At 41.9% G+C, this 63,957-nt stretch overlaps 2 protein-coding genes and 1 long non-coding RNA gene across 3 annotated transcripts; 1 reads left to right on the top strand and 2 right to left on the bottom strand.

The window, feature by feature from the left end:
• Positions 1 to 10,337: 10,337 nt before the first annotated feature.
• On the bottom strand, positions 10,338 to 24,305 carry crispld1a (cysteine-rich secretory protein LCCL domain containing 1a). The gene is made up of 14 exons (XM_069667180.1): positions 23,995 to 24,305; positions 18,089 to 18,207; positions 16,895 to 17,027; positions 16,655 to 16,770; positions 16,428 to 16,528; positions 16,147 to 16,338; positions 15,416 to 15,476; positions 15,262 to 15,328; positions 14,648 to 14,778; positions 14,488 to 14,531; positions 14,303 to 14,375; positions 14,118 to 14,193; positions 13,885 to 14,018; positions 10,338 to 11,354 (listed from the first exon to the last, which is right to left on the bottom strand). Exons 1-14 carry the CDS (start codon positions 24,265 to 24,267, stop codon positions 11,303 to 11,305), a joined length of 1,572 nt encoding a protein of 523 aa, XP_069523281.1. The 5' UTR covers positions 24,268 to 24,305; the 3' UTR covers positions 10,338 to 11,302.
• A 6,774-nt stretch (positions 24,306 to 31,079) lies between these two features.
• Positions 31,080 to 33,368, top strand: LOC138595770 (uncharacterized). The gene is made up of 3 exons (XR_011308558.1): positions 31,080 to 31,210; positions 32,844 to 32,999; positions 33,090 to 33,368. It is a non-coding gene; the product is annotated as an uncharacterized lncRNA (long non-coding RNA).
• A 7,125-nt stretch (positions 33,369 to 40,493) lies between these two features.
• pi15a (peptidase inhibitor 15a) lies at positions 40,494 to 44,143 on the bottom strand. Its single transcript, XM_069667641.1, has 5 exons — positions 43,861 to 44,143; positions 42,855 to 42,973; positions 41,673 to 41,805; positions 41,474 to 41,589; positions 40,494 to 41,044 (listed from the first exon to the last, which is right to left on the bottom strand). The coding sequence occupies exons 1-5, from the start codon at positions 44,119 to 44,121 to the stop codon at positions 40,909 to 40,911; spliced, it is 765 nt and encodes a 254-aa protein (XP_069523742.1). The 5' UTR covers positions 44,122 to 44,143; the 3' UTR covers positions 40,494 to 40,908.
• Positions 44,144 to 63,957: the final 19,814 nt, after the last annotated feature.

Here is a 63,957-nt window from a genome sequence, read left to right as displayed (position 1 = left end):
CGCGCAGGTAGAGTGGCTGCATGCTCAGTGAGCAGGCCGCCAAACAAGCCAACATATGGCCCTGACATACATGAACGACTGCCAGCAGGGTCAGATGTGTTGAGAGTCGCTCAAGAGCAGACAGACCTTCATCAAGGTCACGAGAGAAGCAGCCAATATCTGCTGAGCTGTGGGAAACGACTGTTGTCCAATATGACAATTTACTAGGTATTGAGCTCATAATAATCACCTTCCACATCATGGATCCAGGTCCCTTTATGTCTAAAGACACGTTTCCACCAAAAGAACTTGGACTTTAAGTCCCAGGAACTTCTTTACAGGGGACTGATTTTCAGCCAACTGTCATCTGCGTTCAGGCAAATTAGTCAGCTGACCTGTGAAAAGGCTACTTATATTTTGCACAGGTTTTTATAGGATATACCCATGCAATTTATTTTAACTGATAAAAATTGTAACAAAATGTCACCTGAAATTAAGCAGGAAGACCTTTGTTCATTTTCGATACCATATATCCTTTCCTGATAATGATTTCAATACCTAGATTTGAGTGGCCGCTACCAAGTTCCCCTTCGATATTATCCATCCATCCATCCATCCATTATCTACCGCTTATCCTGTTCAGGGTTGCGGGGGTTGGAGCCTATCCCAATTGTCATTGGGCCTTTCACGCTCACACTCACACCTACTGGCAATATAGAGTCACTGATGAACCTAACGAGCATGTCTTTGGACTGTGGGAGGAAGCTGGAGTGCACCGCACTGTTGTTTGTTACACAATAACATACCTGAAACCAGTTGGGGCTAATTGTTTATGGTATTGTATCAGAGGTATTAGGCATCTACTTGCCGATACCACATTTTAGGCAGTATTGGAGGCGACTGGAATAGTTCATTCAATTTCCACTCTGCTCTGTTTTAGCTAGCAAGTGTATAACAATGACATTGAAAGAAAACACTTGTTAAGAGTGCTGTAAATATTTAAGCATGTTGTGTACACATCCAGATGGTCATACCTCTCGCTACTTTGACGGTCTTCTAAATGCTGCAAGCACTTGGCCAATCAGAAATGTTTATCGCCGCTAGGCCCACCCCCAAAGTCCCTGTACTTTCAGAAAGTTCTACCTCTGGAGCAGGGACCAGTTTGGAGTAAAATCAAGTTCTTTGGACTTTATTTAGACCCTGGTCTTTGCAGTGAAAAGGCACCAAAAGTTCCTTGTACCCTGGGGAAAGTTCCTGCAGTGGAAATGTACTTTTTGATGATTAATGCTGGGAGGGTTGAGCTGCTCAAAGAGAACCCATACCATCCATTAAAGCACTTTAGCATCCCTAAAAAAAGCACTTCTAATTTGTTTACTTAGTCACAGCCGGGGCAAAAGCAAATTTGTACGTGGTTTTGATGGTCTGGTGAAATATTAAAACTGCCTTTGCATTAGCTCCTCTCATTGCTATTTGGCGAACATTCACAAGCACAGCTAAATAATTAACACGTTCTAAAAAAGATAAGCAGGGGTGATGAGTGGAGGAGTGGTGGGAGTGAGAGAGAGAAATGCATCTCCACGCTCGGGTGTTTGCCAGGTAAGCATTTTTGCATGTGGGCGGAGGAGAGGAAATAGAGATCACACAGGCAGAATTATGGTAATGTTGTGCTCCAGGTTCCTGTACTCAAGCTTTTTACAGCAACCCGTATCAGCTTGATATGTTAATAGGCACAATGGGATTTGGGTTTGATTAAATGTCAATGCCTGGAGGAAAAAAGGGTTAGCGTGAAAAGAAGGGGGGAGAAAAAAAAGCCAATTTTTCAGAATAAGAGATGCAGGCTGCTCTGGACTCAGTGGGTCCTTGGCTATCGAAGGAGGACATTGGTTCGTCGTACAGTATAGGACAGCTAAGGTTGTGTGCAGTCCCAGAGGATCCGGCCATGACATGTTTGTGATTTACTCCATAACAGTTAGAAGTAGAAGTGGTTGGAGGGCCTCTCTGTCCTTCTCCAGAAGGTGAGTCGGGAGAGTGGGCGATTCGAGGGGGTCTTTTCCTTCAATCACAGATGAGTGTACAAGTAGAAACCTATTACGAGGGTTTTTTCGCATTACGGAATTGGCCAAAAACGTTATCAGAAGAGCGGAGGATAAGATTTAATTTGCAGGATATGTGATGGTCCATTTTAAATTTGGGCCTTCTATAATGAGATACATTTGCAGGCAGAGAAGATTTATTATTGTACTTATAAATGAGCGTATGAGTCAGTTAAAGGCTTAAGATGTTAACTATAGGTGCACTAATGATCATTATGTTAATCGGGGAGGATGAATGGCGAGGAAAGTGAGTAAGGAAGGGAGAAGGGAGAAGAGGGTGAACTAGAGGGGAAATTCAAGAGCATGCTGAATAAAAAAGGAAGGGATCATTCTTGGGGACAGGCTACACCTCCTGCTGGTTTGACCCCCTCTTTGTGTCCTAAATTGGGGTCCGTCTTGTGTCAGGGGGAGGCTGAACCCTGGGCTGGATCTCCGGAGACTTTAGCTGTTCTGCCACTGTAGCATTTCTCATACAAAACGACCAGGGGAGGCTAAATCCACAGTTCATCACATTCAGCTCCTCGTGGGAGAAAGAGGAGTAAAATAGGTGCCTCGATCCACTCCTACCAGAGTGATGAGACACCTGTTTTTCTTCTTCTCCCTTTTTCTTAAGATAATTTGGAGACATGAGAGGCTGAATTCATCTGGAGTGGCTGGTCTTGGATCACTGACCAGGTCCATGTGACCATCTCATTCATTTTAATCATCTTTCATATAAGAGACCTGATTAAACAGATCCTGGAATTTATTCAAATCAGGTCTTTTGGACTGATTATTATATTATAATCATTCTAAATTCAATTCCACACGATTAAAGAGTAATATTTTCGGTGTAAACACGCATGTTTTTGATGTCCTTCATCTTCCCCTCCATCTTTTTTAAAGCTTGTGTAAGCTAGTAGGGATTCATGCTAAATGACAGCACAGCAAAACAGATGATAAAGTTCAAGAGGGACTAATCTATCGACTTAGGAGCCACGGCCTCACTGTGCCTGCCCTGATCCTCAAGCCCTTTAAGCACGGTGTAATTATACTTTCATCAACATATGTGGTGCTGTGTCACTTTAACTCATCAGAGCCCAAAAAAAGGGGGGAAAAGAGTGGAGACGGACAAGCGTGACTAATATGTCTGCCCTGTAGAGGGCAATATTGTCTGCTGTGTTAGAAGGAGGACTTTAAAGGGGCTGTTAATATGTCCTCATGTTTCTACTGTATGATAATGAGGTATATGTGCATGTCAGAGGTGATGAATGAGTAACATGTAAGGTTTATCTCGCTGCACGAGAGTAATGAAAGTGATTTGTTGTATTTATCTTAGGTTGCAAAACCAAGATGCATTCTTGCTCAGATGCAGATTCATGAATTTCCTTTCACAAGGTCATTGCTCTGTCCCTCAGCTCAGTTTCAAAACAGTTTAACCAGCATGATCAGATTTGCAGAGAGTCATATTTGGCTCAAGCTGCACCTCCAGACCTGCTGGTTATTGGCTTTCCTTATTTAATCTGACAGATCTCATATAAAACAGGTTATCCTTGTGCTTTTATTTCAGTGGCCGTGGCTTCTTTTCGAGGATTGGCAGGGAGCACACGACTCCAGTGCTCACCGTCCAGGTCGGGACAAAGCTACTCTTTTACCTCCCGGGCCCTGCTTCACAACGGCTCATGTGTGAGCATGGAAAAAAAGAGTGGAAATCAAACCTCCTCTGTAAATACACGAAAGGTCAGAGATGACGTCAGAGCGCGGGGACAGCCTCCTCCGTGATTTTGCGGCCCCGTCGTCGGCGCCTGATTCGTCGCAGCTCTTAATATTTTGCACTCTGTGCTCCCGGACCGTGATCCCAATATAAATACACAAGCACACTTCTGTCATAGAATTGTGTTTGGTGTTTCACCTACTGCTCATGAGTCGGTCTGCTGTAGCAAGTGCAGGCAGCTACAAAAGGAATCATTCTGCTGAGTCGTAGTAAAAGTTGAAAACAAACTTATTCTGGGATTCCTTTTGATGTAGTTTACTATGAACTGTGCTCTTCTTCCATTACCCCGGGCCCTCTAAGCCTTGGCCCAAAACTCTCCCACTTCCTTTTGATTGTATTATGACTGTCTGCAAAGAAGTGTGTGTGCCCGTCTGCCCTGCATGGCCTTATTGTTAGGCCGTGACCCTCAACTGTACCGTGGTTAGCTCCTCAGACATTTCCAGGCGTCTCAACATTTATTTTCCTTTGCAAACAAGTGTTTGTTTTACACGCAGGCTCGCAGATATCAGGTTCTTTGAAACCCAATCCATTTCCTCTGTAATAGTTTTGTGGTTATTGTTGTTATTAATGCAATCTCATCTGACCCACATCTGGAAGCCTATGCTGCGATACCTTGCAGGCTTTAAATTTGCACCAGGCCATAAGACTCACAGATATGACTTGCTAGCTTTAAGTATCCAGATGATGTGGACTTGTCATTATTCATCCTGAGGGTGCAGATCTAACAGCAGCACAGTCTGGGAGGCAGCCAGCCCCTCCTGGAGCGGTACACATCTTTCCTTCTTCCACAGTGCTTGTTTTAGGAAAAGCTTTTACATGTGGCCCACGTCTGCCTCCAGAGCATTAAACTGCCTCACTGACACCCATTTAAACAAGAGCAAATGCCAGTGTTAGTGTCTTATGTGGGCAAATTGTTGACAATAAATCATCTGATTTGCAGTTCTCTAGCAATAAAGCATGTAGAAATATGGCTGTCGTGCTGCCTGCCGTGACAGGAGTAAGATGAATGCCTGTTCATCACTGGGTGCATACAAAGATGTGTACAAGGGGGAGGAAGACAGGGAGAGACAGCTGAACAGCTAACATGAACATATATTCTGTTTAGCATAATCTATTCGCTTTGCCATATGTTCTTAATTTGGTTTTCTGGAATATGATCTTACAGTGGAGCCTCTTCTCTTTGAAAGCCTCATTTATTAATTTCAGACTGACAGTATTGGATCTGTGAAAGCCTCCTGCATTTACCCTGTGAAACACATAGGCAACTTCAAAGTTGCTGAAATTGTGTAGCTGCAAAGACACTATTTTTTCTCTGGGAATCCATGTGAACCACTAAGGTTCACATTACAGATTATACCACCTTACAACAACCATTCACGTAAGGGATAATGTATAGTGAGCAGGTTGTTATCACGGAGGAACCCCTTCAGGGTGAGACAAGACCCATTGCGTTGGGGCATGATCCCGCTTATTACACGGCTACCTACTTACGAAATCAATAATTTGACACAAAATATGAATTTAAATATGAATAAGCTGTTTATACTCACATTAAAATGAGCTAACCAGTTGTGATTACTCACATTAAATGAGCTAAGCTAGCTGTTTTTGCGCACATTAGAATGAGCTAAGCTAGCTGTTATTACTCATATTAGAATGAGCTAAGCTAGCTGTTATTACTCATATTAAAATGAGCTAAGCTAGCTGTTTTTCCTCACATTAAAATCAGCAAAGCTAGCTAGTTTTACTCACATAAAATTCGGCTAAGCTAGCTGTTTTTACTCACATTAAAATGAGCTAACCTAACTGTTTTTACTCACATTAAATGAGCTAAGCTAGCTGTTATTACTCACATTAGAGTGAGCTAAGCTAGCTGTTTTTACTCACATTAAAATGAGCTAACCTAGCTGTTTTTACTCACATTAAATGAGCTAAGCTAGCTCTTATTACTCACATTAGAATGAGCTAAGCTAGCTGTTATTACTCACATTAGAGTGAGCTAAGCTAGCTGTTTTTACTCACATTAAAATGAGCTAACCTAGCTGTTTTTACTCACATTAAAATGAGCTAACCTAGCTGTTCTTACTCACATTAAAATGAGCTAAGATAGCTGTTTTTACTCACATTAAATGAGCTAAGCTAGCTGTTTTTGCTCACATTAGAATGAGCTCAGCTAGCTGTTATTACTCATATTAGAATGAGCTAAGCTAACTGTTATTACTCACATTAAAATGAGCTAACCTAGCTGGTTTTACTCACATTAGAATGAGCTAAGCTAGCTGTTTTTACTCACATTAAAATGAGCTAAGCTAGCTGTTTTCACTCACATTAAATGAGCTAAGCTAGCTCTTATTACTCACATTAGAATGAGCTAAGCTAGCTGTTTTTACTCACGTTACAATGAGCTAACCTAGCTGTTTTTACTCACACACCGTAGGCTACTGTGTTCCATTTAATGTTTACTTGATGTGCCGTCTTCAGTTTTGTAGATCTTTCTGTTGTAGCCTTCAGTTTTTGCATCGTTTAACCTCTGTTGCTTTCTCTCCGCTGTTTAGTCTCTTTTCTTTTTTTCCCCTCTGTAAACAGACCGACGTCAGATTTACCGGACTTCTTTCAGCGGGTTGATATGATTACAGTTAGGCCTCCGGATTGTGTGATTGTGTGAGCCGCATCCCTAGCAACGGTCTGTTCTTCATCAAGTATTTTTAAAACAAAACTTAATACTTGGCTTAAGGCAAACCAGTCATGTGATCACTGATTTTAACCGTTGTATGGAACTGTCCTACAGGGAGAGAAGGAAAGGTAGCTTTGCAATGTATGTTTTTATGTCATTTACTGTTTGTTTGTTTTTAATTGTTTGTATTGTAACGTGTGTTATCTAGAGCTTCCTGACCAGGGACCACATATGCAAATTAGCTATATTAGTGCACTGCCCCTATCAAATAAACTAAAACTAAACACAACACAGACTGTTATCGAAAAATAGCAGACCTCGGAATGGTGTAATTTACCAATCAGAGTCAAGTATTTAACACAGCCGTGTAATATAGGGTAACGCTGACGGTATATGGCCACACTGCTCACACCTTAGCAAAACAGTTCATAAAAGAATCATGTCACATATTCCTTTGTATTTTGATAGGTTGGAATATTTAGCCTGTCAAGGAAAAACTAGCTTCCCGTAATAGGGCAGATAATTCATGCACAAAAACATTTAACAATTTATCACTCGTCCTTTTTTTGGCCCCCAATTTGCAGATGTAAAGTGTCGACTTTAATATCTGTTGATCCATTCAAATTCAACAACTGAATGGCCCTGAGCATCACTTTGAATGCCTGCATTAAGATTTTCAATTTTCAGTCAAGTATTCGGGTGAATTGGTCGCACGAGAGCGAGTTGGTAATGAATGGTTATTATAAATCAAATGTCTCAGATTGGTCAGAGGCTTGTTTTAAAAGCACCGAGACCTAAAATAACTCAATAATTATATGAGTCATGTTGCCACTCAGGAAAAAGCTTATTTTTTCTCCACCAAAGTGCCCACTCCATCTTTTTTGCAAAAACACATTCACAGTGCGGCTATGTACGTGTAATATTTTTGGATCACGAGGGGAAAAAAAAAAAACCCACTCCCTGTCAAATTTTATGTTTTGTTCACCTGCCAAAGTAAAGGTCTGACAAGAAGGAACACAGTCATTACCAGTGGCAGCCATTACTTTTCACCTGGGTGCTGACGGGTTCCCTGAATGCATCACTGCTATCTGATTCCCATCCAACTGTAGTGGAAAAAGCAAACAGGTGAGTAAGTGAAAAATACAATTAAATTCAAATATACAGCACAAACAAATGCAGTAGCACATACAAACAGTGTCTTTCTCTCCCCTCAGGTGTGTATGCTCTCTTTGACACGGCCTGCCAGTCTGCTGCCATGCAGCGCCACATTTAGCTCTGCAAGAAGCGCCAGACTGCAGCCGAGCAGAGCACAGTGAGGAGGTTATTAATGGCCTTCCTTATTTTAAACGACAGTCTGAAAACACTGGTGGCACCATGCAGACCCCTGCTAGCTGCAAGCTTGTCTTTCATCCCATCTGTCTTCACGCCGCTCGCTCTCCTTGGTTCTAATGGGCCGGTGGCTGTCGCTCTGTCAGCTTGCTCCTAATGCAGCCTCGTCTGTCTTATGGGGCGAATATGAAGGCAAACAACCATCTATCAAAATCAACTCATGTCTTGCACCTCTTCTTTAATTATTCCAAGGCATTTTTTTGCGACAACACTGTTTCAAAGTGCTCCTGCAAAACTTTATTTCATGACACTTCAAATTTGTTCTGCTTTCTATGAACTCAGGAGGACGGGATCAGACATTCTGCAGACAGTATCCCTCAGTCAAGAGCATGAAGGTGATGCAGAAATCAAAACTTCACGCTGTTTTCTCTCACCTTCAGGTTATCGCTCTGCCCTTTTCTCCTGTCCCCTCCACTTTCTCGCTCCTCTTGCCTTTCATTCTTCAGAGCCCTTGAACGCAACCTATCACCACACCCCGCTGTGAGTTTTGACACCTGTCTGATGTATGCCTCTCTTTTCCTCTCACAGAACCCGGGCGCACATGGACGGCCTATCAATCAATCTGCAGCCCCTTTCGCCTGCAGAAAACAGCCAATCATGAGTGTTTGGGTGTAATCTAACATGATGTGGTTGAGCATGCATTAATATATGAGCATGCACATGCACTGGAACATGATGATGAGTGTGTTTCAGAAGATTACAGACATGTAGAGCTTTAAAATCCATGGAAAATTCATTAATAACATTGCATTTATGTTGTATCACATTGTGTCACACGGCCAGTAGCTGCATATTCAACCCATCATGTAAGATTTAGCGCTTGTCCGGGGAATAACGCAGACTGGCAGCTCGAGTCACAACCGATTGCAGCCCTCGAGACATCATAACACTGCCGGACATGGATATGGTGGAAGCCATTAGGGATCGGTCATTTCGCTCTACTGCTGCTCGGAAGCAAATGAGGAGTGACGACCCCGCTCCCTGGTGACGGACCCGAAGAGGAAGCCTGAGACGTTTAAATCAAACGCTTCCGCTCTCAACGGTATGAATGAATAACCAGTATTGATATTGGGAGTGGGGTGGGGGGGGGGGGGGGGGCACATCCTGAGAGACGTAGATGTCAGTGTTGCAGGTTTCTCCCTCATGTGGAGCAATAGATGTCTAAAGGATTGGGTTCAGTCTTCATCCAAACCCACAGAACCCACCACTTCAGCGACTCCCTGAGGTGCTTTGATGTTTGGTGTTTCGGCTCTGCATGCTTATCCGACGGGTTGGAGCAAATGCGAAATGCGTCATTGCTAGTGAGGTTTTAGAGCAGATTGTCAGTGTTAATATGAAGGTATTATGACTCATATCAGATGGACTGCTCAGGGGCCACTGAGTGTCAATATTTGATCATTTTTAAGCTACTTTCATTTTGTGGCGACCTCGGCGACCCCTGTGGACAGAGTGGTACCTCTTGTCTCTCTGTTAATGCGGTTTGTAGTGCTAACAAAATATCTTATCCTGCTTTCTTTAAACAGTCTAATCTAACATTCAGTATGCATCTGTGGAAAATGTAACCAAAGGCTGTTTCTGCAGCATGCACTTAATCCCTTGTCTGACACCAACCCGGGGTCAAGCATCGGAAATAACTAAATAGAAATAATCAATCTAGTCACTGATGGTTTGCTTTTGTAGTTCATTAGGAGACATCAGTTTTCATTTCAGTCTTTTTTATTAGCAGCTAAAACGTCCTAACAGGGGGCGCTGGTTTAACTCCGTGGGTAGAGCAGGCGCCCTGTATACAGAGGCTACAGTCCCCGACAACTCCCAACCTTGGCCTTTTGCTGCATGTCATTCCCTACTCTCTTATCTCCATATTTCCTGTCTCTCTTCAGCTGTCATATCTCATAAAAGGGCAAAATGGCCAAAAAAATTATAATATTAAAAAACAAAAGTCCTTACATGAGCTTTAAGATATGCTACGTATAGCGTTATTCACTGTAGAGTATTCAGAGAATAAGTAAGGTGGTGTTTGAGGCACATGTTAATTAGAACTATATACTACCACATGTTTAAAGTACAAATTTGTTAACTTCAAATGTTCCTTTTCATGGAATGCAATTTTTAGGAATGTGGCTTAAAAGCAAATACTTTGAAGTTGGATCAAATATTTGTAGTGTTGTAGCACCATTGTTTTATTTTCCCAGCCTAACTGCAAAACATAAGATATTGATTATGATTAACATGAAAGCCCATTTACCAGTCCCTCCCAGAAGTTGCAATGTTGTGTTCGAATTCACCCAAATTCAACCAATTGCCGCATCTTTTTCTTGCATTTTTCCACAAATTTGACCTATTTCCCTTTGCGTTATTTATGACACCAAACTTTTACATTCAAAAATGGTGAGCAAATGCATCAGTCAAATAGCACATGGAATAAAAGTGAGAAATAACTGTGGTGGTTGTAATGTTTTATTGCAAAATTGACTTTTCCTAACAACCTGAGGTAGGAAAATATGTAAAATGCACAGAGTAACAGTGACAAATATATCATTAATTGCCCATTATATTGACTGTAGCTTGAAACAAAGCTGAGAGCAGGTAAAATGAACAAATCTATCTCTTGATTTAAATCCCCATCCGCCTTCAGACTGTGTGAAATAAAAATGTTGCGTAGAATTACTTGTGTTTGTCAATGTCAAAGGAAGATGAATCACCTGAAAACATCTTTGGGGTAGCAACAGTAATATGTGATGCATGATGAAGTCGGGCACGTAGGGTTTGTTTGAGCGATGAGGGTACTTCCCGACCTGCAGGGAGTTTTAACTAAACCACATTATGTGGAAAAATGACCAAACAAAACCCATCACACAATAACAATACAAAACATAGCAGCATCCTTTATAAATCATAATGATATAAAGCATAATCATATAAAAATAAATGCATAACAATTTGTTCCCCAATTATTAAAAAAAAGTACAAAATATGTCAAGAGTCCTCTCAAGAGCACCAGTAAAAATGTGCCAGACTTAATGCAATAAAATAGATCCTTAAGTGCCTTTATAATGTTATATTGAGGACTTCTATAATCAGTATTCATACAGATATCTGCTAAAAAGGCAAGGCAATGGCACCAACACAAAACATGTGTAATAATATTAATAAATATGTACAACATATTTACATTTCATTAATTTCCCGCAGCAAAATGAACCTCCATGCGTGTAAGTACTGACATATTCTCCTTGTGTGTGTGTCAAGTTTTTGTTGCTGGGTTTACGTTGTCATGGAGACGACCTCTAACCCCCGGAGTGTTAGCAAAGCCAGAAACATTTCAGTCATTGAGTTTGACAACAGGGCTTGATTACCGCCTATTCAACAGCCCAAGTGCGCTTTCTGTTTGGCGAAGCCGCCCCCGGGGGGCACTCAAATCACAGCGAACACCCGGAACGCCTTCCCTCCAGGAGGGTTCTGAAGGCTGCGGGGAAGGAGACAAACAAGAGGGAGAGTCAGTCTGGGTGCGGCATGTGTCACTTACAGAGCACGTCTCAGCCTTTTGCAGAGAGACGTGGATGACATACACACACAAACAGATAGACTTCACTTTACGGAGAAACGTCCACGTCAGAGTGTTGTCTGACGCGCTGATGACAGATAAGACACAAACACATAGAGGCTGAAGATCCCTGAGAAAACAGATAAAGCAGCCGTTTTTACACAAACACAAGGGACTTCATGTGTTAATCCAGCGAAGACGGACATGTTGTGAAGTTAAAGGAGGCAGATAAATGATTGGTAGATAGTAACAGACGTCAGGCATCTCAGCAGAGTGACAAAGATAAATGTGGTGGAGAGAGACAAGGAGAGGGAGAGAGAGGGAAAAGAGACTGTGTGTGTGTTTGTCCTCTGCGCAGGTCAAGTTAACAATAGCCGCTCTACAGACAGAACAATACAAACTTGGTACAGTTTAATATCTCTAAAAACTAGAACAGATCATACAGTGTGTGGGAAGCTTTAAACAGAGGCTGGTACGGACCTGTGACCTTAATGCTGTCGTGAAGTGGTACAGCATGGATTCAACACATGCTTTCTCTTCATTAGCATCAGCAAAGTCTGTTCATAAGCTAGCACAAGCTGCCTTTTTGTTAGCAGTTAAAAGGATTGCCCCTTTCAGTCACTGAGGACTGATTATGATGAAAGGAAGACAGTAATGATTCACACAGCCAAAATAATTAATTCAGTCTTCTGAAATCCTGGGGAGGTACTTTAAAACTGAGTAACAGTTCTGAATCTGGTAGGTGTTTTATTGCCTGAGTTAAGCTTCTTAACATTCCAGCTGCGACCGTACAAACCACTGATGTCTCTTCCTTCCTCCTCTGTGTTAGCGGGTGTCGCCAAACAGAGTTGTGTACTTTCACCCCTCCTCTTTGGAGCAGAAATGGAAAAATGGTGGGGAAATGTGAGCAGAAGTGCTCCTCTATGCTGATGATGCAGTGCTATACTTGTTGGTACTGTTTCACACTTAATACTCTGTACTTTCAAACAATTTAGAGGTAATTTGAGGTTACGAGTGATGCCCACATAACTTCTGTTAAAGTCTAAACCTATAAGTTGTTCGATATAAGGTTAAGGTAACAAGCTCCTTGGATATAATAACCAAAGAGGAGCTTGCAAGATGGCGATGGGCTGTGCAAAGGCACTCCTTTCACATATCAACTGTTACGTCCTATGATAAGTCTTAAAAGACATTTCAGATTTTGATGGGACTAACATAAACTAAATGTTTTTTTTTTTAATGTACTAAACATCCACCTAAACCTAACAAGACAATGCTCGAACAATAAATGTTTAATTTAGCAAAGATTTAAAATGCATGTTTTCACATAAAAAAAAAGTTAAAGGAATCCATTACGCATTTCAACACCATTAGGGCCTGTGTCCACTAACAGCTTTTTTTTGCACTGGCAGCGCTTAGCGTCCAAAGCATGAAAACAGCTGTCAGCTGTTTTTTGTCGCTGCACTCTCAGTTGAAAAATAGTTCAACTTTTGGAACACCACCGCGCTCGTCAATGTCACCTCTCCCTCACCAGACAATTAAAATTAAGAAGGGGTGGGACTTCCAATATCAACTCTGTCAACAACAATGGCGGAGGAGAAACTAATCTTTATGTTTTAAGGTTAAAATTTCCAGGTCTAGAGCTGCTGCTAATGCCAGGACATGATTCCTTTCAATTGTTTTCTTTGTAAAAACATTTTTAATTAAAATGATAGCCTACTGAACCATTTAAAACAGACTTAACACTAACTACGGAGGGAAGCAGAAGTGCCGCCAGACAACTTTCGTAACCTAGCAACAGTATGCTGTTAGTGGGCACAGGCCCTGATCAATCCCAAATCTATCCACCCTGATGGTTGGAGCAACCCCATAGACGTCTAAAATGTACACTTATTGATCCACTTGTTGATAGATGCTTACAGGATCCCTCCTCAATGCAAAGGCTTCACTTTTCACTGCTTTTAGTTCTCGTTTGCATGTTTTTTCTTTATCTAGGCCACTATACTGTCCACTGATTGCACTCTTTGACTTATTTTTAAAAAACACCCCCCCCCCCCCGCCAGAACAACATTAAGATTCAGTCATCTTCATAGAAGCACTCTAATCACCCTCCCAGAGATGTAAGTTTCTAAGGGCAGAGTGGATATATATCTACATGCCTCTCTACCTGACTGCCATTGATTTCTCATTCCTCCTGTGAGCCAAAGAAAATTAACCCCTACGCATTCCAACCAACTTTTAAGACAGATTGCTGACAGGGGACCAGTAACCTCCCAAAACAATGGATTCCAGCATAGTATGCTACACACCACTTTTGTTTCGTTTCCCACACTTTGTTTTTCTATTTATTCTTATATCCAAGGGTGTGTTTTCCCTTAAAGATAACCATCAAACTTTTCACATAGCAGACACTTATGTCAGTCTTGCTGCTTGTAGATTCAGCTTAACGTACCTCTCTGAGAAAATGCCATTTTGGTACGAGGCGATGTAGTGTTTCCGCTTGTCCACAGGCATCACATCGATGTAGCCACCCACACCGTTTCTGATTACTCCGGCGTGGACAGCTGCTCGGCATATACTGGACTTCTACAGAGGCAAAGGGAAATGTCATAAGAAATGTTGAGGTATTTCAGTATAAAGGTGTTTAATCCATGTTTAGCATGTTCTTAAAAAAGAGGGGCTTACATCAGAGTATATTCTGGTACCAATCACTCTGGATATGTGAGGATTCTCTTCTAAACAGTTTCTCGGGCAGTAAAGCCTAAAAAGAGAACAGTTGTACAAATATAGTGATTTGAACTGAAGCTGGAGAGCTTAACTTGAACTTAAAGCAGGCTGACATGCAAGGAATCAAGGAGTCAGATTCATACCTTGGACAGTGGTTTGCAGGCTTTTGGAACGGACACAGCTGTGCAACTGTGCTTTCACATGTGATGGCTTTGACTGCAAGAATTAATCACAGTGAGTGTCAACAGACACAGTCAGAGCTTATAATGAACCATTCAATATGACATGACATATCTATAATTATAATGTCACATGAATGCGGACCAACCTGCTACTCTGGAAACTGTGAAGGAGTTAGCACTTTGGTATTTTCTGTTAAGAGGAAAAACAGATCATTGATATTAGACACAACATTATTTTCACTATAATTGACTTCCTGTGATTAAAAATCATCAGTTAAGGTTATAGTGATGTAGATGTTGTCTCACCCAAGAGACTGGACTCCATTCTTGTTGGACTTGATGAAGAAGTCCTTCCTGCCTTCTCTTGTTACATCCATCCATCCTCCATCATTGTCTATGACACCTGCATGTAGACCAGCTCGGCACACACTTGATTGCTGCAAATAAAACACTTTTATTAAAGAGTGGGTATTATGCTGTTTATATACATATGTATACTTTTACAATGTTGGATGTTCAGACTAAACGTGGGTGAAGTTTCAAATCTGTAGGTAAAAGTATGTTGGAGTAATCCCCAGGCTTCTCAGCTCAGTCTACAGGCTGCTGTGTATGCCAGGTTTCACACCATTTTTTCTAAGCTCTGCACTTTGTGATGTCACAAAGTCAGCCAGCCAATCAGAAGAAAGTGGGCTTGGAGGGGCGGGGTTTCTTAAAGGCACAGAGCTGGCTGAGTTGTTTCAGGCAGAGGCTGTATGAGGGCCTGCACAGCACCAGTGTAACTGTAAATTATGCTAAGCTACTCCACAGGTATCACAGGGAGAAATATGAAGCTTGAAATTAGCATAATACAGAGTAAACAGCCTTTAACATTAAAGGCTGTTTGCTGGCAGACGACATAATATATGTCGTTGTATACTCACCATTTCATAGTACACTGTCCCAACTACTTTTCCTGTAGCATCCAGGCACCCGGCTGGACACTCATATCTGTAGAATAATAAGAAAAGTTAGGTGTAATTTACTGTATACCCTAATCTGTGTGGTTGCTTTTATTGTATTTGCTCTTAGCCGTACCTGTTACATGGAGTTCCTTTACACTGATCTCGAAGCTTGGTGTCACAGGTCACAAGCTGAGCTGAAAAACACAAACATAACCGCCTTTCAGTCCTCGCACAGGAACCAACCTGCACGAATCGGCCGCTTCGATGCAGACGACTTGTTTCTAAAAGCCCGAGTTGAGTGAAAACCCAGCAGACTTTTTGTTGTCATGCTGCTCAGAGAACCAAAGAGGAGAAATTCCTGCTTCAAGGTTCAGGGTGGTCAGCAATACTAGAGGAAGCGTCTCAGCTTACAAGCAAAAGGCCTCTTGCGCTGCGGAGAGGAAGCCATTTAAAAACCACAGCGAGCCCCCTCTCAACCCCGCTCAGCCGGCCAAAAGCACACACACACTCAGGGGATGGTGCTAAAATAGACCCCCACCACCTCCCTCCAAAGAGTGACTTGCAATATTAAGTCCACTTGAGGAACTGTCAGGGTGAATCAGGGGGATGACAGATAAAGGGCGCAGAACATCAAGGTAATTTAAGATAAATATTTCCGGTAGAGGCCTATTTTTTTGTGCTTGTATGCGTTACTGCCGGCTAAACACTGAGCAGGCAGCGCTTCACAAATCATCTGGTTTTGACCCAAATTTCTTTTTCATACTTTATGCCACTTTGCGCAGCTCCCAACCCTAATGCAGATCCTACACCCCCCCATTCTGGGATGAAACTAGACCCAGAATAAACAGCTAAATGGCAGCTTACACATCTGCTGTGTGTTGACCACTTCATTCTTCTGCAGGTCCTCCGTGGGGGGCTTGGTTGGGGCAGGAGCGGGGAGACTGGGGGGCTCGGGCTTGGAGGGCCTCAACCGGGGCTTCTGTGGAGTACGGGGGGCCTCCGGCTCGATGAAGTTGTTTTCTTCCGTTTCCTCTTGGGGAGGGTAGGAGCTGTCGTCTTCAGGTAAGATCACAAAAACAGTAGGGTTAGTATGTTTTTTCTTCAGGCTTTCTTGCTCTGGTTTTCTCTATTTTCCACACATATACCTTTGTAGCAGAGGTTGTCCTTGCAGCCTCCTCCATAGCTCGGAGGACAGGCAGAGCAGGGGGTCCCGTGTTTGTAAGGCGAATGGCCCCACCAATTTCCCCTGTTCAGTTCATAATACAAAGGCAGAATTGATAACCAGCAAATCATTCTGTTATACCAACAGATACGTGTTCCTGCAAGCTAGTATATCAGCAGGTGTTGAAGACTTCAAAACAAATGTGCTTACTTTGGTGAATAGTTGCAGACAAGATAGACGGCTTTGGCCCAAATCTGCCCCCACACGTTCATGTTGTAACACATGTTGATGGCACAGCCAATCCGACTGCTGGTGGCCCAAACCAGCTGCAAAAGAATAACAATGCAGACCATGAAAAACAGGTCTTGAAAGTCTTAAAACTTGAGGATAACACCTCCAGAATTATCTCCAAAATCTGCTTATACAATCATGTGATTCAGACCGAGCTACCTGTGTATAATGAGTGCACACTGGACCGGAGCATCTGAAGGGGCAGTAGGGGTCACACTCCTGCGGGTAAGGGAAGGAGTAGTCTTTCACTTCATCGTACCAGGCCTGCACATGGAACGTAGGCGGGCGATACCTGGAGAGATGAGTAAAGCATACCTGCGATGAACAACATTTCTACTGTTTTGTGTTGGTGTAGGAGTTGGTTTTATGCAAAGCTCTCTGCCTACTTCTTTCAGGAACCTATCTGCATACACAGGATGCACAATACAATGGGTGACCTTTAAGTGTTTGAATGTATTTAAATAATGATTTTTATTTGAGCATAACAAAGCAGTTCTTGCCCCCTGACATCACCCACTGGTATGTGAAGTCCCCTTTAAGCCTCAGGGTTTTTTTTAGCCTTAATTGACCATATTTGGATGTCAGATTGTTTACGTCTCTATTCTGATTGACAGGCGACTGTGGTCGTGACTTGTCAATCACAGGCCTGACAGCTTAATGGGACCATAGTTGACTAAATAAACATCATACTGTATTGAGGTAGACTTGAATTAGTGATTGCAAACATAAAATGAATAAGAAATTGCTAATTGACTTATAAATCAAATGAGAATTCGGCTTATTATCTCATCTGGTTTTATACAATCGGACTTCCTTTTGCAACCAGTGGAGTCTCCCCCTGCTGGCCATTAGAAAGAATGCAGTAATGCAATTAAGGCACTGCATTCTGCAAAACCAGAGGCTACATCCAATTCTTACAGTCTATGCCCAAAAAAGGAGCTCAACCAAGAAATAGAACAAATATCAAGTAATTTACACTAAATTTAGCTGTATGACAAACATCTGTTGTAGTTACACTCTGTCGTTAGCATCCAATGCTAACCATTGAATGTAAATACATCTGTCAAGACTGCAATTAAGCTTCTAACTGGCAGCCAAACATTAGCGCTCTCTGGATAAATTGCAGTAACAAGGACTGACACTGATTTGGTACCAGGTGTTGCTCGTTAATCTGATTAGCATCAAGCAGACATCTTGACTGTGGAGTGATATGATTAGATGTGGAACAAGAGCCTCTCACGTGAAGCGGTGCGCTTTTCAGACAATGAATGAGGGACTTCAAGAAAATATTTTTACCCTCATTTTAATAATTATATTTGTAGATATATGTTTGTAATGTTTTTTTTTACATACCTTCCCCAGTGTGCTCCCAGGTTCTGTCCGATCTGTGGCAGGAGAGCAGCTGGGCCGTGCTCCCACAGGCAAGTCTCTGCCCACTCCTCTGCCGTACGCTCCAACTCTGTGTCCCAAACCTGCACAGCACACAAGATGGAAAACATTATTAAGTTGTTTTTTAGATTTTATATTGTAAAAAGTGGAAATCAAGGGATTCAGTTTAACACAAAGCTGCTCATATTGGTTCTAATGGGCCTTTAGATAGAGCAATGTCAGGTCATGGAACGTCTAAGGTTTGTGCAGCTGTCACTGATTCAAACTCATACTGAACATGGATTACTTATCATATGTTATGATCGCTCATATGGGCTCGGGATGTTATAAGCACACAAATCTCTAAACTAAACGCAGAACTATGTTGAAGTGCTACTGCTGCTTTATAAGGAGTTTTTTTGCCTCTCTTCTCGCTGCTCAGCTGACTTTCCCCAGATGGGTTTTCCCGTGGGATTGGGTGTTATTCAAAAAATGCAAAACCTTTTTTTTTTCCCCCTTTAAGTAATACCTTCCATATGTCTTTGGTGGGATGTCTGGGTGCAAGCTTTTCTTTCACTTTACCTCTCTTCGAGTTGCCCTCACAGTTAAGTTTGGCTCTGGTTGGATACTAAGGGATCATATTCCCATTCTGGGGTTTTCTGGGAATGCAAAGAGTGTCCTTCCTCTCTGCTGACCTACATTCTGCCATAAAAAAAGTTAGAATAACACCAGCTGTAAGTCCTCTGAAGGACACTATATGTTCCTTTAATTGCACACCTTCCCTTTCACCTTCAGTGTAAAGTAACAGGTTCGAGCGAGGAAGTCAATTAGTTTGTGTGTGTGTGTGCATGAATGTGTGTTTGTGTGTGAGCATGTGCTTTAGTATACCAGCGGAGGTGTCAGAAGTTTGCAAATTTCACACATTGGGTCCTGGAAGTCGTAGCTTACCCTTTACTGAAATCTCATCTAATAACAGACACTGAAATAACTACCCCACTTCTTCCACCAACACCTCCTCCTCCTCCATCGTCCGTCACCCACTTTCAGTCGCACCAGAAACAACTGCTGTTCCCTGCATTACTCCCGAAACACACACACACACACACACACACCTACCTACCTAACAACAGGATGTCTGGCAAATTAACTCGGAGCAGTTTCTTACGCTCTTTCTTGGAATCCTGTTGGCTGTTGAAAAGTGGTATTTGTTTAAAGCACCTGAGTAATATTGGCTGATTCTATTATGATTTTCCCAGTTGTTATGTCAGATTTCGAAACAAATCCCTGTAAAAAATCTTACACAACTTGTGTATAGAACAAATAAACCGTATGAGCGGCTGAGTTTATTTTTCATTCATCCCTACACCTGCAAAGAGGGACCAGATCAGTGTTACAGCAACCTCATCTGTAGTCGCCTGTGGTCTGTCTTGCACAATGAGGCTAAATGATGACTGACAGAGCCAGGGCTGAAACAGGAAGTAGTGAATTTGTTTACCTGGAACTCAATCCCTGCACTGAATCTACCTCAGTTAGCCTCAGTATCTGTTTTGTAATCCCTGGTTATCCCCCTTTTTTCCCAGCATATAACGCTGAAACAGAAACATGGAGGAAATTTCAGCCTCAGCGGCGGAAGAATGCAGAAGCAAGCAGTTCAGTTATAACCTTGACTCCCATCCAAGTCATTTTCCCCTTCGATTTTCTTGACAAGTGACCTCCTTGCACGAATCAATGTGTGCACTGATAAGCAGACTAAAACTCATCGCATTGAGCTGTGGTAACTGCCAAACGATCTGCAAACCACAGCACGTAAGACGTTCCGCACTTAAACGAGGTCAACACAATGTTTTTGAGCGTTAATGAATGGTTATGGGTCGGAAAACATTTAGCTGAGGCCACAGCTACTGAAGGTTTCCTAAGGTAGGTGATCAAAAACTCCAGCTAAAATATCTTGGAGGGGAATTGAGCTTATTATGGTTTCTATTATCAAGACATGATTTGTGATGCTCTTGAAACAAGTCTTGAGTATTAATAAATACAAGCAGCGTCCATCCAAGGGCAAGCTAACGGAAAAAGCAGGCTCAGGAAGTGTCGACCCAAGCACATATTTCTCAGATGTTGAATCTGTTACACAGAGCAGCCGCCTTGTCAAACCTGCTGTTGTTTACACAGTTATCCCAGCAGGGGAGGCCTTGTAACCAAGGATCCCCCCACCCACCATCCACCACCCACCCTGGCCGCACTTCTGCTGGGGCCCGTAAAGAAAAACACCTTGCCTGCTAATGTCTTTCAGCGCTGTGCACACGGCATTGTGTATTTCGCTTAACACTTCATTTGCACCAAGGTTTTTTTTCTCTTACTTTCTCTTCCTTGGTCATCTGGTTGCATTCCAAAAGGTACTTCCTCTGCAAGTTTGGGTTTCCTGCTCATAATCAATGGTGCTTGTAGAGAAATACTGAAGAAGCAGGGGGAATGTTATGGGAATTGGAGAAAGGGGAGTTGAAAAAATATCTCCCTTTATCATGTTACAACAGGGACCATAGTTTGACCACAACAACATGGCCAATTACTGTAGGCTTGACTTGAACGGGATTGATGGGCAGTATAAGGTGCCAGGTGCCACAAAAGATATCATGAACAGATTTATTGGCCTTGCATTTAAACTATCAGATGACGTCCCAGCTATCCATTAGCTACCCTCCAAGGAATATGTGTCGATTTGGGGGCAACTGCTAGGTAAGCTAGCATGATGGAAACCCTTTGTGGTGAAAAAGAGAATAACTTCTGCTATTCTTTTATCAGGTGAGACAACTACCTACAAATGTTGGTACTGTTGAAACCATGCAAAACAACAGATCAACATAGGGACTGTAAGTAGTAGCTAATATGTATGCTTCAACAGTTATACTGAACGTCAAACCATCAATGCAATAATGGCCTATTATCCCAATTTGCAGATTGTCCTTATATCCAGCAGGCCTAAAGTCCGAAAAAGGGTCTTCTCCAAACCTTGCTGGAACAGGTGACTCAAGAATTGGCAGAGAATTACCAACGGACCAAAGGGGCTTCAACTGCAATGAAAACCCAGGTATGACTTTTGATTATCCCCACGGAAAGTTGTAGAACCACAAATGGAAGGCAAGACTTTGAAGAACTCCAACACCCTAGAGATGGTCCCATCTGGACAGGATGCAGAACTCGTAAATCAGATTTGATTCGTTGCAAACAAGGGTATGTCCTTGGCACACCTTCACTCCTTGAACCAAATGGTATATGTTTAGTGCCTAGGACAAATAATGAAGACAGTCGGCAAAGTGTCAAGCCTGAGTTCAAGGGGATTGTCCTCTTATGCAGAGAGTTACATAGATAGTGGGGTCATGGGAATTGGATCATTTGATCTTGCAAATCTTGTTCCTGACCATGTTCCCTGTTTCTGTGGAAAGAGCGATTGCAAGCCATCACTGTAAGAGCATTTAGAGCAAGAGCTGTTTACATTCTTGGCATTGCATCAAGCAGTTTGCGTGTGGGCACTGGACTCCCACAAGGGTAGGCCTTTTTTGCCTCTCCTGTTAGCGATATTCATGGCAGGGATACAGCCAGTGCAGGTGAAGCCTGGAGAGAGTCCAGCTTTGTGACATTTGGGTGGCATCTTTGTTATTTTTGGATAATGTCCTCCTCTGGGCTTTACTGGAGCGTGGCTTTGGATGTAGAACACTTACAGAAGCTACAATAAGTGATTTTGGACGACCAACATTTTTCATACTTCGGTATTAAGCTTTTATTCTTCATATCTAGCCAGTGGACTTCCCTTCCTTTTGGAGGTTATCTGGAAGTATCCAGCTGGCCAGAACATGGGGAATTGACATGCTTGTCAATTGGACAGCCGCATTATCCCTGAACAAATTAAAAATGATGTTCAACACTTGCAGCACAACTCCGACCGTTTACCCCAAACAGAAAAATGTAAATACAGCCTTATCTTAGACCTGAGTGCAGCCCGCCAAAGCCAAGTTCAACATCAAGGCAAGTGGGGCCCTTTTTCTCCCATGATGCCATCTGTTTGTCTTGCAGCGCTTCAAACACTGACACTTCTCTGTTTATACCTGTGGGTCAACATTTGAGTGAGAGGCAGAAGCGCTGTCCCCCCCCCTACTGAAGGTGCATTGAAGCTTTGTGGATCGCTACAGAGTGTGAATGCTTATCCAGGGAATTTTTTGGGGCCTCTGTGTTGGATAATGACAGAATGGGAACGGTGCCACAGGGATAAGGGAGCGAGAGAGAGAGAGGAGGGAGCAAGGAGAGGAAACAGATGAAGAGTGAGGGAGGGCGGAGTTGGCTTTGAATTGATGTTATCGCTGAGTCTCTGTGATGATTGCCACAGAGGGTCAGCCGGGTTTTGGTTTAATACAATGGCGCACAATAACAGAGCTGATGGGCAAATAGCTATGTATGTGGGCAAGGGTATTTGTGTGTGCGTCTGTGTGTGAGTGTGTGTGCATGTGAATGCACTGGTGTGTGTAGGAAAGCAGGGAAGCATGTCTATGAAGTCTTCCAGTACAGTGAAGCTGTGAGGGTTTTGAAAGGTGACAGCAGTTCAATGCAGGCAGGAGGAAAATATCAGAGAAATATGGAGCCCCTTTCAAAATAAAGCGCAGAAAATCAGTCAAAAACTGCTTTAAATTTTATTTGAACATTTTTTAAAGAGCTGCAAATAAGATTTAAGTTTATATACGAACAAGTCACCATCTCTCTTTACTTCCAGATCTTTCTTTTCTAATTCCCTCTTGCCTCACTTTTCTGCAACCTCTTTCTCCCATCTTCTTTTCAATTATTTTGACACCTCTTCCCCCATATGTCTCTCATTGCCTCTCCTTTCTATGCACAAATCTCCTCTAACCTCTAATTTTATTCTCCTTCTGTTTTCATTACTAGCTTTCACTCTCTTTCCCCTCACCTCACGTCCTCTTGTTGCATGCCTCTCCATATTTCACCCCTGGGTGCCCCTGGAGCTAAAAAAAAAAAAAAACCCACTGTAACAGGAGACAGTAGAAGGGGAGCAGTGCACTGCTGCTGGCTCAGCATTTCTCCACTAGAGTGTGCCTCCGCCAGAAGCCTGCCAGGCAGAGTGGAGCTCTCACACACATATGAACACACACACACATACACACAACTTGAACCTCTCAATTATACAATTACATAGTCAAGCAATTGCCCCCAGCAGGAACTGTTTATTTGCCTCTAACATCGAATAATACAGCCTTTTGTTCTGTGGCTCTTTAAGCGGAGATGAAAGACGATAAAACCTCATTACCTTCTGCACACTGTATTGATTTTTAACCTCCTAAGTGCTGTTGGTGGCAATGCACTGAGGCGGTCAAGCAGTAACTAAAACATGTTGTGTATTCGGATAAGTTCCAGATCTGAAGGTGTGGTGTGCGTGTGCGTGTGTGTGTGTGTGTGTGTTTAGTGGGGGGTAGGCAGCTGGTAAAACAAGCCCTGGTGCCGTGCTCTGGTTCTAATTGCACAGTGAAAAGTGATCTGGCGTTGTACACACACGTGATGGCCGAAGGATAAAGTCAAACAAATCTCTTAGCATGAGTAAAAAAAAGCGCAGTAGTAATGTGATCATTGGCAAGGTGGTGGAATTCTTCTCTCCTGGCAAAACAATCAAAGTCACATGGGTAGAAACTTGTGTGTGTGTTAGCGGGGAAGGGCGCTTACATGCATGCATGCTGCGTTTGTATTGAGCCAAGTGGGACAAGTGCCAGCCGGTCTGGTGACTGGGTCAGTTCACTAAGCTACACGGTCGACAAGTGTAAAAGACTCTTAGTGGGGTCAAAGTGGGGTCAAAGCGTTTTAACACATAGAAACTTGGGACTCCTCCATGCACTTACCATGTACTCCATGTTGGAAGCAGGCGGGTACACTTGGCCGCGGAGCTTGTTGTGGAGGTCCAGAATGAGCTGAGCGTCACTGTCCGTAATGGCCCTCTTCCCCCTCTGCTTGGCCCCCCACCAGTCGCCCTTCTCGTCGTGATACTTTTCCAGAATCTGCTCCCAGCTTGTTGAGTTTGGAAGCATCACCATGGAGTTGGCTGTGTGCAGGAGCAGGAGCAGGAGCAGGAGCAGGGACACGCCCCTCAGCGGGGTTGAAGGTACACGCATCATCCTGGGGAAGTGCTGCACGCAGAGATGAAGGTGATCCTCTTTAGGGGTCAAAACTGGGAGCAGGACCAGCACAAACAGACACTCTTCTTCTTCTACACAGCGAGCTGGCAAGGGAGGCGGGAGGAGAGAGCAAAACAGGATTAGTGGAGAGTTGGAATTCTGTATCAAATTTGCTGAATGACTTGAATCAATATTGAACTTGGGGAGGACAGTGCACTGGCTCGCAGACACTTGGCCACAAGTAACCTCACGGGGTTCAGTGAGGTTAAGATACAACTTCTGACTAGTCAAAGTGTTGATATAAGAAATCACTACAAGTGTTTAACTTCCTTTAACTTTTTTCCTCCTCTAGAAGTAAAAGCAGAATGTGAGCTGTTAGAAATAAACATGCACTTCCAAGTTAATTTAGCAGTAGGGCCTACAGCTGTAATAAATGTAGCTAAGTGCACAATATACTGCGGCTAATGCATTCAAAATACTGTGTGTAAGTTACATATAAGAGCTTTTTGATGAGCATGCTTAATTGCTGACGCAGGCCGATTAAACGTGCCAATACTTAATGGAAAATGTGAAGAGTAGTGCATATTGCAATGGAAAAGGAGTGCTTTGATTTAATGTAGACTTTAGACATAATTTACCTTTAATGAATTGGAATGCAGCCCGCTTCTTGAGATCCTGACAGGAGATCTGTCTGTGAGAAAACTTCCGCAGCAAGAGGAGAGGGGGAAAAAGTCCGCCTTCAAAGTAAGTTGCAGAGCTCTCAGGTGGAGCGGTGATGACTGTCGCTGGCTGCCATGTGACAGAAAACAAAGGTATAATGTGGTGCCTTAACTCCGTTTTCAGCTGAGAGAGAGTCGGTCTTTTCGTCTGTCGGGATTCTAGCACTAAAGCCGCTAAAGCATCACTTATCCACATTTTATCCTCTACTTTGCAGCGCTTGGAGAGAGCCGCCCCTGACCACGCCTCTGCAAAAAGCTTGGCCCCCTTGTGCATGCCAAGACCTCTGTGCGAGTGCGGGCTCGTGGTTAAATACAATCAAATGTACGCCGATTTTTTTCCCCTTCCAATGTTGTGCTGAGCGAGTAAAAAAAAGTCACTGAAATTCTGTATTCATCAGCAAAAAGAGAAAACTGTTTAATTTTGGCAATTTTGGGTAATGTTTGGTTATGACACTGAATCTTCAAAATACCTGTTATCTTCCTAAAAGACACTAGATTTGTGGAGATTATAATACTTAACTTTTTGTTATTATATTTGTATACATATAAAGGATATCTGTTCCTCCTCTGCGTTCTTTTTGTACCTGTCGACTGACTTGCAATGCATTAACCCAAGTGATGTTCCCATCTGCATTAATTTAAACCAGACTGGCTCCTGCATGGGGCCAAGCAAACAAAGTGGCCCCATCCTCCTGAGTCTAACTGTTCACAGGTGACTCCTTTTGGGGATTAAAACACAAACCAACTCTCTGTTAATTCCAAACCCTGAACTGGTCGTCACTGTTTCCCCCCTCTGCCCGCTGCAACACAGAGCACATTTCATAATGGAAACAGGCAGGTTTTGTCTTTGTCATCTGGTCATTTTCACTGCAACATGTGGAAACAGTAGCTAATCACCAGGCCTCTGTGTGTGTTTTTGCCCCCCTGTGCTGACTTACTTTCCACAAGGGGAGACACAATCTTCTTTTATTCTACCTGACAAACATAATAAACCAAATGCTGGCCAAACCGCCCATGTGCCGGCAGTGAATTTACTCTGTTTCAGTAAATTCCCCTTGTTTCCATGACTCCCTGATGTTTTCATGTTGTTGTGTTTTTTGGCCCTAAGCCCTGACTCATCAGGTGAGTCGAGGACTGAATGGACCGGTCAGTCACTTGGTTATGGATTTAGGCTATACCTGATCTTTCTGTGATACATGTGCTGTGACATATTTCACAATTAACATGGTTTACAAGCAAAGGAAGACATGAAAAGGACATTTTAATGTGGAGCTTCCTGTTGGAAGTCTCATCATTTAAGAATAAGTAGTAATACCACAATATAAAATACAACACTAGAAGTAGAAGTTTGCTGATTGAGCTGGATCTAGATTTGTATATTTCATGTACAGTTTGATTAATCCACTGGTTCCAAATCTAGGGCTCGGGCCCCTTTCACTGGGTCACAAGATAAAAATGAACATAATTTGAAGATGGAACTTAAAATTTTGGGCCCAAAACAGTTATTTAAGGTGACTATCGTAGGCGTGCCGGGGGGGATGTCTCTTTTTTGGAATTGGTATCAAATCAAAGACCTCTAGTCACAATTCCCGAGCCAAATAGGTTGGGACCTGCTAGTTAAACCTCAAGTTTATCATGTGTCTATTTTAAAAGGAGGGTATTGTGTTAAATTCAAGCTTCATATTTCACTCTGTGATACCTGTGGAGTAGCTTAGCATAATTTACAGTTAAAAAACTCCTTATTTTTCTCACACTGGTGATCTTTGCGGGCCCTCATGCAGCCTTAACCTGAAACGACTCAGTCAGCTCTGTCCCTTTAAGAAACCCTGTGATGTCACAAAGTGCAGCTTGTAGAAAAAACTGTGTGAAACCTGTCATTCATAGCAGCCTGGGGATTACTCCCACATACTTTTACCTGCAGATTTGAAACTTCATCCATGTTTAGTTTGGACATCCAACATTGTATCATTATATATATGTCTTAAAATGTGAAACGGCATAATACCCCCTCTTTAAGTCTTAAATGTATCCTGCAAGTGTAGTCGGGTAAAAACTAGAATATCGTCCTCTGAAATGTAACTGCACTTAGCAACCTTCTGTCACTGCTCTTGGTTAATATTCACCACATCAGCGTGTGCTGAACTCATATAGACGCCTATAAACCACTCTCTTCCAGTGCCCCTCTCATGTCTAACCTACTTCTGCACAGAATCTGACACAAGAGCTCTTGCATTGGGGACCCACCGCATTCTGAACTTCCATAAACCCTGGCTTTTACTGTCTGCTCCGGGGTCAGTCGCAGGGGGCCTCGGCCTCGGACCCCAGCAGCCTCTCTCTCTCTCTGCGGTCAGACACAGCAGCCCCCCGCTGCCCCCTCCTCTCTCTCTCTCTCTTTTCTCTCTCTGACATCGCAGCTGAAATAGCAGCGCTCCCTTTGCCCACAACTCCCAGGTGGGAAAAACTCATTCATCTGCTGTAGAATTAATGTTGCTCTACATTTAGATGTGTGTGTGACAGGGAGGAAGAGTGTGTGTCTGTTTGACAGCGAGAGGTGAGGCAGCAGAGGAGTGACAGGCTGCATGTGTGTTGGTGCCTTCAAAGCATAAATAAATGAGTCAATACATAAAACATGCAATTATTTTAAACACTCAGAGTAAGTTTTATGGGCTGACTTATATAACACACAAAGGCGGACTGTAAGAGCGCGTCTGTATGAGTGCGGATAAAGGAAAATATTTACCAACTGCTGCTGGATTTCTATGATTTACAATGTGGTAATTTAGGTCAAGCCATCTGTAACAGAAGCAACATTCTCTGATTAATGTTTATTACAATGCTCGCCAGTAAATATACAGTATTTGTGCCTGCGGTGGAGCAATATAAATGATTTCATGCTTGGGCTTCTTTTGTTTGCAGCTTTATCCCTTCCTTTTTATTGCATCTTTTGTTTCCTGCTGCCTAATTTTTCTTACAAACTTTACCTCCTCTCTACCTGTCATGTGCACACACACATCTTCCCTCTCTCCCTTTTTTGTGTCTCTCGTCTTCCCTTTCATCCCCCCCTTGTTCTCTCTATCTCCCCCACACACTCATTGTTAAGCCACAGGTCCGCCTGCTCCCCTCGGTACCACCTCCATTCAGCATGCGGTCTTGCGAGAAATCCTGTGAAACCCAGCAGAATGCGTCAGCCGTGCCAGAAACCCTCCACGTCCGCACACAACAGTAGCCTCTAGGACACAACAGTAAAAACCACACACACACACACTCATGCACACACACAGAGTCCTTCTGTTGGCCCACATTATCTGGCACATTGCTCACTAATGGTTCTGGTTGGGCTGAGTTGAGGTCAGAGCGTTGGAAGGGAGTCGGGGTGAGAATGGGAGTAAAGAGCATCAAGGTCATTTGGCAGACGCTCTACAGTGTTGCTGTAGTGACATTATCAGCAGTGTTCAGCAGAAGGCGGCCTCTGATATCCACTGCAGGTCAGTTTGGGTTAGTTTGTCTGCCTCCACCCCCTAGTGGGGAAGAGATGCCATTGCAGCTGTGTGCACTGAATACAGTGGTTGCACTATTGCGTATTAGGAAACAGGTGTAACTGCAGAGTTGTCGTGTTCAAATGAGAGATAGGACTGACAGCACTTAATACACCTGTGTCCTTCTTGCCTTTACCCTCTCACATTCACACAGAGCAGCATTTTGTTTGTTAGAGTTGAACCAGGTAGCTGTAAGATGAATTCAAATACCACAATGTAAAAACACTTCACGATAAGTTAAAGTCCCAAACTCAAAATTGCACTTAAGAAAAAGTTCAAAATCACTGTAAGCAACTTAAAGTATCAAAAGGACATTTTATTTTGAAAATCGCTTTCATAAGTGAAAAATTATATTTCAGGGTTATTACTGCTGCTGCACAAATATGTAGCATTTTACAGCTGTTGTTGGTGATGTGGAGGTAACTGTAACTACAGCTGAACCTCTGTTCAGGTATAGAGCATTACACAGTTAAAAAAACATTAAAAGAAATGTGACATAAAGCAAAAACAACACACTGCAATACAAAATATAAGCTCTCGTCCATTAACAATGTAACAGTATATGCTTAAGCCTCAGTCTCTTTTGACTTTAGTTGTAACTCGTTAGTTATAATATACCTTAGTTGATAGATTTCCTGGAATTCTTTTCTCTTGGGACCCTGTAATCCCAGACTCTTTCATTTCCCAACACTTATAACACAGCACTCATAAAACAGTGTTAGAAACTTCTCAGTAAACTCATCAGTTGAACTTGTTCCCAGAACATTTTCTCTTCATGAATTGTTGCACAATAGAAAATGCTTAACCTTAATTTACCTTAGTTTATAGAATTCCCAGAATGTTCTTGTAAATTGAAATCTTACTATACAGGATGATTTAGTATCTATGGAAGGTTTTTAGTCATCCTTATTCATGACGGGTCATGACGTCCTCCTCTTGTAACACATTAACCTGCTGTAAGTGTGTCTACGCATGAGGGTTTTCTGCTGTGTGACATGACTCATTTAGTTACATGTGTTTACATCAGTGTGTACAAGCCTTCATTCATCTTTGCTGTTACATGGGCAAACAATTCACTTGAAATGTTCTTTATCTGTATTAAGTGATCTATCAAATACCAGTAATTTATCATTGCAGCAGTGCTTACAAGTCTAGTATTTTTCTTCCTGAACAGACGTAACTCTAACTATATTCTGCACCTTTCCACACAAAACCAAGATCCACCATCCATCCATTATCTATACTGCTTATGCTGCTCAGGGTAGCTGGGGGTTGGAGCCTATCCCAGCTGTCACTGGGCGAGAGGCGGGGTACACCGTGGACTGATCACCAGTCAGTCACAGGGCTGACACATAGAGACAGACAACCTTTCATGCTCACACTCATATGAGTCACTAATGAACCTGAACGAGCATGTCTTTGGACTGTGGGAGGAAGCTGGAGTACCCGGAGGGAACCCACACATGCACGGGGAGAACATGCAAACTCCACAAAGAAAAGACCACTACATTCGAACTGATCTAACCACGGCAGTACCGTGCAGCCCAAACCAAGAACCTTTCAAGTGAATTAGGCCGAAAATATATCACCTCACCAATAAATCCCTGACAACTAGCACTTGATAAATGTAACCACAAGGTGTCAGTGTCTGACTTACACACTAAGCTCCTCTCTTCAGGGGTCAGGTTGGAGAAGAAGGTAGAAAACTCATAAAACTAGTTTCTGATGAAAAGCTGAAATGTTTAACCCCCCAAACTTTTAACCACAAAGGTCAGCTATTAGCTGAGACTCGAGTCCACCCACCACTCTGTTACAGTAATATCTTGAGCAAACAAAAAGACTTCAATCTTGGTCAGATGATAATGTAGAGGCACTTGGAGCTGGGGGATTGTGGGAACTCAAATTCCCTTTGTTTTATGTCAAAATGTATAAAGCCTGCAATTATGTAATATTAGCATAATCTCCAATTACACCGCTTTGAGTGTGTGGTGTGTTCGTGCTGAATTTTTCATGGTTTTATGCTTATTGTGCAAACCAACTCCAACCAAGAAATTTCACAATAACTCCAAATGCAATGTACTCCTGTGTCATCTAATATTATCCCATACAAAAATCATGCTTTTTCTTGGATTGTTGTGGCTGTATAAGCATTTAAGTCTTTATGATCTCGTTGGTTTCAGGTACAAAACAGAGTTCAGAGAGAGAAGGAGGGAAGCCCATCTGATTATGCAGCACTTTCCCACTGCTGTGCCTCCAACAGGACATTGATTTTGGCCCCATTTTTGCTGCTGCAGGATGCCGCTCGTCTGAAGTCCCTGCGAGGCCCCCGCGAGGAGGCTACTGTGGCCCCGTCCAAGACAAAGACTACTGTAGGATATGGAGGGCAAACACAGAACACAGGCCGCCTCGGTTTATGTTCTTAGACTTGAGGGTCAAGTCTCGTCTGTCTGAGTGGATGCATTCTAAACAGGGCCAGAGGTCAGACAACATTTGATTACTTTTAATGTCACATGTGAGGTGAATATAGACTATACAGTTTTATGACATAACAGCAGCTTCTGTCCTTCATCATAAAATGGAATATCTATATCGAGGTATGCCAGATATGCTTTATTTGTCTTTTACTAGACCGTGTGAGGAGCTTACTTCGCCAAGGAAAAGTCACCAGACGAGAAAAGTGACCATAACGTAAGCCATGACGCTCAAACTCATATGTTGTCTTATTTCATTGTGGCCGAAATGTCAGTGTAAGGATTGCGTTTAAATTCAACCAAGAAAAACCTGAAAAAACATGAAACATGTCCCCACATGTTATGGCGCCACTGACCTAAATAAACAGCATTACAGACCAAAATGGACTTCTGAGACACCGCAAATGATTTGTGTACCTGAGAAGCTTTATTTTTTGCTCCTTGTTTGAAGTAAGGCCATCGCACTCAAAAGAAGAAGCATTGCCCTGCAGTTAACTCCACTGCCCTGAGAGATTTATGGTAGCCAAAGGGTTTTAGCATGTATGCGCCAACATTTGAGTAGATCCCAAAACATGCTTCAAGTAGCTGACATCAGTCTCTGAGAAGCACATGTGTCAACATACTCTGGCCTGACCTGTGCGCATGTCAGGGATGTAAATACAGCAAGTTATATTACAAATAATATGGTAGTTTTCTTTCTATTTATGACAAAAATACAATAAGGTATTTCTTGAGTTTGACAGTTTAGTCACAGCATCCATTAGTGAGTTGTTCTGGAGCTTTCAACAGTATGATTTGGTCTTGCTACACTGTATGATAAGGTCGTAAGCTTGTGAACAAACAAGTATGGAGTCTTGATTTTAGTTTATGTTGTCATATTCTGTTTCAAAGATCAATAAAGAACCGTCAGTGTCAACTTTAAGTCCTTAAAGTTTCATTATTCTTTAAAATGTAAGGACTTAAAGTTTAAATAACAATGAAACGTTTTGATATGGTTTAATCAGTGTTGGGCAAGCTACTCATGAAATTTGAGCTAAGCTAACAGTTACTCTACATTAAATTTAGCCTTATTACATTGAAGCTATCCCTTAGAGAAATGTAGCAAGCTAAGCTACAGCAACACAGCAAAAGTAGCTTGCTACTTCTATTTCTCTGTAGCTTGTTGGTAGCGTGTTTTTAAAAAAAAATCAAATAGCTTTTCAGTAGCTTCACTCTTTTATTTATTCAGTAGTGAGGTAGCGTTCACACAAGTTACATTCTCCTACTACAAAGTTGCAGAGCACTGAGCTCTCTCATGCGGTCCGGAAATGTGTATGTGTAGCAGACAGCGGTACGTCCGTATAACGGATACCTGGGACGTCTCTGCTACTGGGAGTCAGGAGAATGTAGTTTAACTATTAACGCCGATATTTGTAACACCAATATTGCCCAACACAACTCCTAATCTTCTAATGAAAAGTCTATGATAGCTCCAGAACGAACCAGTATGGGGACCTTAGGTTGCCTACTTGGCATCGAAAGTTATTGTCAGTCCACTGACCTGAGAGAACTCTTTAGCTTAGCTGTTAGTCAGAAAGCTAACGGTATGCCAGCACGAGTCAAAGTCAATAACTTGGCGTACAGTTGACACAAAGTAAATATAATTTGACAGTGTGTTTAACAGGTCGACTACCAAGCTAGCTAGCCATGTCATTGTTCCCCAATGAAGATTTTCACAAACCAATAATCGGCCATGTTTACTGTCATCTGCAGTCTGAAATAGCTAGCTGACTAGCAAATGGGATGTAAGACGATGTGATCCACATTCTTAGTATGTTCAGAGGGGATAAGTTTGTCCTTTTTCATTTCAGATACAAGCTGATACGTTGCCAGCATATTACTTTCGAACGGGGAACACTTTCTCTGGAGAAACTAAGAGGATGTGCATTATCAGGAATTAATTAACACCCTGCAGCCAATCAGAAACAAGTACTTAACAAGACCATGGTATAAGCTTAGATTATGAGGTAAATATTGATATTTTCCATAACCAAATGCACCGTATTGCTATTTTCGACATTGAGCATTTACTCCATCTCCATCCTGATGTCCTCAAGGAGCCTTGGCAGTTGCAGATTTTGGGGATGTTTGAGGACAGCACGAGCCTTGGACCGGGCACAGGCTGCATTTCCGATGGTAGATATGCAAGGGGAGCAAAATAAACATAGCTATTGTGCTTCCAGCAGGGACAGAAGGGAAAGAGAAAGTAGAATGGATTAAAAAGAAGCCACTCCCAATACATCCCCCTCGAGGCTCAGGGAAGCCAAGTCTACAACCATTCAGCGCTTGAAGTCAGGAGGGGCAGAGAGGTTGTCGAGTGCAGAGACGATAAAGGAAAGAGGGAAGATTTTCTGCAGCTGCACAACAAACATCAGCAAACCTACTTCACAGAAGATTTATCCCCCCTTTTCAGCATTGTACTCGCTCAAACTGTTTCTCATACTTCTCATCCTTATTGGATTTGGATGGCTGCTTGCACATTTTGGAAACTGACTCCTTAAACCTCACCCGCTCCCTGTTAATAATCATTCACCCTGCTGTGGTCCCCATGAAGTCTCCATCTTCTTTCCAAATAAACCTTTCACCACCTTCACACTTAACTGTTTTAGCAATAACAGTTTATCTGACAGGTCAGTAATTCACAGGTGTTATTAGGAAAAGTGGTGCACCTTCGGATGAGCCTGCAGATGCGTCATTGAGGCCTCAGAAGGTGTTGGCACTGGCTGATAGAATAAGCCAGTTGGAAAGGATTTATTGGTGCTGCAACGAGAGACCGAAAATCTGTTTCTTCTCTCTGACTGTCTGATTGTGTTTCTCTTTCCCTTCTGTTGATCTTCAACCAGGCTCATTGAAAGGTTTGCTTCACTACCCTAGGATCAGTGAGGGTTTCATGTCCTAAAATAACAAAAGACCCCCATTTGACCAAAGATAACACAGACAAACTAATGAAGGCGTTATTTTCTTAACAAAATTAACTAATCTTACCCTTATTCAACAAAGTCTGCCTCTGTTCCCCCTCAACAGTCTCCTTGCCATTCTCTACCTCTCCACTAGATGTCCTCAGACTTTCCCTCCTTTATCAATCGACACACCTGTTGTCAGTTCTCAGCTCTCTCCACCCCACCTGCACACCTGCCTCCACTTAACTAATCAGTGTCATGCCATATATATACCACAGCTTTTCCTTTGTTTTGATTCCTGCCATATGGATTAGTGTTTTCATTTAGGACTTTCTTTGCTCTGGACCTGCTTTTGTGCCAATCTACAGTATCTGCCTGTTTCCCTGCTGCCATCGTGTCTGCCCTTCATCTCCAACCTGCCTGTAAGTGCTAAATTTTCTCCCTTCTGCTGCCTGTTCTGTTCTTCTGTTGTGACACAGTTTGAAGTAACAATCTCGAACTTAAATAAATGTCTGTTGAGTCACCATCTATCACCGAATGAGTTAACACAATGATGCCCACTGATGAAAGCCTTGCATTTGCAGTATATAGTATTATAACGGACTGGGTGTCTGAAGCGACATTCGCGGAAAAAAACACAAGCGGCGCCCATTTAGTGAGGGTGGTTGGTCTGCAAGAGAAGGTAGCCGGAGCTAAGCGGCTGCACTTCCGGTTTCTGTAAGCATTGTGAGGAAACTGTAATTTACTATGGCTGAACAAACCAAGAAAAGATCGATGACTACAGATACAACTTTAAAAAATTAGTGAAAATCCAAAGGAAAGGGACAAATTTGACGCTCAGATGAAGGCAGACAGTCTAAAAAAGTTAGAGCCATGACAAAGGGAGCCAGCTGTAGACGTCTGGTTAAATTAAGACACGTGCTCATGTAATTGCTGGTTGTTGCCTGTAGGTGGTGATCAAGAGCTCTATAACTTATGACTAAATTATACTTAGTGGTAGTTTTTCAAGTTGGAAAAGTTGACGTTAAATACGGAGGTGAATGAAATTAATTTGTCTGCTGCTGTTTCAGTCTTGCAGTCCAGTTGTCATTTGAAAAGTAAGAGTTTGTAGGAGTGAAAAATGTCAGTTGATCTGTAAGTAGTAAATGTATTTGAAGTGTAATGTCTGAAATTGGACTGTAATTGAAGACAAAAGTGTCACATTGACCAGGCACAGGCAGTTAAAGTGTCAGTGATGCTTTACATATTGCTCTCCTGAGTGGAAGATTGAGCTGCCAGTGTCTGTGGATGTCCCAAAAGAAATAAGTGACATTTGAAGTGTATAAACTGAAACATGATGTCAGAATGTTGCTCTGCAAGCTTAAATTAATTGTGAAAAAATGGGATTTAGAGGAGCTGGAGATGCGTTTTGTTTATTTCCAAGGCAAGACAAGAAGATCAAAATATCAGTTGAAATGGAAAAGATGAAAGCATTTTCAATGTCTGTAGATAAAGTTTAGTTGTCGTGTGGGAGTTGAAGCCTGCTTATGTGCACGCTAAAAGAGTAAGCAGAGTGCAGTGTAAGTAGCTGACCATTAAGTAAGGTATGAATGCGGTTGAAGTGTCAGGGAATGATCAAAGTTTGAAATTAATGGGTTCTGAAAACTGTGAAAAGAGGCGCACCACTCTCAAAGAAGCTGAACATTTTGAAGTTTGTATGATGTTCACAAGAAGCTCCCTGAAGAGTGATAACACAGATATAAATATAAGCAGAATATGTGCATCACTCAAGGTAACTGAGCACACCTTTCACAGGTGTTTGAGTTCAACCATCACACGCTGCTTTCATCCTAACCCACTATAATAATGCCAAACCTGTCATATTTGATACATGAGTTTCTGAGACCTCTACATCATCAGTGTGATTTTTTTTTTCTGTAAAAACCTAATGTATACAATCGGATACATGCAGTGCACGGTCAATCCACCAGGGGTCACTAACTCATTCACCAGAAGGCCTTCACTGGAGACATCCAAAATGGCAGCTGTCGATCAGTGACCCACAAGTTTTTTTTCAGGAATATTTTGGCTAATTTTGAAAAAGTTAAGGTAAGAAAAACTTTCAAATTGTTACTGAACTTCAATAGGAATATTTACTGGACTGATGCAAAGTAAAACTAATTAATATTTCATAACTAATCGTAATTTTATTGCATTTCATACATTATGCATTCAATAAAGCAAAATACAGTCTTTATTATTTAACTAAACTTATTAAAGATTTAAATGACATAATTAGATATATTTAGAGTAAAAATTGAGATATTTATAACCCATATTGTATTTTTGTATCGCAACCTGCTGCATCATGATGATTTTAGACTAGCTGAATGTTGCCATTGCTCCATTGTAAGTAATTGCCTTTTGCTCATTGATTTCCACAAAAAAATGAACAATTTAGAGAAGAAATATACAATACATTTGTTTTTTTGTGTGTATTTTTTGATGGCAAAAAAAAATCAGTGTTGAAGATGTCCTGGGGATGATTATGGATGGCTGAGGAGGAGGAGGAGGAGGAGGAATGGACTCCTACTGCAATGTGTACTGAGGAAAACTCAGATAGTAGTGACGAGGAAGACTTACAAGATGAAAGTGTGGACCAGACAGGTGCAGAAGTCGAGGACCGAACAACAACACAGGACACAACAAAAAAGCAGTCAGCAAGAGGCAAAGTGAAAAGGAAAGAGTATCAGTGGAAAAAGAAAAACTTTGAACCTCCAGATGTTGAATTTGATGAATGTGTTGAGGAAAACTCAGACAGGCTTGACTGGACACCATACATGTATTTCAAAGATTTTGTGACTGATGAAATGCTACAGGAAATTGCAGAACAAACAAACCTGAACAGTGTGCAGAAAGAAGGAACGCCAGTGAACACATTCTGGGTATGTACATGCACATGGGGTTAGTACAGATGTACGAGGCTACTGGGAGATGGAGACAAAGTACTCCTCAGTTTGTGATGTGATGTCTCGAGATCGATTCCTGAAATTGCTGACACTGATTCACTTTCAGGTCAACCTCAATGTGTCTGATGATGCAAAGAAAGATAAACTTTGGAAACTCAGGCCGTGGTTACAAAAACTACGCCAAGAATTTCTTTGCATACCTCCTGAAGAATGTCACGCTGTTGATGAAATCATGGTGCCTTTCAAGGGAAAATCATATCTTTGTGTCTACATGCCAGCAAAACCTCAAAAGTGTGGGGACGTGCAGGACAAAGTGGCTATCTTTATGACTTCGACGTTTGCCAAGGGGCAGAAAATCCAGACAAAGTGAAATCTGATGTTGGTGCTACTGGAGACCTCAACCCTTCCAGCAGGAAAGAATCACAAGGTTTTTGCAGACAGCTACTTTACATCAGTTCTGACTGCAACATGATGGATGAGAAAGATTTGAAGAAAAAGGGCAGAGGGTCTCTGGATTTCAGTGTGAACCAGGAGAACAACATCATCGTGAGATGGTACGACAACAAAGCTGTGAACCTGCTTTCTTCTTTTGTCGGCATCGAACCACTGGGCAATGTGAAGCCTTAAAAATCGAAATCCCACATAATGGTTCCCAGATCAGCCATCATTGAAACATACAACTAATTCAGGGAAGGAGTTGACCTTCTTGATCTGCTATCTGCGCTTTACAAGTTCAGCTTCAGATCCCGAGGATGGTATATGTACATTTGGTGTAATGGAGTAATCAATGCATGGAACCTCTACAGAAGAGACAGAAGTTCAGGCCGAAACCCATGCCCATGCGAAGGTTTGAAGCTGCTGTTTCTACAGCTCTCACAAGCGCAGGAAAAGGCAAGGCCACTATCCTCTCCAGAAGCAGGGAGAACACCTCCCCCTCGCAAAAGGCCAACCTCTAGTGTGCCCCCTGGTGTGAGAAAGGCTTGCATTGATCATTTCCCAACATAGGAAACCCGACAGGGATGCAAACACTGCACAGGCAATCACTTCTCCCATGTCTACTGTGAGAAATATGAGGTCCATCTTTGCCTGATCAAGGACAGCAACTGTTTTCAGGCCTACCACAATGCAAAATAAAGAGATTGTGAACCAAAAAATGAACCAAACTAACTGAAAGTTCCTCTTGCATCCTGCAGGTTCCTCTGGTGGGTTTGTCATTGCTGCTCAGCCTCAGCCAGTGGTTGATAAGCCAGGTAAATGTCGGCAGCAGGTTGTCTCACTCATCGTAGAATCTCTGACTCCTCATCCTGCTGATGTCCCTTTTTAAACACCCACCGATCATCTGTTTGGCTCCGCCGTCTGCATCTGCTCAAATAGAAGCATTTTTCCCATGCATACTAATGTGTTCCTCGAAAACTCTCTGCTGGTTAGTTCCAGGGAGTGTGCTCATCTGTTAGAGCTGGCTGCGTTGATGAAGCTTTTTAATAGAGCGCAGGAAGTGGTTTGAATTTGCAATGTGAGACCTTGTGTTCCTACCTGCCAAAGTGTATTAGAGTGCATCAAACGGAAAGATGTTTCTGCAGCCAGGGTCGCACGTGACCTAAGGCAGCATTTTATCTAACAGACATGCCTGCAGGAGAGTTTTAGAAAGTTTTTAAAAGAGTTTTTATAAAGCCGTAATTGTTTGCTTGACAAATCCCATGCATATATATTTGATGCTCATATTCTGCAATCCCAGCTGCAGCATCTGCCCAACACATCAGAGCAGTTCTGGCTCCACCTCCATGTTTGTCCCGACTTCTAACCAACTCTCTCCTTCTTTCTCTACACACAAAAAAAATAAAGCTAATAAATGTCAAACTTTTCTTTTTTCCTTTTCCCTCTCCTTCAATAAGTCGCTATGTATGATTGGTGACAAATTCTCCCGCTTCCAGCTTCTGGCATTCCACTCTGCTCCCTGTCTCTCCCTCTCAGTAAGGTCAATGGTTTCATCCCACTGAAGCCATATCAGCTGTCCGTTCATTTGTGTAGACATGCAGACGGGGCCAAAGTCAACCTTCTCTTATTAGGATTCAGATGTTGCCCCAGCATGTTTTCTCTACTCCTTCTCAGCCTTTGATACTTAGGATGTGGGAATTTTGCAAATGGCAGTGTTTTAATTGAAAGTGAAAACTGTGAATCAAAGAGCTGGATAAGTACTTTGGGCAGACACGAGAGAAGTTGACAATGATACTGTTTGCCAAACATGGGTCTAATTGTACAAAATGAAAAAGAGAAAGTAGTCAAAGTAGACAGTTTTATTACAAATACAAAACACAATAGTAAAAGCACAGTTCATTGCATAAATAGCTTGTTGTTAATGTTGATTTAAACTATTCAGTGCAAAAAATGTATTTCTATTTTGCACTGAATTATTTCCCACAGAAGTTTGTATCAATGGTAACATATTTGCATTTTTCATAGTTTTTTGGTACTCCATTATGCTGATGATATGCCATTCTCCGTGTATGATCGTACTGCGAAAATGTTCCACTTACAGAGAAGTTCTGAAACATTTTCCAACTTAAAAGTGTTGAGCATTCACTTATCAATATAACGCAGGTAGAAATGTACCAAAAAAAATTACATTAAAGTAAATTTACATAAAAATCAACATGCAAATGAACCGTATTCAGTACGTTTTAATCATTTCCATATATTTACAATCCTTTTACAAAACAATAAAAAAAAATTACAATCAATTAAATATTTTTCCCAGTATAAAAATGAATAACTTACAGTATACTTGTTTTAGGATAGTCAAGGTATAATGATTATCTACATGTACAATACAACAATTATAATTTCCCGGCATTTTGGCAATTTACAAACAATTAAGGTGCACTTGATGCCTAGATCCAAAAACCAAACTACATTAGTGATCATAAAACATAAACTATGGATTGGTATCAATATTTCGGTATATACTATATGCCAATATACTGATATATTGCTATATTTAGTGTATATATCAGTATATTGGTATACTGTATGCCAATATACTGATATATTGGTACATCAGTATATTGGTATACACTATATACCGATGTATTGTTCTATAGTGTATATATATCACATATTGGTATTTAGTATATATCAGTATATTGGTATACAGTATACCAATATACTGATATATTGGCATACTGTATGCCAATCTACTGATATATTGGTGCCAGTACAATATATCATGTACGAATGTGATTAGAAAACAAATATAAGGGTCAGACTTATTGAATGTGCTGTCTTTAGTTTGAAGTATGAAAGAAAATTGTAAAAGTAAACATCTGTAATGAAACACAACCTAATCAGTGCAGATAAAAACTGTAAATGTTGAAGCTAAAAGAGCTTTAAACACCAGAGGCATAACCTATGCTGACATCAGGCCTCTTAAATAAAGCCCGCCCAGTCTGATGTACCGACTGTAGTGTATATTCTGTTTTTATGCACTTCTTGCATATTTGATGCAGCCACGAATGGAAACTGCAATAACCTAGAAGTTTGTTGCGCCCACGGTGGCTACAAAGCTGACCAGTGTAGGTTTTACCCTCTGGGTTCAAAAGCTTTGATCTCCACATCACAACATTCCTGTGAAGGCAGAGCACACAACATGAAGGTGTGATGCCCATAGCACCAGAGTGAGCAGGTATGAGCAGCTATGATCTTGTTATGACCTTAATTACCATATTGTCAATGGTAAACATACATATCAAAAAGGCAGAAAAAATACAAAATAAACTGTGTTTAAGGACCCACTCTACACATAAATTATAGTCAATTAAAATATTCATAGTACAAATGAAATTAATTTACAGTTTATTTACAAGTCATCAACGCTAAATCATCTGCTGCCTTCAAATGTGTGTTTGTCTTTAAATAAGCTCATATATACAAAATAGTGTGGTCCAAGACTGTTTGTGCAAATCCTTACAGGATTAAAGTACTGTCTCTGTGGTACTGTAGGCTGTCAGCTTATGTCGAGAGGAAACCTGTGTTTATTTGAACCAGTGCAGGTAGTTTGTCTTGAGAGCGGGGAAGCACATGTTGTTGCTGCAGGAGCCCCCGTAGCTGGGAGGGCAGGCGGAGCAGGGGACGCCTACTTTGTAGGGAGCCTCTCCGATCCAGTTACCCCTGCAAGACAGAAACATGGAGGGTCAGAAATTGAGGCCTAGTTTTGAATTAGCAAGCTAAAATAGGTCATCAACGTCTGAGCCTGTTGCTCTTACATATGTGTCGCACCAGTGGGATTAAAGGACCGAGGTCACAAGTCAGTCACAAGCCAAAACAGGCTTTTAATGCTTAGAATTTTGTTGCGTGGCTCTGCGAGAGCTCCGGTAATGCAGTACCGGTTCACAGGCTTGTATCGAGGTTATCTGAAACTCCCAGTAACATGGGTGGCATTTCACAGCTCAGCACGGAATAGAGCCGCCTGTGTCGGGATTAAGGCTGCGGGCACCCTCTCGTCATCAGGTTAACAGGTTCAGTAGAATTAACAGCATGGATTTCATACGACACAAGACAGTGTGAAGGAAAGCATATAGTTTGCTGCGATGTACTTACTTAGGTGAGTAGTTGCAGACTAAATATGTCGCCCGTTTCCACACTGAACCCCACACGTTCATATTGTGGCACGTGTGCACTGCACAGCCCACTTTGTTGGATGTCGCCCACACCATCTGTGAAAAAGACACAGCAGATTAATACCACTGTAACACTATTTCAATAGTCTGATATGTAATACTTGTAAATGTATGTGTACCTGTGTGTAGTGGGTGCACATGGGTCCATAGCATCTGAGAGGGCATCGTGGGTTGCAGTCGCGCGGGTATGGGAAAGAGTAATCTTTGACCTCATCGTACCACGGCTTCACCAGCTGGAGAATCGATCGATAGCTGAGAACAGAAGATGGACACGTTCAATAAGCTACACAATAGATATCACAACATATACAGACAACTTCTGGGTTTAGATCCACGCCATTTGTTCTTACACTCCATTCCATACATATTTTATTCCCAGATTTGTTTTTCCGGACATGCAGCAGGGTTGATGTCACACTTTTGACTCGGCAAAGAAAGTCTGGCTGTAATTGTGTTTCAAACATCTGCTTCACTTTTCAATCCAGTCTGACCAAAACTTAAACCGCTTGAGGCTCTTCAATACAATAAACTCTCTCTGCACTATCATAACCACATTCACTGTTGACAAACTGGCCACAAACCAGCGTTTGCAGCCAAAAAGCAACAATTTAAATACTTAACAATGATTGTAGAACTCTTATAATTGTTTTCCTAGCAGCCAGCTTTATTTGTAAGATATCCAGGCATGCTCTGCACGTCTTGCTGTAAAAAAAAAAGTGCAGGGTTTCATCTAATGAAAGAATGATTTAGGAGCCAAATTGGATGTAACACGGAGCCGAAAGGCTTCATCCTGACCGTGACCCTAAATGTTAATAAGAGAGGAAAAAACATGATTATAGTGTCTTCTACAGCAGCCGATTGAGGGTTTAAAGTCTGAGTAATTATTCTGCATTCTTTTCTGCACTGACAGCAGAATAGTTTAACTACTTAGCAGTAGTAGGTCGCAAGGAAAAGTCTGAATGAGCTGTATTCCCTGGAGTCCCGTGTTGTCCCTCAATAAAACCTAAAAGCGCAGGAACACGTGAAGGTGCCCTGTGTTTCCAAATGGAAAGTCAAGACCCTCTGAAGGGATGCGCCTTTGTCCTCATGGGTCATGGCTGGAAACACAAGTCGTGTTTATCTGAGGGGTCACAGAGGCATTCCTCAAGCAGTCACCGGGTCACAGTGCAAAAACTTTTAGGAGAAAGAAGAAGGGGGCTGCAAGGCAACGACCATGACTGCTGAGAGCGAGAGCCATCCCTGAGAGGAGCAGCAGATGTCAGGGAGGGGGAGGGAATAGGGGAAGGTCAAAGGTCACTCACCGTCCTGTCCTGACGGAGAGGTTCTGACCGAGGAACCGGAGGAGGTGAGGCGGCCCATGCTCCCACAGGCAGGCATGAGCCCAGTCCTCGGCCGTCTTGGCCAGGGTGTCGTCCCACACCTAAACACACAAGAGAGCCGTTACATAAGTGATGGAAAAATATCAACACTACAGCAGATCTTCATTCAGCAGCGAGATGCGAGATAAGAGGCGACACTCTCTGACCTCATAGCGCTGTTACAGTGGTTACCGCGGCAACGGTCATCCATCAAATCAGTTACATAAGTGGAGGGATTTAGTTGCCCAGTATGACATGTAACTCTTTCACGAGACAGGGAGTTGGATAGCTTTGAGAATTACAGGATCAAAACTCGCTAACGGCCGCGTTCATGTGCAGTTTCACTTGGAAAAGACTGAGTGCAGGGATGAGGAGGGACTTCCTCTGATTACTCCTTTCACAGAGATTTGCTGCATCTTATTACAACGGCAACTATCTTGAATGGGGATGCTGCCAGTTTTTAATGGAAATATGTCGGCTCAGTTGAAATGACTTTGGAGCAACCCATGACGTGATTATTGTAACGGCCACAAAAGACTTTTATTTTACAAGCAATTAAAAGCCACATTTAGACATGTTGGGACTTGCAACTTTCAAAAGACCACTCTGGCCTCTCCATATTACACTGCCAGCAGGCTACTGGTACCATACATGACCCCTCTTCCTTTGGAAATGACTACTTTGGTGGTCTACTGCTGTGCAATCTGCTGAACAGCTGAAGGTGCCAAGAAGCTAAAAGACATTTGTCACTTCACTTCCTTTTCAAATTACATCTACTTAAATCTATGACTTACAATGACAAAGTATTTTACTTGATGCATGCAGTTTGCTTACGAGCAGAAGACGCACAGTATAAATAAGTGAATACGAAATTAAAGAAACAGTACATGGCTGCAGAAGTGTCGTGCAGAAGCGTGCAACTTAATAATGGTCGATAGCTTTCACTTACCATGTATTCCATATTGGATGCTGGGGGAAACACCTTCCCTCTCACTTTGTTATGGTAATCAAGGATGGCGAGCATGTCGTTCTGACTGATATAACGCTTCCTCCTGCTTTTAGAAACAGTCGTGGTGTCTGTTCCATAGCTGCGCGCTGCGCCAGGACTGGTGAAATTGGCCGGCACAGCGGGAATAGTCGTTGCCAGTGCACTTGCTCCGCAAGATATGTACAAAAGTATTAAGTCTACGGCAAAATACTGAGGTTTCATGTTTGGTGTGAGGACAGTGCAGAAAGAATATCCCGCGTCTTGCACTGATCTGAAAAGAAAAACAAGAGGACAAACTCTTATTGTGCGTAAAAATGATCCTCCGGTGTTTTGCAAAACACGACAGAAAAAAAGCTGACATTCATTCACACAATGGTTGGTCCTACCTTTTCTTGCGCAACGGTACCTTGCTCCTGCGTTACAGACGCTGTATCACCCCTGAAGCCGCGGTGATGTTTTGGAGAGAGGCGGGAGGGCTGCAAGTGATGAGTTTTTGCGCTTTGCAAACTTAGTGAGTGCACCGGGAGAAGTCTGTCTATGCGGGTTTATATATTGCAGTGGTCGATGCAGGAAGTGCGCCTGACTCGGGAGGTAGAGGCACAGCCCCTCCTTGTCACCTTAAACACTGCTGGATTTGGAGACATGTTTGGTTTTTCCTGACTGACCCATTCCCGGTAAATCTGGTCCAATTTCATCAGAACATCTGCTTTAGTTTGGAACAGCTGCAGGATGTAAGAGGATAAAATGTGATTAATAAAGTACACCAAGGAGCATGAAGCATATTAAGTTACCCTTTATAATGCTTTTCTCTTTAAAATTCATAATATGGACTGAATTAAACTGATTAATCACTCCTAACAATCAAGCTGTCACATCAGCTCCATCTGCAGGTGATAAAGTCTGCACTTCCCACAGTGGTCAGTGGTCAGAACAACCGCATAAACTGACGGGTGGATGAGAGCCAGCAGTTTTATGAGTCAAAGCAGTGTGAGAGCCGGGGGCCATGTGTCCTATCTTCGTCGTATTCATTATACTATAAAGATTACACTTGTTCAGTGTGTGGCTCCAGCTGTGGTTTCTCGCGCACATGCAGAGCCAAGAGAGAAAAAACACCTTCTGCAGGTCATCATTTTCATCGGCAGCTGCTGAACAAATCAAAGAAACGTGACGCAGGAACCTTTTTCCTCCCCCCGCTTTCTCTCCTCCTCGCCTCTCTTGTTGCCGACACAACTGGTGCTTTCCCAAAACTCTTCTTGGAAGTGATGGACTTTTCAGGTGCTGGAGTCAGTGGAAGGGATATATCACTCAAGAGAAAACGTCTCCTCCGTCTCTTACTCATCCATACATTGTAGCTCCTGCTCTCTGCGGCGGCAGCCGCTGCTGCTCTCCCTCCATCCTTCTGAGGGTTCCTCTGGGGTGGAAAGTTGTCAGAGTTAGAGGATAAATCATGACAGATTAGTTGAAGATTTCTACTTCCTAGACTCGATCCAAAGCTCTTCTTCATGCCAGGACACTAAGCAGAAATACATTTTTCCTGTTGACTTTTGAATTTAGGAGGAAAAAGTGAACATATTTAAAGGTGTGCAAGAAGATTGGAGATGTGATGTTGGCCTAAATTACGCAGCTGACACCTCAGCGGGGAGCCAGAGAGGAAAAGCAGATACACAGTGAGGATATATAAAAGCCTTAATTTAAACTTAAATAAAGCATCAGCTTCTTCTGCATGAAAACTGGATACTTGCACCGAGAGATAAAGAGAAGGAATCGTAAACATTTAAGGAAAAAACAGCATGTATTTTCAAGCTATTTCCACAGATCTATACCCATAATATATATATATATATATGTATCCTACTCAATATATTTTGCGATTTAGTTTCCCTTTTTTCTGTTATGACTATGCACCATCACATCTGCTCAGTATTTTGACTCATCCTCTCATCTGGAATCAATAGCCGGTCCGTTCTCCAGCCAGCAGCGGCCTCTCAGCCAAAGACTCTGATTGACACGGTGCTGAGATGCTATCCCCGGGTTATAGCCATATTACAGTCCATATCATCAGATTAGCTTCTAATACACCTGTTTCACAACATTTTACACTATCCGCACTTTTATTTGGCAGGAGGCCGCTGATATAAAACAAAATAACAGAGTCAAAAGTTTAGATTCAGAGCTGAGAAGCTGAAACAAGGATTAAAAAGAGTACTGTACTCCCACTGTATGCACCCTCTGCCCCTCCTCTCTCTCTCTCTCTCTCTCTCTCCCACACACACAAACACACACAGTTTCTTCACGTGCAGTCCTCCTCAAGGCCCCAGATGATATTCCCTCACTTTCAGAGTGCTGGTACTTTGCGCAGTGAACCCAGTGACTTCGAAAGAGGTCGGAGCACTATTATAATATTATCAGAGGGGTAATTAGGGCATTTCTTGGGGCAAATGCCGCTCTGAAGGGCCTCGGGTGTGTTTGGGAAAGGCATTCTTTTTCTGACAGAGCATTTATTTACCTACAATATATTGTTCCAAGTTTCCCCCAATGCTTTCCCCCCCTCAGGAGGCCTCTCGAAAGCCCGGTGTGGATGCCAGTGCAGCAGAGAGAATGAGAGGGAAGGCAAGAGAGAGGAATGGCCTACGGACCATAAACAGACTCAACAAGTGCTGCACTGGTTATGTTTCTGAAAGCATCCGAGCCAGAAGGAATAACTCAAGAATCTGAGTAAAGAGGCTGTGCATGCTTTTAGACTTTTATAATGCACCCAGTGCTTTTGTGCAATAAATATACAAAACAACAAATTATGCAGGTTTAAGCAATAAAGTGTTATTGGACAGCGTTTGACACAGGAGTATAGCGTAGGCTTACAGACATAAGTAACAAAATCTCCTAAGGAAAGCTTCTCACTCCGTCCAGTATCCCAGCAATCAGAGCACATGCAGTAGACTCCAGCTCAGCTGTGCACTCCACCCAGGGCTATTGTTACAGCGCTGGCAGGATCCACCGCGCATGGGAAACTCACTAAAGAGATCAGCAGGATGTGAATGGATCGATGAAGAAGAGGCTTAAAAGTACCTGAAAACTTGAGAATACATTATGTGGATTTAAAGCTCCTGGAAATTTGGCTTGAAATGGTGAAAATGCATATGGTAGCAAATTTGATAGTCTTGTGAAGCATCCACAAAACCTGAGTGAATATAAACAGTCCTTACTTTTAGAAAACCTAGTTCAAAAAAAGGTTGTTTTGAGGTTGAGCCCAGTTCTTAAGACGATGTGGGCGTGGCCAATCACATTTTGATTGACATCTCTCTGGCTCTGCGCACAACAATGGCGTATGTGATGATTAGCGTAGTGCAGCTCCAAACATTAGCAACATAGCCCTGCTGGGGTGCTGGTTTAGCTCAGTTGGTAGAGCATGCGCTCCATATACAGAGGCTACAGTCCTCGTCGCACTGATTGCAGGTTCGACTATCTGTCTATCTTCAGCTGTCCTATCAATTCAAGGCAAAAAGCCCCCCCCAAAAACATAGCCCTGCCATCTGAAAATATTCATTTCCATTGCTGCGTTACAAAATGCTTTGCTATCATAGTTAGTGGTTAGCATACACATGCAAAATTAGTGGAGTTGTTCCAATTCCTGCTTAAAGCTATAATGCTAAATCATTGCTCTGTATCTTTAGCTAGGTAGTGCTGTATTATCATTATTAAACTAACCCCCCCCCCGCAGATGTTAAACACCCACATCCTTCAATACTTAGCCGTAGGATGACGCTAACATCGGTTGTAAACAGTCGAATAACTGCTGTGTGAACTTTTCCTGTGATTGGTTTGCCCATCTCTTCCTAGTGGGCTGAGTAGGCCGATATTTTATTAAGTTTAACTTATTCATATTAACTTTAAGGCAGCAACATCTAACCTTAGTAGTTATGAGCAGAGCAAAGTCAGGTGACGTTGCATTAAGAACAAAAAATGTTTCCCCGGGCTGAATGAGTTGAGCTGAGATTTTCCTAAAGGCTTCCTGGCTTAATGCTAAGCTAATCTAACAAGCGCCTGGCTCTATCTTCATATTTCCTGTAAAGATATAAGAGTTCGGCACGACGAATGAAGCAGCTACTTAGCTAGCAACAGAAACTGTTACCGTTGTTTGACTGGCTAACTTATGTTTTGGACTTAGGCCATGTCTACACGTACACAGGTGTTATTGAGAGTTTTTGCCTCCTTCATTTGAAAAAAAACAACAACAACAGTCCACGCGAGCACGGTTAGAAAAAATCCCTGTCCAAACGGAAACGCAAAAACACAACAAAAACGCTGCCAAACAGGCGCGATACAACACGGTCATGCAAAGAAAAAGAAGAATCACGGCCAATCAAATGTCTGCAAAAATCTATCCCGACGCCTCTGTTCCTCAGTGTAGTAGACGAGTAACTGTACATATATTATTAAACATGTAAAAAGTCCTGTTAAGCATCACTGTTTGTCACGTCCGTCATTTTGCAAGGAATGTCGCCTCATTTGTGACGGCTCACAAAGGAGATAACGGCGCACAGCCTGACTTTTACACTTTGGTTTCTGTACAGATTAAACAAATACAATAAAAAGTGTTATTTATTGAGCTAGTTGGCAGCTTTTATTACCTATATATATATTTAATCCCGCTCTTTCCCAGTGTTTCCAATCTTTATGCTAAGCTAAACCACCCAACTTCCACAGGGAGCTTCGTGTTACTGTACAGACTGTGAAAGTGGTATTCTGATCTTGCTCTCAGCAAGAAAGCAAATTATATGTTCCTTTTATCAGCCTAGCATGAATGAATGCTAGCATTATGTGGATGAGGATGAATTCATAAACAAGTATACTACTAAAGTAAGTTAATACTGTCAATTGGCTTTTCAAAGAGAGTCGTATTGGGGCGGCTTTGGCGTTGGGAAGTTGTGATGTCAGCAGTTGGTTATTGTTGGCCAGCGTGCAAAACGAAAAAGTGACATTCAAAAGCGGTTTACATTGGTAAGAAGCCCAGTCTGTAACTTCAAGCTGTCCAGGCTGCTTTCTTCCACACGCAGCTGTTAAACATTGTATCAGTGGAGTATGCAGTTACATAGCAAACACTGTATCGTTCACACAGTCTGATAACTTACAACAGGGCGAAGGCTTGCTGACAGTGAAAAAACCTGCGGGTGAGAAAGCTTCAACCCCATGTCCCCATCAGAAGTTCAGGAGTGGATTATTACTCCTCCCTTGTCCAAAGAGTAACAAGCAGAGTAATTAAGTCAATAAATATCAGTGCTTTGATCAAAGAGTGCCCTTGCTGAGCTTCAATTTAATTCAAAATTAAATTCCTGCTGTGTTTTGACTTTATATACACCAAGGTGCTAACATAATATCTCTGATAAGTAGCATTTTTTTCATAGAATCCAACTGCAACAAGACGGGCTACAATGCTAGCAACTGTATACAGTACTTATTGCTGAAAGATCACCCAATATAACCCCAAGCCACATATCCTCGTATTTACCAAAGAGCGACCTCCACAAACATGACCGTGGAGAATCTGTTCCAGACGGGATGCTTCCCCCTGTTGTTGTCTAGATACAACTCCGCCTGTTGTTTGGCTGCTCAGTGAAAGCTAAGTTGACTTTGTCCCGAACCTCAGTCACAGGAAGGAAACAGACTTTAAAGACCATAAAGGCAACGCAAAGAGTAAACAGCAAATGAAAGTAAGAGCTATTTCAGTTTAAAATCAATTTCCCTTTGAATAAGTGGAGCATTCTTAAAAGTACATGACACGAGGTAAAATATGTCTCTTAGGGTTAGCTAGCAAGGTAGCAGGTTGTTGCACCATTAGCTTCAAGCAAAGGCCTGTAAAGTGCTTCAAACAAGCTTGACAAACATTATGCCAGGAGAACATACACAATTAAACACCCCTTTTCCCGAAACACTCTGTGAGTGTGGGAAAAACTTGAAGGATTACAGAGGAGGGACCTTTTTCTTCAGGAATAAGTCGCTCAGGTTGCGCATCTATTTTTGACATGCTACATTCCTTTGCCCCCAGATATTCTCACCCATCTATAAGACATTTACAACCATCTTTGATGCTCGGGCCTTGTAAGACTGGACAGAGACGGGGCTGTGGTCACACACAGACATTTCTCAAGAGGTTCAGATGTCAGCTGGGAAGAGACAGGCAAACATGAAAAATCCAGCAGCAGCTAAACTTAGAGCTGAGACGTTTTATGATGTATCTTCTTGACAGCAGGTAACAAAAAATATCACCTGGGACTCAAGAGTGAGCTGCCAAAACCAAAACAACCTAAACATAGTTTTCTGATAAAGCTGTGGCATACTTTTACTTTGATGCCAGGAGATTTTGTATCATTTTCTGCCTGCTAATAATTTTTAAAGATAGTGTTTTAAAGCACACTGCAGTTTTGCCTATGTTTCAGTCTTTTTTGAAACACGCTTTACCAGTTGACATTATGTTAAATTTTTTCTGCTATAATACTTCTTCTAAGTTAGATGAAAAGATTGATACCACTCTCACATCTGTACACAAAATATGAAGCTAGCCAGGAGAACATTAGCCTAGCTAGCTATTGCTAATAACAGAGAGAAAAGGCTAGCTTCAAAGGTTAGAAATCAGCTTTTAAATAACTAATTAACACATGATATCTTGTTTTTACGTACAATACAGAGTTTTAAAAAAAGGCCTAGTTTCAGGGGAAAGATTTTTTTTTTTTTACCCAAGCTAGCTCTGTCCCCTGTTGCCAGGATTAAAGCTTAGCTAAGCTAGGATAACAGTGTCACTGTTCAAGGTTTATAGGCTATTTTAGGTAAAATACAGTAAGAGAGTAATGTCTAATTATGAAATCAAGTGCCTTTCCCAAAATGTAAGTATTACTTTATGTTGTCCTGTAAGGTATTCACAAATTTAGCGGTTTAGCAAACTATTTATATCGAACCATTGACTGCAGATTGATTCTTTTGATAGAGGTGGATTTCTTGTGACCTGCCTTGGCAAGATGAGAGCAGAGGAATGGTTCTGGCTGAATCAGGCTGAGGCTGGGTAGGCCTGGAGGCAGTCTAGACAGCAGATGAGCAATGAGCTTGGCGCTGGCAGACGGGCCCTGTGGCTGGGACTCTCTTGTGAAGGGCAAGGCCTTTGGGAATCCTTATTATGCATGCACTGGACTCATCTGAGTTCAAGTCACCCAGTCCATTGTAGCCTTATTCTAATGCATGCTTCCAACTGATGACATTTAATAATGAGAACTGAGAAAAGATCATAGCCAAAGTCCACTTTATAGCAACACCTTCTGATTCCTGTCCTAACATTATGAGCTGCAAAAATCTGTTATACCTATAGTAATAAATTAGCCCAGAATATATGTATCAACTTTTCTCCCTACTCCTGAAGAAGTAGTCATTATCACAGAGTGAAAGAAAAGCTTCAGTCCCAATCCCTCCGTGGGTGGTTTAACGCTTGATCCTTGCTTTCTTGGCACCTGGTAAGAGCTTTGTGCTGCTGGAAACGCAGGCGAGGTCTGCAACTTGCAGAATCTGCGTCCAGAGTGCAGCGGTGACATCTGGTGAACTGTACCATTCATCGTTAAAGAATATGCAAATTGTTATGTTGGATTATTTTTTAATGTCCGCTTTTCTTCCTTGATCCTATTAGAGCCCGTTCAAGCTGCTACCTGCCAGGGAACCCGGCAACACCGTACAATAACACCAATGATACCATTGTTGGGCTCATGGTTGCTCCTTTCATGATCTAAGTAGACGCTATTGTTACAGTCGCTTTTATATTATAGTACTTACGTGTATTTCTTGGTTTGGTATAGTAGATTCAACAAGCTCTATAAGTTTAGTTAATGTTGATTGCACATACCAATCCTTGCTGGGACATTTTCCAGCTCTAACATGTTTAAAACTATTGTACAGACAGATGAAAATAAATGGTGCTTCTACCATGAACTTTACTCAGTTTCTACCATGGGTATGAAACTGAGTTTCTGTTTCCTCTTTTCTTAATTGTTTTCTCTCTTTATTTTGGCCTTGATGTCAGAAATCGGGGAAATCAAGCCTCAAAGTCCAAGAAAGTTCCAGGAGGCTTGCACTAAAGCACTAACCCTGTAATAAAAACAGTCTCACATTTGCCTTGTGAGTAATAAAATATCGTAAAAGAAACTTACGATGTTCAGTATCACAGGCTTCTTGAGTATTTATCTCACTTGAGTTTGGGTCAATGACGTCGAATGAATAATCTGTCATTATTGAAGGCTCTTACCCAGGCCGTATTTATGATGACATCAGTGTTTTTGTTGGATCCAGCTTATCAGAGAAGCTTGGGCTTTCTTGTGCTCCGTGTTCCTTGGGAGTGATAGATTTTAAGTTAAGACGAAGCAAAGTCTCTGTGGGTTTCTGGGAGTCCCCTTTTGGCCTCTTGTCTTCGTCATCCTTGAAGTTGGCTTTGGGCAATTTGTAGGTTTCCCAAGTTTCCCAACTGTAGTTGATGGAACTGGTCTGTGGTCTCATACATTATTGAATGTTTCCCAAATACTGGGCCAGAACGCACTTTTTGTTTGGCTGGAGACACGGATGTCACAGGGTTTTGTGCTCATTTGATCGCTCAAAATGATGATGAAAATAACTGTTCAGGGGTTCAGTCGTGGGTTAAGACTTGATACAAACTCCTGATCTTCTCTCTCAGACATGTTTTGCTCCAAACAAGGTGACCTCAGATGTTTTTGCACTGCACCCCCCTTTGTGAGGCTCGAACATGCTGCGGCAGGTGGCATCCCTCGTAAGAATTTACGGCCTGGTTCTTCTGGTTCAATGCAAACAAACCAAGTTTTATGGTGCAAATACTGAGAGGTCATGGTCCCTGCAGTTTGATTGTACCATGACAGAGAAACATGGCTTCATTTCTCCTGTGGTACCTATGAGATTTTAACTCTATGACATCATGTCTGGACACATATTTTCCACACTTTCTATATTCTGTGCTTCAAAGAAATACTGTAATCCTGTTGTGTTACCTCACATACAACACAACAACTGGTAACACAAAATTCAAGGTGAGGTAGTGCAAACATCATGGTGCTACCTGAGGATGAATTGTGATATCAGAGTGATACTCTAACTTTCAATTGTCCAAATCATTGGTTAATAAAAGCCAAGAAAAATGAACTTTCCTATCAGCCACGCTGTAAGCTGTGTCCCAACCCAAGAGCTGCGGCCTTCGAAGGCCGTTCCAATTCGAAGGCTCCTTCAGATGCGGCTGAAAAATGTGTCCTCCGTTTTCCCGGGCCTTGAAGGATCCATCGGGTGCATCCTTCACGGCCCAATGTATCCCGAGAAGCATTGCACACCAATTCAAACTAAATGGCGGACTTTTACGCGGACGAGGAATACATTTTAAAACGTTTTTTTTTTTTTTTGGTTTAAACTCAATCGAATAGCTAGAGATACAAATGTTTAAAAAAACAAAAGGGCCCTTGAAACAAATTATCTTTAGGTAATTGGTTAACTTACTCGACGTTAGTTATGCTAGCTACCTGTTGCTAGGCGACAGAAGCGATGTTTGGTGACGCAAGGGTAGACCAGACTGTCTCATTTCAGTTCCGTCTACGCAGGCTATGAATGGAGCATCCTCTGTAGACCGCCTCCTTCGAAGGCTGCAGCTCGTGGTTTGGGACACGGCTGTAGTTTGTGTACAGTGCTAATTAGCTAAGCACTTATAACTCACTTACCCTCCAAAACCTGTTTGTATAAAATGTTTTTCATGGAAGTACAGATTTGTAGCAGTCCTGCATAAACCAGAACATGGTTTTACATCTGCAGAAGTCATCTCGCTAGCTTTCTAACAGCTAGTTCACCTCAACGTTGTCTTCTTTTTCATGAAAGCCCCCCAGAGAGCACACTCACAACTCTGTTAGAACACTGTTAGAATTGTATGTTATGAAATGTATTTAGTTCCTATTCGACTCTAAAAGATGGCTCAGTATAAAAGAAAAAAGAAGTGATTGCGAAGAGATTCACAGGTGTTTACTAGGTTTTTTCATAGCGACTAAAGTCGCTTTTGGAACCTGAAATGGTTTTACTTCACAAGTGCCGTCAAACATTTTGGACAACAACACTGCTTCAGGAGACATAGGAATAATCCATTGATGTCAAAGACTGATGAAAGCCTGGAGTTCACAGGTTGTTACTAAACAATAAATCATCCCTTGCATTTGTCATGTTTTTGTAGATAGGGTCTTTCCCTCTTACAATCTCTGCTGTTTACTTGAATATGAACTAGAGTACAGTATAATCAAAATAGTCTTGAACCCGGGTTAAAATGTATGATAATAAGGAGCTCTGTCAAACTTTCATTCAAACCCTTACATCATATGAAGACAGTTTTGTAATTCTATCATGTTGAATATTTCCACATAGTAAACTTTCTCTTTGTTTCCATGAACCTTTGACCCATGTGGTGTAAATATGCCGGTGTGTGTCTGGCTGTTGAGCTCTTGCAGTGGTTTCAACCTGATTTGCATCAGCGAGTGTTTTGACTCTTCTCTGCAGCTTGGCAGTGTTCCCATTTGTTCCCTTTTACTGGACCTGTCTTCACGGTAATCCCATCTGCCAAATATTTTCACCCACTTCAGACTGAGGTTAAATCTGCTGGAAGCACCGGTTCAATATAAACAGATCCTATGCATGCATCTGTGTAGATTATCAGGTGATTGATCCTTTCAATGTCTGCGGCATGCAAATTATCACTTTATTTCTAGCAAACAACAAATTATTACTTTTGACCTATTTATTAGAGTTATGGCAGACATTCACATGTTTCTTTGCAGTAGTGCGGAACATCCAAAGTTCGTCACAAAAGAAGAGAAGAAAGCTACGCCAGGTTTCTATGAGGAACATCCAAAGGTCATCCTTATTTTTCAAGTCATTGTTGTATAACTAAATACCGCTCCTATAATTTAGCACTGTACCTGACCTTAGCAGCGTGTTCAGTTATGCTTAATGTATTAGTTTTTGTCTTTGATGTGCTTGGCAAGAGTTTTTATGTGTTATCACTGTCAAAGGAAAGTCCCAGACTCTGTAAGTCTGAAACTGAGAGCTGCAAGATGTCCGATTTAAGAAAAAGGTGTGATTTAGCATTTTTGTTCTACAAACATTTCTTTCCTATTCAAGGAAAGAAGGAAATTCCACTAAGTGGAATTGGGCCTAAAGGTGGCCTTGGAACTGCCCCCTTAATTGCTCAATTTGATAGGTTACCATGCCTATCGGGTTATGAACTACTGAGGTAGAAACAAGACAGAAACCAACCTAAAACTCTCTTGGACTTGAATGGCACTTCTGACAGGCCCAAATAGAAGAACACTTCAGAATCCCTGATGAGTTGAAGCACTACATCATCTGCCCTGAGTGAGACCAAGTTCCTAGATAAAGACTCTCCCAGAGGAAGCTCTGGTTTACACCATCTTCTGGAATGGTTTACCACCAGGTGAAGAACATCTCCACAGAGTGGGACTGGTCCTCAAGAACACCATTTTCCAGAGGCTCACTGAAGTGCAGAAACTTTTACATGCTCATCCCCTACCAGTACACCACCAAGGCCTGGTGAGAGCATCCTACAGCAATGGAAAGAAGCACACAATGTTGTCATGTATTAGAACAATACTGACAAGGCAACAGAAGTGGCATCACTCTTTTTCCTTGCTGGTAAGGTCCTGGCTAGAGTTTTGCTTCAGTGACTCATCAAGCAACATCACTGAGTCATTGCTGCCTGGATCACAGCGCAGATTTAGGAAGAACAGAAGCACACTCATCATGATTGTCACAGCCTGGTAGCTGGAGGAAATGTTCTGGGAACACACTGAACTGTTAATGGACTTCGTTGACCTCTCTGAAGTGTTCGGCAATATTTCAAAGACAGCTCTTGTGGGATGTCCTTATTGGGTTTTGCCAGTACTCCTGCACATCTTTCTCTTTTTTGTTATCCTTCAGTGTGGGCCTTCGACTTCAGAAAAGATGGCAGCTTCATTACCACCAGCAGGCGCCATGCAACCACCAAATTGAGGGGGTCCTGGAGTGGCAGTTGACAGACTGCGCTCTTCTGGCCCTAACTCTGGCTAGGAAACCACATTTTTCAAGTATCTGTTCTTACATCTCGAGCCACATTAAACATGCATCAGCTACCTTTAGAAGACTTAATTGCAGAGTTGTTTGGGACCAGAACATTCACCCCAGCTCAATGGTAGCCGTACCCCAAGAGATATGTGTCACCACCCACATCTATAGCCGGGAAGATGTTAACCTTCAGCAGTCCTCAGACATATCTGGGAATTGCCCCGCAGGAGCCTGAAATACCTGGAAGACCAAATGCAGAATTATTGAGATCATGATCACCCTGCGCCAGCTGATGTGGCTAGGGTAAGTGATAAGGATGACCCAATATCAACTACCAAACAGAGTGCTATACAGCCAACTGCACAATGGTCAATGCTCACCTGGAAGGCAGAAGAAGCGCTATAAGGATCAGATGTACAGTTTTAAGAAGAGCAAGATCAGACCTGAGGACTTGGGGAAGACGACTGTTTCTAGATAAAATTTGCTGCTTTGCAAACATCCTTAAACATCTTAAATATCCAGGATTTAGGGGGCAACAAAAGCTTTTATTTTAAGTTGTGTATCTGGCCACCTGACAAATGTCCAAGTCAAATATTCCCAGATCTTGCGGGATATACCTGGCTCTTTCAGCTACTTACTCCACTATGTTCACAATTTGGTCGCTAACGCTGTCCGTCATAAGAATCATTATGTGATAAAGTATTTGACAATACTTAAAGCAGCTGCATAAATAGTCAAGTACAGGTCTTCACATGGCATCTCTAAAACATTTGTAGGTATGTTAAAATGTAGACTTCTACTTCACACCCTGTCCTGAAATGTTTCAAAGCATTCATAGCCTGTTCTCCCAAAGCTGTGCTGCTTGTTGTGACAGAATTTGCTTGTTATCAACCAGGAAATTTGTCTGGGTCTTGCTAGGCCCTGAGTTGGTCAGCCCTGAGCCAAAACAAATCCAAACAGCTGCTGGATTCCTGCTCCAGTTTGTTTCGGCTGTGAGTGTGTAAGATGTATCCCAGCGTCCCCAAGCAAATGCACATATCCTTTCCCTCTTTCCTGTTGAATATCAAAGTGCTATAGAGACTCATCAAGAGGCACTGCTGTTGCACAAGTGTTTGGCGTTCCCATGAGCTGCTCATGGTTAGAATTAGTACAAGGTCTTATTGTCTGTTTTTATTGCCTTCAAAGTGATCAGCATCGCCTCCGACTTAAAATTGAGGCCATAAGAGAAATTAAAGTAGAGCAAATCTGAACTGCAGCTACTTCACTTCCAGGGATTGCTGGCAAAGGGAATTGAATAATTTGTAGTCCTTGGAACAAAAGTGTGAATGCATTGAAAAACCTACAGCTGTCAGCTCAATGAGAGCAAATTCACATTGGTAGGATTTAATAAAATATGTATAAAAAAAGCAGAGAATTCAAAGCCATGCTCCTTTTTCACTGCACTAAATCAAACTGTGTCTGTCATTTTATAAGCTGAAATTTGTCCAAAAATTACAAAAAAAGAAGAAAAAAAACTTATGGTGATTTCATTTACAGATGTGAAGCGGTGATTTCCTTTCCTTCCATCCTAAATATCCACAACTGTCCTAACAGCTCATCAAGGAGTCTGACATTTTGACTGCCTCTGCCCCACCCTACACCACACACTCAGCACTACTTTTTAACCCTTATTTTTGTCTCTGTCTTCCATTATTTACTTTTGAACACATTTAGGGCATAGTATTCAGCAATTTCGACCCTCATAGCAAAACATGTTATTCCACTGAGGATGTTTTTTGTATGTATCCTGCAAACTGCTTTCCTCCCGGGTTGTACTCGACGTCACATAAGGACACCACCTGTCATAAAGTGTGTATCAAGATAAGGTTCAACCATGGCCTGAGGTGCGTTCTGCTGGTCTTCCTCTCTCTGACTTGAGGAGGAGGAGCTAGCAGTGCCCATATCAGAGGACCCAGTGCTGCTCCCCTTTCTGTGTCGAGAGAGGCTAGGTCTCCTACATGACTCCAAACCTCCAGCCCCATAGTCACATAAAATATCATCCTCTAAGCTTGCAATGCACTGACCTTTTACCCCTACCATACCTTGCACCTTAAACCTGTGTCCTTTATTAGAATTTTATACAAACTGCAAATGAAACATCAAACTCTCTTGTTTATATTGTCAGGACTGCATGTAGCCTACTGTACATCTACCTTTGAATGTATTGACTCTACCGTCATTGCATAGCCTTGTTTACCGCCCATAATCTGCAACTCTGCAGCCTAATAACGTGAGTAACAGATGCAATATAACCTGGGCAGAGTACAGTATTAGACACAGCTGTTTCAATGAAAACAATACAACACTGGCTCTTAGTCCCACCAGTGTTGCGGAGCTGTGTTTAGCTTGGAGATGCTTCTTTGCAGCTGACGAGCATTTATCCTACATGCGCAACTTACATTTCACCGTCATGTTATTTTTGTCCCTTTCGTCCAAAAATTCCAAATAATGGAAATATATCCACGAAGTAAATGCTGTCCTCTATGCCATTTGCTAGTTGAGTTATCTAGCTTTCCATGCGCACTGCTGCATTTACCTTCCGCTGGTGCGTAGCTACCTGCCAAGAGAGAAACAGAAACAGGGCTTCTGGGAAAATGGAAATAGTACCTTTTTTTTTTTTTAAATGAAAAAGTAACTAAATAACGGATGACTTTAATTGCTGAACTAGCGCTTTTACAGTACTTGTTACAACACAAATGTAATCCAAGTACTCTAACAGATTACTTTGTAGCGCGTTACCCCAACACTGCTCTGCAGTGAGTTATGGAAAACATGAAGGTTCCATTTTGAATTTTTGACCTAGAAGCCCTATGGATCTGTTTTTATATAACTTACCTGTTGTTTATCTTGTGCACTCATAAGGTGACAAGATACAAGATACACTTTACGTCCAATGGTTTCGCACTTTTCCCCTTATCTAAAGGTAGTAAGCTGGTAGGACGTTGAAATGAAAGTAAACATGAAAGAAAACAATACAGAATTAACATCCTTTTTTTTTCTTTTTTTTTTTTAATGGCTTTACAGATGTTTAACAAGGAAGAAAAGCATCAATGCAACCCCAGGAACACAACTCATGGTGAGTAACGCTACATTCAGACATTTATTTGTAATAAGAAAACTTCACAGGACATGTTTAATCTGGAAGCAAGTCTGCTTTTCTTCTGCTTTTGCCAACTTCATTCTATTCTTTCAATAAGCGAAAAACTCATTAACTTCTTCACTAAGGTCATGTTTTGATTGTAGTACATTCACCGCCTTCCCATCAGCTAACATTACACCTCTTCCTCTAAGGCTATTGTTATTATTGGATGGGCCATGGCTCAGCAGAGTAGTCATGTCCTTCGGAGGTATTTCTCAACACTGTTGTAATGACAAACCCTTCTCTGCCCTCTGACCCACAGAGTTTAATCCCCAGACACACAGTAGCAGAGTGATTCCAGATGGGGGGGGGGGGGGGTCAGTAGTAGGAAAGGCGTCGCTGTCAGAGCTTCATCACCACAATCCTTGCTTTAGACTGACCAAGGAGGTTGTTTTAAATGATTTAGTGTTATGCCCCAACTCGCCCGAGAAGTCTTGATCTACAAAGTGGGCTCCATATTTCATTGTGATCTTTTTGATAGATGCAGACTTGCAGACAATCAAATCCATCACCTCAAACAGTACCAGGTGTTATATGTAGAGAGATGTTTTTTCTTTTCGTCTCTCAGTGTTTTATAGCCTCTGTGAAAGTCATTCGAATCAATGCGCAAGGCAGTGTGTTAAAGAGAGGCCAGTGAGTCCACACTATCAAATAACTTCTCACCCAGTTACATCTCCCCTGTGCCAATAACTGTCTGCGAACTCTCTTCAAACTCCAATCCAACAAGTGTGGATACGCTAATGGTATAAATATGCCCATCAATAAGAAAAACAGGTGTTCTCTCAAGCACACTCCGTTCACATTTCAGGGCGCACCTCAGCTGCCAGTATTGCAGTCGGTAAGAGAAATAGGTGGTCCAAACCCTGTTGACCTCTGGGAGGAAAAGATATATCTATAAAAAAAAAACTTGCTAAAAAAACAAATAACAGACTCAGCAGTGATCATTCACTCTTGAGCAGTCACTTTCTCCTTCTCGCTTCTCATTCTCTCATGTTTGGCTAAAGAAATCTCTGGGAAAAGGTGGACTTTTTTTGGACCAAGATCCAGGTGGTGTCAACTTCTGCGAGGACGCATATGTTCAACAAATTATGTAATATTAGCTACTCTTAAAATTCACAGTGAGATCACTTGGGCAAATATCCTTTTTCTTTTTCAATGGCTTTTTCTTAAGACTCTGAATGAACAATATTTCCATGATTCAGACACCAGCTGGGTTACTTTTTGCTCCTGGGCGGGCTGAGCTGGTAGGATTAGGGTATATATTTGTGGTAAAAACTGAAAAGTGTGAGATGGGGAGATCTGTGTGACTCTTCTGTATTGACTGGAAAACTAAGATACAATGTGTCAGAGGTGTTGGTAGTTGGATCGTGCCATCTTTGGAAACAGCCAGTCCAGCTTTCTTCCCCTTGTTTCCTGTCTTTACGCTAAGCTAAGCTGAGTAGCGGCTGGCTTGAGCTTAACATTCAGTGCTCTCATCTTACCCTTAACAAGAAAGCAATAGTTTTCTGATGTTTTTATCTCTCCTCACGTTAACATGTTAGTTCAAAGCATTGCTGTGCCTAAACTACAGTGGCCGGTAAGTGCAATTGTGCTGCAATGGCCCAAATTTTCCCATTAAGAGAAACAGGTGGAAACCATGTCAATTAAAAGTCCAAAACAAATACAAACAAAACCCCCAAAAAACATTATGAGAGTTTGCAATGCTAACATTTGAACAGAAAGCACAGCTAAGGCCGATAAGAAAATCTTTGCAGTATTTGTCTTGAACCCTTGGACTGAAATTAGACCTGACGTTGGCCCTTGATTCAAACCTATATTCCATTTTTACATCCATGTTTATGACAACCTCGGGGGCTTTTCTGGACCAAATTTCAGAGCAATCCACTAAATGGTATTTTGACACCTTACCCTAAAAAATATCAACTGTCAGTCCGCTGGTTCTGGTGGCACTAGATGAAAGTCAGGGTATCACATAATTCATTTGGATTTATCCCCTGGGCATCAAATATCTGTACCAGACTTAATGGCAATTAATTCAAAAGTTGCTGAGACGTACATCCATCCATTACCTACACCCCTTATGTTGTTCAAGGTTGGAGCCAATCCCAGCTGTCATTTGGCAAGAGTTACCAGTTAACCTGAAGAGCATGTCTTTGGGCTGTGGGAGTAACCCAGCTGGAAATTTTTTGTTCTAAGAACGTTCTGAGAATGTTATGTGCGATGTTCTCGTAATGTTATGAGCTGGAAAGTTTTTATTTGGTTTTCCAGAATGTTCCTTTTAATAGCAGGAGAACGTCCTCTGAAAACATTTTCAGACAGTTGCAGTGAGAATGTTCAAATATAATTTCAGGAAGGTTTTATAAATCACCTTGTGATAGTTCAGGCCGTACTAACATCCTGAAAATACCTTCTGAATGTTGCATATAGTGTTTTGTCTTAGTTTAAAATTTAACATTACCAGAACTTTAATTGAAATAATAAACATCCTTAAAACGTCCTTTGAATATTAGATCAAAAGCTTTCTTTCAAAGGTAATTAGAACTTGTAGATAATGTTAGCGATTTTATGGGAACGTTCCCTGCTAGCTGGGAAGCCATAGTACCTGGAGGGAACCCACACATGCGGGGAGAACATGCAAACTCCACACAGAAACTCACACCTCGTCCAAACTGGGATTCAAACTAGGAACCTTCAAGCTGTGAGGCGACACCACGTACCACTGCACCGGCCCCAGTTGCCGAGACATTTTTACCAAAAAAGCAAACAAACAAACGACAACAAAAGTGTTCTCGTGGTGGTATTAGCTAAAAGGTTAATGTAAAGCCATTGTAACTAGGATTCATCCTCTGGGGACCATAAACTTAACATTTTACTGAAATACATTCAGAGGTTTTTGATATATTTCAGCCTGGTTTTATAAGATACCTTTAATCACAGCTTAATTAAGCAGTAAGCATCAGTCGCTGCAATAATTACACATGCATATCAGTGTTAAATCCTTGACCAAATGTTCTATTTGCTGCCAGCAAGAACATAATTTTTTAAAACACTTGACTGCCACAGAAGTTGATCTGACTAATGCGGTGCACAATCTGGAAAGTGCAGACACCACAGTGCGTAAACACGGGCCAACTGTACATAAATACCTCAATTTAGCATTCAGCTGCATCCAAGTGGCATCTAAGTGGGAATCCACAGCCTGTTTTAACTGGAAGCTCCAGATTTGCCTCAAATCCAGCTGGATGCAGAGGCAGACTTTACACCAAGCACCACTGGGTGTGAAGTTTATTATTTAATAAAGATCTCTTTACTTAACATATGCTTCCTATCTAAGAGCCCTCCATGTTCAGATATATTGCTGTAATGTGGGAAAGAGTCATATGCCGTCTAATGATGTTTGGATTTGCTTTAAGGTACAATAAATTGGGGATTTCCAGCCTTCCGAAATTCATGAGTTTTATTGGGTTCGTGTCCATAATTCTGGGACTTTCAGTAATTTTTATAGTGGTAACATATTCATCATATGGAGTGAGGAAAATGAGATGCCTTGCCAACAAAAGTAAAGTCAGCCACCCTGCCAGCAGCAAAGGGACCTGGCCTGCTCTTCTTCTATCACTCTCATTTAATGAACTGTCTTGGAAACAAACTGAAATGGTAAATCTGTTTTGACCCACAAACCACCAAACTGCTACTGTCACATCATCGCCCGGGGAGGAAGACTTAAATGAAATTCCAGTTCTGATGTGTTTCTTTTTCTTTATTTTTAAATACAGAGTTTAAAGGAAGAGTCAGAACAAGGACGTGTGTAGCTTAGCTTAGCATAAAGATTTAGTTTGTTTGATCTTTATAATAGACAATGTTAAAAAAATTACAAGTTGTGGTGTTGTAATTGGGTTGGGGGGCTTCCCTGGTAACTTGATAAGATTTCAATAACAACTTTTTGTGTCACAATTGAGTTTTTACGGATTAAATATGACAACTATAGATAATGTGTTAATTATTGAACTTTAAATAGAGTGCCAGTTGTTTCCCTGTTGTTTTCAAATCTTTATGCTAAGCTGAGACTAACTGGCTACTGGCTGCCATTCGTTATTTCATAAACATATGATTGGTTACAGATCTCCTTATTTACCCCCTAGCTATAATAAGCTTAAAGTATTCTAACTAGTAACTGTGGTAGCTGTTGCTTAAAATGCCTCTGCCACCTTGCAGCTTAATTCTGCAGTTCTGCAGTATACAAATTTAGATGTGCATTTTCGTATACATTTGTTTCTCTTTTGTTAGGATGATTACAGAAAAACTATGTGTCCGATTTTAATGAAATATGACGAAAAGTTGTAGCATGGGCAAAGGAAAAATCCCTTAAAGTTTGGACCCGATCCAACTTAAACTCAATCATAACATTTCAATCAAATACAAGCATTAATTTCGACCAAATTGAAGGGTCAGTGTCTGATTAATACCATCACAAAAAAATAAAATAAAATAGCTTACCCGACTCATATATCCAGACACAGTGGTTTCGTGTTTAGATTTGAAAGTCATATAAGACAGACTATTAGCCTTGGCAGAGGTATTGGCTTTACAGTTCCATTTCTAGTGTTTTATGTCTTAAAAGCGCTCTCTTTATTAGATTGTTACCAACAATAAAACCAAATCAAAATTTTACTTCATATAACTTAAAAAGTGCACAGTCATAAATCAGATGACCTGACTTTTTCGAAATTCAAGGTTATCATCCAACACCAAAAACAGAA

Source organism: Semicossyphus pulcher, unplaced genomic scaffold, assembly GCF_022749685.1.
Source record: "Semicossyphus pulcher isolate SPU_LCO1_2020_fin unplaced genomic scaffold, fSemPul1.0.p SCAF_18, whole genome shotgun sequence".
Classification (NCBI taxonomy): domain Eukaryota; kingdom Metazoa; phylum Chordata; class Actinopteri; order Labriformes; family Labridae; genus Semicossyphus; species Semicossyphus pulcher.
Note: the sequence above shows the minus strand (reverse complement) of the source record. Positions and strands in the feature narration are given on the sequence as shown.

Coding starts and splice junctions, on each gene's coding strand:
- crispld1a (XM_069667180.1), bottom strand. CDS start 24,267: ATGATGCGTGTACCTTCAACCCCGCTGAGGGGCGTGTCCCTGCTCCTG. Junction 17,028..18,088: donor CTGGGAGCACACTGGGGAAG/GTATGTAAAAAA, acceptor TCATCTCTCCAG/GTATCGCCCGCCTACGTTCC. Junction 16,339..16,427: donor GGACAACCTCTGCTACAAAG/GTATATGTGTGG, acceptor TCTTACCTGAAG/ACGACAGCTCCTACCCTCCC.
- pi15a (XM_069667641.1), bottom strand. CDS start 44,121: ATGAAACCTCAGTATTTTGCCGTAGACTTAATACTTTTGTACATATCT. Junction 41,590..41,672: donor TGTGCACCCACTACACACAG/GTACACATACAT, acceptor TCTTTTTCACAG/ATGGTGTGGGCGACATCCAA. Junction 41,045..41,473: donor GTCTGCAACTACTCACCTAA/GTAAGTACATCG, acceptor TCTGTCTTGCAG/GGGTAACTGGATCGGAGAGG.